Below are 66022 nucleotides of genomic sequence, written 5' to 3'. Positions count from 1 at the left end.
CCCACAAACCATTGCGGTTCCCCAATGGGGCCCCAACAAAAACCATTTTTGCATAAAATCATGGCCTTGGCATACATAAATCTGCTGATTCATACTAATATATTAACTTACTGTTATTTACCCTTGTACTGGTCACAATGAAAGCTGATCTAATTTTTTTTTTTTTAATAAACGCAATGAAATCGATGATGATGATGATGATGATGATGATGTATTCATTTGCCCGATGTAGCTCGCTCTATATATATGCTGCTATGCGGGAGTGCTGTCAGGCCTGCCGACAGCTGGAAGGTGGTCGCCAGCCCACTGGGCGACCGTCAGGGAACTCGCCTTGCGAATTTCTGATCAATCGCCCTCGAATCGAAAGACGTAAACTAAACAAAAGAAATGCACGGATGCAAACATGATAAACACAAAGCCAAAATGAACGTCATTTACCCCTGGTCGCGGGTAGGACCAGGGTCCCGCTTCAACACACCATTCCCACGCCCTCTTCTCTCCAACTGTCCAGTCTTGTCGGCTGCCGCTTGCGCGCTCGCTTGGATCAAGGGAGTACAGTGGACCTGGCACTGCACTCCTAATGGGCGCCATCCTTCTTCTTCCGTCACACTGTCTAAGGGATCATTGTCTCCGCTCCTTTGTCGTCCCCTTCCTCGCCCAGAGCCGTAGGGTCGACTGTCTGAAATTGGCCTAGGAGGCCGGTCTTGACCATGAATTCGGCCACAACTGTGCGGGCCTCCGGTCGTGTGAGGAGTTCGTCCCGGTGGAGAGCGACTCCCTGGTATGAGAGAGCGCTTCTCATCCAGTCTCGCTCGTCCTGGTGCAAGGGGCATTCCAGTAGGACGTGTGTTACTGTTTGGCTGCCAAGATCGCAATCACACCGCGCTGTTTCGCGTCGGTTGATACGATTCAGGTAAGCCCCTAGGCCAATTCGCCCAGTTCTAAGCTGCATCAGAATCGATGTCGTCGCTTTGCGCAAGCCCGTCCAGTATTCCAGCGTCTTCTTTGTTGGTGCTTCAATCAAGCGTTTCGTCGGACGACTGGTCGCTTCCTTGGCCCACGTTCTGTCCCACTCCAGCTTCGCTTCTCTGCGAATTCGTCGTCTCGCTGCGGCTGCGAGACATATGTCTCGGTTGAGGGGGTTATGCAGCCCGTCCTGTTCCTGCGCCGCTTCTTTTGCGTGTTGGTCCACGATCTCGTTGCCAATGACTCCTTGGTGCGCAGGAATCCATCTGAGTTCTGTCCGAATGCTTCTGCCCGCAAGTTGTCGGATCAGGTTGAGGCATCCTGCTAGATAGACCTGTCCTGACGGCATCCGCGGTCGTCTCAGCGCCTTCAGCGCTGCTTGGCTGTCTACAAAGATGACTACCCCGTTTTTCGCCTGCTTAGCCCATGGCTCTGTGCTTTCCAGAACCATTTCAAGTGCCATCTCAATGGCTCGAAGCTCTGCCGCATATACGGTGGACGTATTATCATCTCCCATCTGGCTATGAGCATGTTGATCCTCAAGGTCCACGACCGCTGCCGCTCCGATCCTTCCATCAATTCCGCTCCCGTCGGTGTACAGAATCAAGGGTCTTTCTCTTGGGTCTTTCATCAGGATCTGGTTGTGATTGTTCACCGCAGCTTCTCTGTCCTCGATGATTACCTCTGGTGGCGCTTGCCATGGTGCCAGGACGAATGCCTTTCGACTCTCCCATTTCCTCGTCAAAGTATCCGGGGGAGCCATAAGACATCCGCCCGCCTTCCAAGCTTGCGCCTCCATCGGTGACCATCCAGCCCAGTCTCTCTCATCTGCCGGTCGTCGACGTAACATCGTTGGCGGGACAGCGAACTTTGGTCCTGTCCGTAGTCGAAGGGCCGTTTCTTTCACCAGTCGATTCATGTGAACAGAAATAGGCGGTAGGTGAAGCTCTGCATTCAGTGCCTCTGCTGCCGTAGTTCTGAAAGCTCCACTGATGAGACATGCTGCCTGCTTCTGGATTGCCACGAAAGGCCGACTGATTATGCGTGCCTTGGAGTGACTGATGAGCATAGGTTGATACCACGCGGAAACCCCAAAGAGCATCTGCGGGATTATCACCGCTTGGTAGATCTTTCGCATTGCATAGAGTGAGGCTCCCCACGTTGATCCTGCCAGGCTTCGTAGTGCGTGGAGAGAGACACCGGCCTTGGCCACCGCTTTCTCGCGGTGATGGTGGAATTCCAGACCCGGATCCAGCCAATAGCCTAGGTACCGCTCAGCCGTCCTCGTCGCTGTCACCGTGTGTCCTCGTAGAGAAAGCGATGTGTGTTGTGGGTCGACTTCCCTGGTGTTTACAAAATGCACGAGTGCATACTTCTTCGGGTCAAAAACTGATGCATGTTTCTCGGCCCATTGGTCGGCTTTGCGGCATGCCGCTCTGAGTTTCTTGATGGTTTCGCGTTCGCTGTCTCCCTTTGTCATGAAGCAAACATCGTCGACCCACCCGTTGCTTGTCACACCGTTGCTGCAGTTCTCAACGAGGTCTGCGTTGTAGATGAGATATAGAATGGGTGAGATCGGTGATCCTTGAGGGATGCCTGTAGGTGTCAGGATTCGATCGGATGTGCCCTCGGGCATGCGGATCCTTGTGCTTCGATTGGTCAAGAAGGCCCTCACCCAGGGAACGAAATGTCCCAAGCGACGTTTCTTGAGGTTGTGTAGTAGACGTTCATGGGAGACATTGTCGTACGCTCCGGACACGTCCAGCATCAGCAGAGATACCACTGGCTTGCCCTTTCCCCATGCAGTCTTGATTCGGTCGATGATAGTGTGGATAGCATGATCGGTGGATATGCCCTTTCGCCCGCCTAGATGGTTTCGTGGGAGTAAACCGTTGGTTTCTGCTGCGTAGCTGATCCGTCGCGCGACAACTGCCTCCAGAAACTTTCCGAGCGTGTTCAGCAACGCGACGGGTCTGTAGGATTTTGCGAGCTGGTAGTCACTTTTGCCTTGCTTCCGGAGCACCACCGTGATTGAGCGCTGGAAATGTGACGGGTTGTATCCCGTGTTTATGCATGCGTTGAATAACTGGACCATTGTTGCTAGAACCACCGGTATCTCGATAAGCTTGTGCCAGAGAGAGTTTGGTATACCGTCTTCTCCGGGTGCTTTCCCTGCTTTCGCTCCTCGCACCGCCTCCTGTATCTCTTGAGCGGTGACTGCTGGAAACTCGATTTGCTGTGGGTACTGGAATGAGTCCGTGTCGGATAGATCGGCTGGCGGCGGTTTGGGGAAGAAGGCAATCCGGAATGCCTCTGCCTTTTGATCAACTGTTTCTGCGAGAGTTCCAGGCATTTGGGGATCCTGTATTTTCAGCGAAGGGGTGATACCCTTCTCGTAGGCCCCATCTCGGTTTCTTGCCCATTTAGCCAATCGCCACATACCCTGTGGGCCATCTTCAATGACCTGCTGGACTCGGCGCCGGTGCGCCCTTGACAAGGTTCTCTTGACGAGTCGTGTTTTTCTGTTGCGTGCTTCAGAGTAGCACATCCAGTCGTAGGGGTCTTGAGTTCTCGTATGTTTGCGACGGAGGCGACGAACCTCTTTGACCGCAACTTTACACTCGTCGTCAAAGTCGGGGTTCGACCACGCGGATGGTTTTGCCCATGGGGTTGATTCCTCGATTGCTGTTTGGATCGCTCCCATCAGCTCCTGGCATTTGGCTTCTATCCTTTGCGGATTTGCCCGGTATAGGCCTCCTGTCCGTAGACCTCCTTCGATCTTCTGGATGAGTTTCTGATCATCGGTTGCGTTCCAGTTTCTTCTCTTCTGTTGTACTGCAATGGGTGTAATAATATCAAGCACAGTCCTGATCGGGAAATGATCGGATGCGTGTTCGATGTCATCCGCCCTCTCGCAATTGATAAGCCTGTTGACAAGGTTGGATGTGATGAAGGTGAGGTCAATCACCGACGACTGATCGTTTCGAGACCAGGTAGGTCTGCCTTGTTGGGTCGTCAACTCGAGTCCCCATTCATTGGCGATTTCTAGGAGTTGCTCGGCCTCCTGATCGAGCCTGGTCCCTGTTCCTCCCCATCTCGGGTGATGCGCGTTCATATCTCCAAGGATGATGTGTTCTCCATGAGGTCGTTTTGACAGCTCATTTCTCAGATGTCTAAGAGTATTGCTGCCCGGCCTATTGTATATGTTGTGTATGAAGAGATCTGTCCAGTCTCTGCCCTGATGAGCCTTTCTAAGTTTCAGTAACTGGTAGTCCTGTGAGACGAGTTGACACGACCAAGTGCTCGGGTCAAGCCTTTTAGACACAAACAGGCATACGCCCGGTTGGGAGAGATCCGAGGCTTGGACTTGATTGTCCTGGCCTTGGGTTGTTCCGTCGGCAGCTGCTTTTGGTGGGTAAATTAGCTGGAATGTTGCCGTCGCTGGTTGGTGTGTTGTGTGTTGCATTTCGTTCTTCCATGGCTCCTGCACCGCGACGACGTCCGCCGCGAGGACATTTCTGTCTCTGAGGAACGTTGCCATCACTGGCCACGATTTGTGTACGTTGTATTGAAGAATCTCAAACGATTTCATTGATGAGTTTGTTCGTCATCGCTTCGTTCGCTGGCCTCATGCCATACTTCATCATTTGGGTCTTCGATTGTTGGTGCATCCGTCGTAAAAATCGGCGGAGAAGATCCGATTGGTATCGCTTGTCGCTGCTTGTATTTCAGAACCACCAATTTGCGGTATTCGGGGCTCTCCGGGTCCAGTTCGTCCTCGTCATCAGGCTCGGACGTGTTACCGGCCATGTTGACAGAGGTGACCTCGTTAATGAATTGGGTAAGTCGGTGTTCCCGGCTATCCTGCGGAGTGTCAGGTTGAGGGAGATCGGCCGGAGTGGGTTGAATGCTGAGCCATTCATTGTCGTCTGGTTGCTCGTCCATGGTGTCGTCCGGCTCGCCTGTGCGGCGCCTTTTCGAGGCCGCTTGGAGCCTTGTTGACCCTTGGCATGCTAGTGGTATCATTGCTGGTTTCGGATTCTTTGGCCTCGTTCTTGAGCCTTTTGGGCGACCAGGACCTCTTTTGAGCTGAGTAGGCTGAATAGGCTCAGTGTTTTCCTCTGGTGATGTTTCTACTTCTATTGCTGCAGCCTCCACGTCGATTACAGCATCCTGGGGGTTCCGCCGGGGCTCTTCCCCCCGTTGCTCCTCTGGAGCGTGTATCGACGCTTCGAGTCCATTCGTGGCCATGGGGTCTGCCCTGGTCGAAGTTGCTTCGTTGCCAGTGCTTGCCGTCACTCGGAGGTGCAGAGGAACGCGGTGATATGCAGGGCAGTTGGCCAGCGCTTGCTTGGCTTCGTTCATCGCTGCAACCTTCACCGGACATTCCCGACTTGTAGGGCGATGCCCTTCACCACAGTTGGCGCACTTGACTGGTATCGCTTGCCCCTTCGTCGACGGACACTCCCAGGTCGGGTGTCCGTTGGCGCAGTGACCGCATTTGAATAAGTTGGAACAGTGTGACTGGATATGCCCCGGCTTTTGGCATTTTCTGCATAGCTTTATCCGCCCCTCACGACAGAATCGTGATGCATTGTGAATTTGCTTCCCCCACACGACTCCCGAGATGATCGCGCGATTAGCCACGACTGGGCTGGTGAACTCGATCAGGATGGAGCCCTCCGCCCTCTCACCCGGACGGGTCATCCATCCTAGATACTGAATCTTAGCGCCTTCGCCCCAGTTGTTCTGCCTGAGCAGCTCAGCCGCAACGTCAGCCATCGTCTCCGGAGTAACCTTCATGGACCTCACGGGAATATGGTACGCCACCACTCCCCATGACGGTTCTTGGACCACCGAGCCTGGTCCAAAGGCTCTCAGCCACGCAGCATGTTTGCGGAGGACCTCTGCCCCTGCCGCACTGTTGGCGATCATTGCCACATCCCCCGACGGCAATTTTCGAGCAGCGACAAAGAAAGCCTGTCCGGCCAGTACCCCTGAATTCTTCTGACGGGCATTTGATACCCTCTGTCGTTCAGCCCTCTCGACCAGATCTTTTGGTGTCAATCCACGGATTTGCTCGCGGTTCATTCCGACCTTGACGATGACCTCTCGGTCCTCGCGAAGTTCCATTTCCGGTACTCCTGGAGACGATGTGCCGCCGCTCCGGGTGATAGGAGCCGCAGCCGTAGCCAAGTCGCGCTGCCATTCTTTGGCCCGGAAGTTGCGCCACGCTGCCGCAGAGTTCGCCGCGGGGGTAGATAGTGCCGTCGATAATGTGTTCGTTGTCTTTTCAATGGTATTAATTCGCTGGTTCAGGCGTTCAGTACCGGCGTTGATCTTGGTCAGCGCCTCAAGCACCTTGGCCATCCCCTGACCGTCTCCCCGTTGGGCGTTTAGTGCGTACTGGCGGACGGCACGAATATATCCAGTGACGTACCGGTCCTCCGTGCCATTGTTCTCGATGTGGTTAAGCACCCGGCGGGCCCCTTCCGCGATGTCGTCCATGGATCGGGGCGGATCCGCGAGGGCCGTGGTTTTTGGTGTTCCTCTCCTGTCAGGGGGCAAAATCTGTGCGTTCGCACCCGTCCCAACCATCGCTGCCATCTCCCCTATGAAAAGGGTATCAGGCCGTAGCGCTTGAGGTTACGATTACGATGAACTAATTCACGAGGCCTTGGGACCTCTGATTGGTTAGATATTTCAAGAAAACGTTTTTCTCCTCATTGCCTTTGTATGCCATAATGATGAGAGTAATCAGGATGCTTGGAAGTTGGAAGTTGGAAGTAGGGGGTAGCGGGTGTGTAGTTGGAACCTGGAAGGCAGCAGGATTTTAGAAAAATTTTCATGGTAGTACCTATTAATTATACAAGTAATATCGGTATACTACCGATAATATCGGCTGAAAACCGATATTATCGGCCGTTAATTATCGGTAGACAATTTTGTGAGCCGATACGATAACCGATAATTTTTTGAAGCTATTTGTAGTAGCCGATACGATACCCGATATGGAGAAATCCTGCCGATATCGTATCGGGAACACCCCTAGTCAACCACTAGCTGGCTAGCCCGAAGTGAAGTGCAAATCGGCAGAATTCCTCAAATAAACCTCGTATTTGCCATCCAAGCAACTACGTTTACTACTAGCGCCTGCCTTCATGGCGGGTCGACGGGCTTTTGTCGGACGTTTTGCAGAACCACAACTCATGGATGATGGCGTACCAGTACCAGAAACTTTGGGAGTTGTCTGGTTGTTCCCGAAATTTCAGTCAAGTCATGGAGCGCTGGATGACGAGCTATGACAGTATTGTCCCGGTCTCTGCTATGGCAGGTGGTGCAGTTCTCTTCCCGCATTTGCTGCATTTCTCAGTGAAGCCACACAGGCATGAGAAACAGCCTCATACGACGTTCAGGTACATGTCTGGGTTGAACTACAGTAAATTCAGTCTTCATCTCGTGTCATCAACCACGACGGACCTGCTGTAACCCCAACGGCAAGCCAGGGCAAGCCAGGGCAAGCTTTGACTAGTTCCCCACAACCCATGGACTCCCGGACGTGCTCAGTCTGAGCAATCAACCCCACGTGGTTCCTGGATAGATTGAGAATATGCTTTTCTGCTTTTGGCGCGGAGGATAAAACTCTCCCACCATCCGTGCATCTCCATTTGTTAATCATTTAAGACTCTACTATTACCCTTAGATCTTCAGTACGCTGATATTTGTTTAATATTGTTCTTGACGGTCGCTTCTCGGGGCCTACACGACACTCACACTCGTTGGATACTAAACGCGCTGCCTGCAAGATGCAGTTCAAAGTAAGAAATAGACTTCCCTGTTCCCCTTGTGTCCTCCGTAACTAAGTAATGTATCCAAAGCCTTTTGCATGGGCCACTTTGCTATTGAATCTCAGCGCACTCGTGGATGGGGCTTCCTCACAAAGCCGCATCAACAAGAGCGTTCAGAGGTACACTGGCCAAAGTCACCAGGCCAAGCCCAGCAGCAACACATATCAAACGGACTTTGACGGTGTTACATGGGATGAGGACAACTGGCTCCTTACCACAACCAACCTGGAGCAGGGTCGCTTCCAGTCACGTGGCTCTATGGCCAACGGTTACCTTGGTATCAACGTTGCCAGTGTTGGCCCTTTCTTTGAAATGGATCAGGCAGAGGATGGCGGTGATGTGATCAGCGGCTGGCCTCTGTACTCTAGACGCCAGACATTTGCGACTATCGCTGGCTTCTTTGATTCTCAGGCTCATACCGACTCCGACAACTTTGACTGGCTGGCCCAGTATGGCAGCGACAGCGTTATCAGCGGTATACCCCACTGGGGTGGACTGGTCTTGGATCTCGGCGACGGTAACTACTTGGATGCCACTACCGACAAAAGCACCATCTCGAAATTCCAGTCGATTTACGACTTCAAGGCTGGTATCCTGCAGTGGACCTACCAGTGGACACCGCAAGGTAACAAGAGCTCCTTCCAAATCACTTACCGCCTGTTCACCAACAAGCTGTACATCAACCAGGCTGTGGTGGACATGGAGGTGGTCTCCTCTGCTGATGCCGAGGGAATGATCGTCAATGTTCTTGAAGGTACCGCGGCTGTGCGCACTGACTTTGTTGAGTCCGGCGAGGACAGCGGTGCCATCTACACGGCTGTGCGACCCAATGGAATTGCCAACGTCACTGCCTACATCTATGCTGGTATGGACGGCAGCTCGGGCGTGGACATGTCGTCCGCCAAGCTTGCCTTTAACAAGCCGTACGTCAGCACCAACGCCTCGTCTATCGCCCAGTCTGTGGATGTGAAGTTCCAGGCAGGCAAGCCGGTGCGCGTCACCAAGTACGTCGGCGGGGCATCTACCGACGCTTTTGCAGATCCCAAGTCCGTCGCTCAGCAGGAGGCCGCTGCCGCAATGAAGAATGGCTATGCCAAGTGTCTCCGTTCGCACGTCACCGAGTGGGCCACCGTCATGCCCGACAACTCGGTAGAGAGCTATGCATCCCCTCAAAATGGCACTCTGCCCGCGGACATGCACATCATTGATTCTGCTGTGATCGCCGTGACCAACACCTACTACCTGCTACAGAACACTGCAAGCAAGAACGCCATCAAGGAAGCTAGAAACGCTCCCGTGAATCTGGACAGTATCTCTGTGGGTGGCTTGACTTCGGACTCCTACGCTGGACAGGTCTTCTGGGATGCTGATGTCTGGATGCAACCTGGGCTGACTGCCTCTCACCCCGAGGCCGCCCAGCGTATCACGAACTACCGTGTGGCAAAGTATGGGCAAGCACTGGAAAACATCAAGACTAAATACGCCGGCTCCCAGAACCAAACCGACTTTTCTCCTGCGGCAGCTGTCTACCCCTGGACCAGCGGACGATTTGGCAACTGCACGGCCACCGGTCCCTGCTGGGATTACGAGTACCACATCAACGGTGATATTGGCATGGCCTTGGTCAACCAGTGGGTCACCAGCGGTGACAACGACACCTTCAAGGGAAGCCTTTTCCCCATCTATAACTCTGTTGCCACTCTGTATGCCGACCTGCTGCAGCGTAATGGGTCGTACTGGACTCTGACCAATATGACCGACCCCGTAAGTTTTGCATTCGCTTTTGGTCGGCAAAAACTGACACTATATAGGACGAGTATGCGAACAATGTCGATGCGGGAGGTTTCACTATGCCCCTCGTCGCTGAGACTTTGTCGTATGCCAATGCCTTCCGTCAGCAGTTTGGGATAGAGACGAATTCGACCTGGGACGAGATGGCCGCCAATGTCTTGGTTCTCCGTGAGAACGGCGTGACCCTCGAATTCACTACCATGAATGGAAGTGCTGTGGTCAAGCAGGCGGACGTTATTTTGGACACTTACCCTCTAGACTACGCCACTCAGGACCCGTTGAACGACCTAGACTACGTGAGTTGTTCAAAGGTCAACGCATGACTTGGGGCCTAACAAGTGTAATAGTACGCCAACAAGCAGTCTCCTGATGGACCGGCTATGGCCTGGGCTATCTTCTCGATCGTGGCCAACGAGATGTCGCCCTCCGGATGCTCGGCTTTCACCTACGGTCAATACTCGTACAAACCATATGTCCGAGCTCCTTTCTTCCAGATGTCGGAGCAATTAATCGACGACGCTGCCATCAACGGAGGCACCCACCCGGCGTTCCCGTTCCTGACTGGTCACGGTGGTGCTAACCAGGTTGCCCTCTTCGGCTACCTGGGACTGCGTCTGCTCCCCGACGACTACTTGCACGTTTACCCCAACCTGCCGCCCCAGATCCCGTACTTGAAATACCGAACTTTCTACTGGCATGGATGGCCCATTGATGCCTGGTCCAACTACACCCACACTATCATCAGCCGGGCCACCGATGCCCAGGTTCTTGATACCGCGGACCAGCGCTTTGCCAACCAGACGATCACCGTGCGCTCCGGCACTAAGACAAACTTTACCATGTACAGTCTCCCGGCATCGGGCTCCCTCGTCATCCCCAACCTCCGGACCGGCTCACGCGATACCATCACTGGTAACCTCGTCCAGTGCCAGCCTGTTCAGTCTGTGAACACCTTCCAACCGGGCCAGTTCCCTATTTCCGTGGTGGATGGAGCCTCCTCGACCAAGTGGCAGCCCGCCTGGGCGGCAAACATGAGCGCTGTGACTGTCTCGTTCGGCTCGGAAGCCGGCTCCATGGTCTCGGGCTTCTACTTCGACTGGGCCCAAGCACCTCCCGTCAACGCGACGGTCATCTTCCACAACCAGACTCTCGGTGACCCTACCATGGCCTACTACAGCCAAAGCTCGAACTATCAGATTGTGGCGTCACTTCACAACATCGCTCTTTCTGACCCCTACAACCCGCAGACCACCAACCTGGACGTCATTGCCATCCCTTCAGGCAACACCACCAACGTGACGCTTGCCGAACCCGTCCCGGCTACTAAGTATGCATCTCTCCTGATTGTCGGCAATCATAGGGCAGGGTCAGAACTCGACCCCGTCTGGTTCCCGGATGGCCAAGCGGACGTTTGACGTGCACGCTGCTGCGGCTCTGTCGGACTCGAGTTCTTTCATACAGCGCCGTAGACAGATCCCTCCTTGAACTAGGACGACATCATTGGGGATTGGTGATTGATGTATGCATTTACAATACCGTATATTTTTCAGAACACGCTCTTGATTTACTACTGTTGGTTTTCGTTTATAGAAATTGCACAATGCACTTTAAGCACCGAATCCATCAATCAGCGAATCACTAAACCTCGAATGCGAGTTTGTCAATACTTAAAAAAATCTATCAAGACACATTAGATGAGCTAGCGCGGACATTAGGTGTTGCCTTGAAGCCTGGTGCTACTTGGAGGCTTGAGACTGCTGATGTGTTCCGGTGGCTTCTAGATGTGTGGGATGATTATCTGGATCTCCTAAGACAGGAAGCACCGATTGCTCTGATTATATTTGGATATTGGTGTGCATGTGTTCGACAGATTGAGTGGATGTGGTGGATGGAAGGTCTCAGCCAGCGCTTAATGACCCAGCTGTTGTCTGTACTGGACCCAAATATCGAGAATGGCTTTGGTGGCCCCAGGAGATTATCAATGGGACTCATGTTGCATCGCCTTGAACACGAAATACGAAGTCATGTCAGTAAATAAAGAGCCTACCAAATGGACCGCCCTTTGGCCAAATACAACAGAGGTTATAAATGTGTACACGGTGCTAAGAAGTATTGGACAGTCTCTATACGAAAGCTTCGAAGCGAGTGTACCCTTTCATGCATTGTTTTCGCCCTACCTTGGCCTCTCTTTTTTCGCCTCATTTTTGCCCAATTTTGAGTGTCTCAGGTTAATCATATAAGTTAGATCACATAAAGGTAGGGGAGTGAAAGGCCTTATGACTCCTGCTGTAGATTTCCTCTCCACTTACCTTAGACAAGACGAGCTTAGAACACACTTAAAAGACACTAGTTGTCACTATCCGAGTTTAAATTGGATAGGAAAAGATACGAGACGAACGCTGAGACGGATATGCCTACCCCGACATCGAGCTCGATGCAGAGGTATCATACATAGTCAGGGAAGACAAACGAGAGGGAAAAAAAGTGAAAAAGAAGATTACCGACTATCATTAAGAAGGAGATAAAACTTCCATATGGGGTCCTTCAAAAGCTGGCGAAACAGTTCATCAAACCACCCTGCAATTTTCGTAACCTCAGTGACCTAATAGGTAGCCGCCACTTCTATATAAACCTGTCTCGGCCCACAGCCGCACGTTGAAGGCATTTTCTCTCCCCAAGTCCAAATCGAAACAGAGGTGGAATGCTCGCCCGGGAGTGTGACACCAGCCCCATTCTTGAGGCGGTTGCCGTCAAGAAAATCACCCATGCACGTATCCAGCCCATCCATAAATGAGAGCCCGTTCTTGGCTGATTTCCCAATGTAAACTCCATTCCTGTATTATCCTGTTCCTCGACTGAGCATGACTTTCTTCCATTGACTGGCTGAGGCTACTGTAGGCCTGTTGAACGCCTCCGTTCCAGGGCAGAGCTGCCTCTGCTGAGAAGAAGCCGGACTATCTCCTTCTGTTAGGTGCGCGTGGCATAATACAAAGGCGTCCGAAGATGCCTATCTGGGACGTGGATGAACCATTGCACCCATCTAGTCTACTATTATCTATTTATCTATATAGCGTTAAGTACCCCCGATTATCGTTTTCTAAAACCTCAATCCTTATACCCTTTTAAGGTTATAAAGCAATCAATCTACCCCGGCTAACTACCATGCATTTGTGTGTTCATTTCATCATCATAATCCAACGCCCTAGATATCTCATACATTTAGGTGATAATTGGTCTAATTCAATGATGTTATGAGTTGCAAGGCTGTAAAATACTGATTACCACGGATTTGTACGCCAAGGGCTGAGTATGTTGAGAGAGAAGATACGAGACGCAGAGTGATACGCTTTTTGACAGTAGGAATAAGATAAATTGGCGATTGGTAGTTGGGATAACCTCTGGGTGGAATAATACTTTATAGCCTTCTTTAGAATTACATCTAATACAAAAACAGTTGGATCTCGTCCTCTCTGTATAATATCAGGAGTCCTCAGTTATAGCCTCAAGCTATCACCCCCATCCGTCAGACCACTAGCACTCTCATATTGCGGTTCCACCGTGGATCTCGTGTTGTTCCGTAGCTCAAACCCCTCATGATCGGACCTCGGGTGGCCGGGCTCATAATGATCTCGCTCCTCCCATCTTGTGATCCCAAATGCATCCAGAGAAATATGATAGGCTGGCCTTGACGCTATAACTGGCGTCCGTGAGGAATGGGTATCACTCAAGGAACCACTATTCAACCAACTACCACCAAGTACCTGCCGAACAAGTGGCCTGAGCATGGGGAGGCAGACTGTGATCGCTGAACAGCAGAGTTCTGTTTGGGTTAGGACGACTTGAAATTACATTCCAGTCAGCTTGGCCCTTAAGTACATAGTTTAATGGGGGGAGAAGGAGGCATACATCCTGTGACAGCATTCTGAGTCGAAATCATGATAACAATAAACCGAGCAAGGCCCGCAAGGATCGTAACTAGCCCGATGGCGAAAATCCCCACTATCGTACAGAGTTGAGGTTTCGTTACATGCAGGTTAGGGAGGAGGAAGAAGGGCAGAACGAAGACTATTTCATCAATTAGTCGCAATCAAGGATAAAAAATTAGAGAAATAATCTCGTACGTGACATCTCTCCCGTAATATTCAAAGCCCAGAATACACTGAATGTTTCTCTATTTGCAAGTGAGCTGCATGGGTTTTGTGGATTCCTAAGAAACAAGGAGGTAAGTAACTTCAGCTTCGTAATCAAATGGAGAGCAAACTAACCAGTTTATTGGAATCGGAATACACCACGCAAGAAGGATGATAAGCGACGTAATGAATGCAAGTATAATGTATATGGTTACCATCCATAACGCGACGCGCAGCCGAGGCATAATTGGGGGAAAGAGGTAGAAATAAAAAATCACCATGCTGAGTTTGGTAAAATATAGTCCTGTGATCCAGAAGAAGGCGCTGACATAAAGAAGCTGCATTCATGTTTAGAGTCTGTTGGAGCGTATATATAATGGCCTCACCTCTTGCGAACTGCCCTGTTTCTGGAGACCATTCATAAAGCCAGTTCTAGATCCACTGTTCACTATAATAGTGTACAAAATAGTTGATACAAGTATAGAACACCAAGCCGTTACAACGAGGCCCTCTGCGAGCAGACTCGGTGTCTTTCGGAGGAAAAGTCGGACATATAACCGAGCTGTAACAGCGAGTGTGGCAAGGAAGAACAGAACCCAGTCTGTTATCTATATATTATTAGTTCTACACCTTAGTTATTCACTTCGAAGCCCGAATGATAGCTTGGGACAGAGGAACTTAGGAAGTGACATACAAGTATGGTAACTGACTCAGGCCTAGGCATGCTTCAGAGTGATCTGCCATTCGTATTAGATTAATAGACTCAGAATAGAGAAGAAAATGCGTCCCTTGTCCACATTCTTCAACATACATATCTGCTATGCTTTCATCGGTGTGGGCACAGTGTGAATGAATCGAAGGCGGTTCGACACACGTGAGCTATTTCTTGACCGGTCTGAGCTCTCCTAACCAACATTCAAAATCGTGATCTGCAATCTGCTGGATTACAGAACTTCACTAGCTCCTTAGCCTTTCTCATCTTCCGTTAGGAGCTGTTAGTGAGATTGTCCCGTAGACACTCAGCGAGATAATATAGGAAGAAGTCGCGTAGAAGTTGATGACAGATTCGCGTCTCCAGCCAGGCTTTTTCTTTGCCTCGAGGTAATTTTGACGGTGGGAAGTTCGATCCCCATAAAAGGAGAAATCTATGGGATGTCACTTTTTACCTGTCCTCCCCCGAGATTTGCCAAAAAAGGAACGGTCTTGATTGGTGGGAAATCCGTATTGTATCGATCAGAACAGGTTTACAGCCTCTTTACTGACTAGTACCCGGGTAATTGCGAAGATACTAGAGATCTGCATCCACAAAGGAAGAGATGCCGGGGAGTGGTGATGTCAGCGGGGATCTAGATCTATAGATAGCCATTGAGAGGACTGTGACGCTAACATTCCCGTCACCTCCGCAGTCACGTCAGAATTTCGCTCCACTCAATAACATCTCGAGAAATCATTATGGGCTAGACAATCTGTTGTCAGCTATTACATGATTCCGTCAAACCTTGCCTGACCGTCGCTCTCACATCGCACGTGACGTGACGTGACTAATACCTAGGCATCCAGCTACAGTAGGAACTTTTAGTTATAGTGTCGTATTTTCTGACTCGCGAGCACCCCTAAGATTTGCTAGTCTACCAGTGATTATAAGTATTGTACCAGTCACGACCCACTCGAGTACTAGACCATATCAGGAATAACAGGAACCTGGGCTTCACGGACTCCATCAAATTTCCCTTCTTGTATAGCTTCTGTTATTCTAGGTAAATTCTGTTGGGTCACCCCGAATTGCTGCCGGGACACCGGACCCGGCCATAGCGTCAGTTAGTCAACTCCCTTCCCAAAATTGCTTCTGAGACACCCAAAATACGCCATTACTGCTCCTGTGTCCTAAAAGCGTGCCACACATCACGTCTAGGGCTCCGAAAGGAATAAATGAATGCGAATATAGGGCATATTCATATTCGCACCCCGCGAATATGAATAAATGAATATCGTTGTTGAGATAGGTAGTTGTAGTGTTCTTGTTGAGGTTGCTATCAAAAGTGGGAATCCCGTCTATTTAAATGTCCATCGCTAGTCCTGCCATAAGCTTTGACCACCGCGATACTCAACACTCCCACTCGATGGCCACCATCACCAATGGTGTCAGTGACTATGTGATCGCGGTTGTGACGGGTCCCATTAAAACCTTCAAAAACTTCATTTGAGAAGAAAGGAAGGAAAGGGTACCCTGCGCCTTAGTCTTGTTCAATACAAATAAGGTGTAGCAATCACTCAACGCCAAGCCCTTTCCGAAACCACTCAAATCTTTCCCGAGCAAGGGGTTTGGTGAACCCATCAGCAATTTGTTCTGTGGTTGGGATATATTTGAGCTTCACTGTTCCGTTGTCTTGGACCTCTCCCTGCCACTTGCGTTGGATTTCCATATGTTTTGTGCGAGAGTGGTATTGTGGGTTCGAGGAGAGAGCAATGGCCCCTTGGTTATCCCCGCAGATGATCGTGGCGTTTAATCCTTGATTCATATTCAATTCGTTGAGAAGCCTTCTCAACCAGACTGCCTCTTTGGTGGCTTGTGTCTGCCCGAGAAATTCGGCTTCGCACGTTGAGAGAGCAACGACGCCCTGGCGTTTCGATTGCCAACTGATGGCCCCACTTCCAATATTGAAGAGATACCCAGCTGTTGATCGTCTCGTGTCACGACATCCTCCCCAATCTGCATCTGTGAAGCCTTTCAGTTTCTGAGGCTGACCCTTGTACGCGAGTCTGAGGCTCTTGGTTCCTTTGAGGTACCGCAGGATGCGTTGAGCGAGTTTTATGTGCTGGGGCCCAGGATTTGCCAGTGACCTACTCGCCACAGAGACTGCATACGCGATGTCCCCCCTGGTTCCAAGCATGATGTACATCAGAGATCCGACCATGCGTTGGTAAGAGGTCCTCTGATCTGGAGGGCACGTGTAGTCTGGACTGTTCTCTGGAAGCGGTGAGGTTTCTATCGGCGTGCCGATGGGAGCGCAGTTGCCGATATCAAATTGATGAGCAACCTTGTCAATGTATGCTTCTTGACTTAGGGACAGTTTCCTGTTTTGGCGGTCCCGCTGGATGGATATCCCAAGGTAGTAGCTGCATGGGCCCAGATCTGTCATCTGAAAACGGTTCCTTAGGCTCCGCTTGATCTTCTTGATCTCTGCGATACTCGGACCCACGATCAGGAGATCATCAACATATACCGCGATGTACATATTGCTCCGAACGAAGATACCAAGATCGGCGGTGATTGGCTCGAAGCCAAGACTGCGCAGGAAGTTCGTGAGGGTCTGGTACCAGATGCGAGGAGCCTGCTTTAATCCATAGAGGGCTTTTCGAAGCTTGCAAACCCTTGGGGTGCCATCCGTCATGTGATGGGGCTGTTCGACGTAGATCTCGTGGTCTATATGTCCATACAAGAATGCGGTTTTGACATCCATTTGCTCGATCTCGAAGTCCAGGGCCGCTCCGATTGCGAAGAGGGCTTTGTAGCTCATTGGCTTGACAACCGAGGCAAAGGTTTCATCATAGTCAATACCGTCTTCTTGTGTGAAGCCTCTCACCACCCATCTGCTCTTATGGCGGAGTACTTCCCCGTGAGGTCCTCGTTTGAGTTTGAAGACCCATTTTCCACTGAGAACTCGCCGGTCTTTGGGGGAATCAACAAGCTCCCACGTTTTGTTTTGCTTGAGTGAGTTCACTTCTTCAAGCATTGCAATTTTCCATTCGAGCCAGCTTGTGTCGTTCTTCGCTTGATGCAGATTCTTTGGCTCAGAGGGTTCTGTTTCCTCTGCAGCTACCGTTAAGAGTGTTGGGATGATGTTCTCTTCGGGTATATTCATTAGTGCAAGCTATTCTTCGCTCTCATCAGACGTGTCTAGTGTGACTTGTGGAGCACGAATCTTCATTTCAGGGTGATGATCTAGTGCTCCTTGTTGCACTTCATGAACTGGGTTGTCAAGTTCAAGTTGGAGTTCTGGATATCGTTGCCATTCTCCTGAACTTAGCCCTTGTTGAGCGTCGTCTTGTTGCTGGTCGCCACCGGGTGGTGAGTCAATCCCAAGGACAGAATCCTGATAAGCAGGTGATAGGGGTCCGAGGGCATCGTCACTCCGTATGGACGACAAGGTCCTGTCTCCCTGTACAGCAACAGCTGGCTGCGAGTCTTCGTTACTCGATTGAGACGACGCTGGGGTTTGCGAGTTATCGTTACTCGGCTGGGTAAGCACTCGCGAGTTATCGTTACTCCGAGGCAGTATGTGCGAGATATCGTTTCTCGGCTTAGGTAGGGCCCGCTCCGATGGTGCCATTGACAATTGGCGCCCCGAAGCAGGCACGGATGCTTGCCAGATGCCTACCGACGGTTGATTTATTAGTCCCACCGTCTCACTCCCCCTTCGGCAGCAGCCGTTGCCTCAGGTAAGCCGTCTTGTCTGGCTCCCACATCTTCTATAGTCTGTGTGGAGGGAGCTGTAAGGACTTCGTGAAATTCGGCGTTTGGAGTCCCAACGATTCTTCCGTCTTCCAGGAGGATACGGTAGTTGGTATTTCCTTCATAGCCTAGCAAAATGCATGGCCTTGTTCGCGGATCCGTAAGCTTCTTTCTTTGCTTTGGCGGGATCAAGTATTCCCCTTTGGATCCGATCACTCTGAGTCGTGATAGGTCAGGCTTGTCGCCATACCACGCTTGGTACGGAGTCATGTTGAGCTTCGATGACGGCGACCGGTTGGAGAGGAACGCTGCGGTTCGAGCAATTTCCGGCCAGAATGTAGACGGCAACCTCGCATGTGCTAAGGTAGGCCTAACCCGATCATAAATTGTCTTGTGGGCTCTTTCAGCGACCCCGTTCTGCTGGTGTTGATCCACTCCTGTCACCTCAGCTTGAATTGCCCGCTTGAATTGCGCGCGAGAACAACATGAACTTCATCTCGTCTCCCACATGTTCAGATATTCTGTCGAGACGTATTCGCCTGCATTTTCGTTCGGGGCGCTCATTGTGGTCGAGGAAGAACCGTAGTGATTCTATGACGAACTCTTGTCTTCGTGGTATAGGGATAATCTCGATCCAGCCCGTGAAATCGTCAACGATGGTGAGCCAGTAACGACTGCCGTCAAGCCCTCGTCAAATGGCCCTGCAACGTCAATATGGAGGAGCTCCATTGCGTGTTCTCCTCTCCTGCTATTTCCTGATCTGCGGTGGGGTTTTTCGATCATTCGCCCCTGCAGACACGAATTGCATGGATGACGTGGCTCCATGTCCCGAACACCGTGAGCCTGCTTTTTGAGTCGCCGAAGATTTGCATCACTCATATGAGCAAGCCGATTGTGCCACAGAGACATTTGCGGGCTAACATGGTAAGAGGGAAAAGTCAGACTTGTCCACAGATCGAGTGCGTAGACTCCATGATATTCGTTGGCAGTATATAGATTCTTTTCGTTTGACTTGTTGCGAATGATAGCACTCCGGCTTGAGAATTCGACCTTTGCTCCTCGTTTGAGAAGCTGGAGCACCGATATGAGATTGGCGTGTGCAGATGGAACATAGAGGACGTTATCAAGCACAAGCCATTTCTTTCTGCCGCGTACATTGCAAAGGATATTCACTGTTCCCACTCCTGAGGGAGCCGTTGAGGTGTCAACGCCTGTAAGTGAGGGGCCATGGTACTTGGCCATTTGGACAAACCTCGAGGCACTATTGCAGACGTGCTGAGCGCATCCACTATCCACGATCCACGCGTCGCGAATAGAGAGGGTTTTTATCGCCATCATTATGGGAATATGGTCGGACAGGGCGAAATTGCCCTCGATATCGTTTCCAAATGCTTCGTTGACATCTTTCTCGGAGACTCTCGTCGCCATGAAAGTTGGTTTCTTTGGATCCTTTGGACCACCGGCATCATCATCCTCGTCATCCGTCGAAGGCCGCTTCTTCAACTGTTTGCGTGTGCCCGTATGCATCCTGCCTGGCTTTGGCTTCGGTCCATCTCCGTCTTTCTGTTTCAGTTTCGGATTCTTGGTGAAACATTCGGAGTCAACGTGATAAGGTTTTCGGCAGAAGGAGCAATATGGGACGTTATCGATCTCGATTCGACAAGTAGTTCCGTCCGACGACGGGATGAGTTTCTTATCACCTGGCCCACGGACTAGAGCAAGAGCAGGAAGTGCTTGCGTCTCCATTCCAACAGGCAAATCGTGGCAGGTGACCACAACACCACAACGCCCGGATGGAAAGCACTTTAGTATGATTAGAAAGCTCGCATCCACCAGATTCCAAAGCTAGTTTTCCTTTTACATATTATTGAAAATTAGTGACAGGGAAGTGAAATACTCTCAGCCAATAGAAACTCGAACGAAAAACCCAGACGAAGGTCACGTGTAGGAAACTCAAGACACAAACAACCAGCGCCACGACGCTTGTTGTACCTTGAATATAGCATCATTGGAATCAAAACAGTAGTCTTCTTCCGCAATTCCTCTATCTTTTAATCGCCCTCGAAATTGGTGGCAGGATAGGGCGGATAGTGGTTCAGCCAATAGAAACTCGGACGAAAACCCCAGATGAGTCACGTGCCATCGCATCTACTGGCCAGGCTCTGTTGTGCTGGGGTACAAACAGGAGGCAGTTGTTGAGATAGGTAATTGTAGTGTTCTTGTTGAGGTTACTATCACAAGTGGGAACCCCGTCTATTTAAATGTCCATCGCTAGTCCTGCCATAAGCTTTGACCACCGCAATACTCAACAGTTCGATTCGATTCGATTCGTGCGGAGCGGTACCTTGAATTAGAGATTTGTTCGCGAGAGTTCGAGGGTATAGAGTGTTGAATTTCAGCTCGTTCTTTTGCATTATTATAAATATCCTGGAAGCGATTACCCTAGAAAAGCAACTAACTATGAAGTATAGCATAATCAAAATATCCCCGCCAGGCGATCTCTAGCGACACCCCGCACTTTTGATTGACGCTGCGTCACCTGGTCTTCAAAACGACAGCTTTTCCGGAATTCCTCATTTTTACCACCCTCCTCGATATCCATACAGACAACGTGCCTTCTAGGCCTTGATGCCATCTGTACTCGTGCTATCTGGGTTAAAGTTGGCTATGCTTGCAAGATGTCGTCAGTTGTGAAATGTTCGGCCGAGGGATGCCACGTCTCCTCCGGATTGGGCGAATACGACTCGATGGTGCTTAGGCTCGGCTTTTCCAAGTGCTGCAAGCACCTCGAATTCGAATCGAACGAGGTCACGACGCGGATCGAATACAGTACTCAGCAGTTGAACGTGGACATGATTACAGTGGTTTTTTACGATATTGGTCTGAGCATGGATGGTCAGGTCGAACAATTGACCGCATTTTCTCTCACTGGCGAAATATTCTCCTCTTTCATAAAAACGACCCTCAGGGCAAACAAGAAGTCGGCTCAAAGGAAACTCCCGAATGACCTCTACAACGCGTTGTCAGAGGAACCCAAGGTTGCGATGGAGAGGTTCCACCAGTGGATCAAAATGATACACTCTATGAACACAAGGGGCAACTCAGACTTAAGGAATGTTGTACTCACAGCGCATTTCGGCTCCTGCCACTACCACATATATTTAGGGCCACATTAGAAGGACCCCCATGGAAGCTATTCGGACCCCTTCTCTACCCGCTAAACCTAACTAGGCCTCATGCAGTAATTGTATTTCCAATGCATTTAATCGGTAAAAATGCATGCATTTCTTGGCAATATAGGATGCCCCGAGCATCGGAGGTCTCATGGATCTAAGGTACTTCCATCTACTATGCAGCCCCCTAGTAAAATTAAGTTACCTTCGTACTCTACCATCGACCATGCTAACGGCACGGCGCTAGCCCCGAATAGGAAATAGATGCTGATTTTGAAAACTCTGCGGAAATGAAGGAATCCAGCTATTCTACGTCAAATTTCGTAAAAAAATGGAGTCAATTTTAACGTATTTACAAATTGGGAGATGTCCAATGCTTCCTGAGACTATTCATAGCCCTTTCCGACGCTTCCTGAGCCGATAGGACCAGGCATTCTCGCCCTGGGACGCCGATGAAGCTATTCCCAGTTCCTGAGATGCCGCGGACGGCGTCAGAATGCTTGCAGGCAGTGCCTGGGCCGTAGACGAAGCTATTCCCACCCGTTTTGTGCCTTCACGCCCTCGTCCTCGGCCTCCACGTCCTCGCTGAGCCGTAGATGAAGCTTCCCCCGCCCGTTGTGTGCCTCCACGTCCGCGTCCTCGCCCGCGTTGTATCCGCTGCCCTTTCCGTGCTTCCTGAGCATCCACGATCTCAAACTGTAACGGGTCACGTCGGGTAGGGTGGTTTAATGCGCCTTTGGGCCGACCGCGGCTGCCGATGAGGATCTCGGGCTCGTTGAGGAGGTGGAATAGGCTGAGGGCCGGCGCATCATACTCGTAAAGATGCCACTGGCGATGGAAATCGGATAACTTGAGGGGATTCGCAAAGACATCGGCAAAGCGAAGCTTATGGATACAGGGAAGCCCTGTAGCCTTGCATCCAGGCGAGCAACCAAGCGAATATGGTCTCTTTCCCGGCTCTTTATCGGGGAAATGAGCGTCAAATAGACGTAGAACCCTCGATATCGCATGCCGTGAGACTATTCGCTGTACATCTTGCACCAATTTGCGTGCCATCGCCGTCGACTCAGTCGGAGCTCGCGTCTTCTCATCTGTAATAGCTTGCTGTGAATTCTCAAAGTGCCTAGTGATGACGATCTCGAAGCAATGAAGGACGGTGAAGAGTTACGCCTAGCACCCTGAAGATCTCTCTTAAGGACTGCATGAGCGCCCTCTACCCGCGATGTAGACGTCTCGCCGAGGTGGAAGAAGCAGTTAGTGAAGCACCGAAGCACTTGTAGACTAGACTCATTGATCCACTGCTTCTCGATATACTCGAGAAGCTCAGCGAAGATCGGCTCCTCATAGCAGCTACAAAGGTAGCGCCACTGCTCTCTCATACGACGCGTATTATCGGCATGGAGGACCCGAGTCCACCGCTGTAGCATTTTCTCCCAGAAAGTTGTGACGTACTCGATGTAATCCTGGCTTGCGAGCCTACCGGCGGCGATCAATGCCTTCGTATGCTTACCGATAGCTGGCATCGCCTTCGACTTAATATTCGTATTGACATGCCAATGGCAGATCAAGGAACCCGTCGTCGGCCAGACAGCGGCAATCGCATTCAGGAGGGCCTTCTCTTTAGCAGTGAATACCGTGAGGGGATTCCCAAGGTCATACTCGTCGTAGACGCCCTGTAGACACCGTAAAGCCCAGCTATACGCGTCTTCTCGCTCGCTCGGTAGGAAGACAAATGCGACCGAAAAGGACCTCCCGACCGAGTTGATTCCAATGATATCAAGTAACGGCATGTTAAAGCGGTTGGTCTGATACGTACAGTCCATCCATAGCACGTAAGGAGACTCCCGAAGCTGCGCAACGCTAGTACGATGTATTGCGAAGACTCCCGACACTGTCCTACCGTCGAACTGGGTTGTATGACGGAGATACCACTCTCCGCGCTTCGGTAGCTCCTCGAAGAGGGCCTGGATAGGGGTCCGGCCGGCGAGAAACTCGGTGATAAGCCTCTGAGTACGGTTGGTGATATCATGCTCCCTTAACTGAGCGCCCTGTCCAGCGAGAATCGAGAGGATCTGGCGGGGAGGCACTCCATGACGTATTAGACGATCGACCATAGCTTCATTACGCCGGAGAGCAAGCCGGCGCTGCGCAGGATGACTTGATAGCCTCGACGACGGGTGGTTATGCTCCCCATGGTCTACCTGCAACCTCCAGTGCCCAGTCGGCTGGAGACAGAGACGTAGGCGATACGAGCACGCGGTCGCCGCCCCGAATGTCTGTCGGGACGAGGTAGGGCGTCTTCCGGACCGTCAGGAGTATTAGGGCGAGGGTCTGGGCGTCTCCCACGGTCGCAACGAAGGACAACAAGGTAGACAGCTTCATTTCCGAGTGCTTTAGAACCGCGGGATTTCGAGCGGTGCTTAACAACCGCATACCCAATAGACGCAAGAGAGTCATTGACCGCATCGATGCCGTCCTGGGCAGTGTCGAAGAGCTTGCCGTCTTCAATTGTAGGTTTTTCCACCAGTTCGAGGTCGATTTCGACGGGACCAGGGGTGAAATAGCGAGATGACGCCGGCGAAGCTGCGAGACTCGAATCCCAGTCAGTGTCATTTGCTTCAGGGGTTCTAGAGGCGGATCTTGGAGCCATTTCGACGGTTTTGGAAGGAGAATGTCAACAAACAGTAAGGTGGTGGTTGTAACGCCCTCACGGGGCCAGCATCGCTATTTGTGAGCTGAAAATTTCAATATGGGCTGAATAGCCATTTTTGGGCGATCAAATAATTGTAGAAATTGGCAGCGGGTATATTGGTGATGTTGTGGTGTGTTGAAATTGGCGAAATGCATGAAGCCGAAGACATGGAGTTGGCGATACCCTAAATTATGGATTAGGGCTGCCACCTATTTAGGACTAGCGCCATGCAGTTGGCATGGTCGATGGTAGAGTACGAAGGTAACTTAATTTTACTAGGGGGCTGCATAGTAGATGGAAGTACCTTAGATCCATGAGACCTCCGATGCTCGGGGCATCCTATATTGCCAAGAAATGCATGCATTTTTACCGATTAAATGCATTGGAAATACAATTACTGCATGAGGCCTAGTTAGGTTTAGCGGGTAGAGAAGGGGTCCGAATAGCTTCCATGGGGGTCCTTCTAATGTGGCCCTATATTTATTAAGAACAATGCTTGGCTGTGGCGTTGTACCCCCTGATTTCAGGCTCGCGGACCCCCTAGCGCTTTTTATGCTGATTAAGGGATCTGATGAGGACGCGGGCATTGCTTTGCTAGTGGCTAAATACGCCACTGGATGCAATATGATCCAAATAATGCCGACAATGATGCGCGGGCACTGAGAACTTTAATCATGACTGTATTCCCGGAAACAAAGGCGGCTTGCTACGCATTCAGTATCAGCTGCGAGGAATTTTTGGAGAGGACTAGATTGAACGAGCTGGAGTTTGGTCACTTGGGGTACATCATTACCCGATGGGAGAGGGAGCAATTATTTGCGAGGAAAGTGGAAATTTACTTGGGTGGCGAGATAGAGCCAACGGAGTATAAGTGTCGAAAATCAGCTAACACATTAATTGCATTCCTTTCGCGAATTTGAGGGGAACGACTCCAGAGAAGCTGCACTGACCGACGCGAAACCAGTATAGTGTCAAATCAGTGAGTATTAAACCTTCTTCGACCTTTTCGAAGCATATGTGCCATAAGTTCTCGAAAGAAAGATTATGTAAAATTGAGAAAGAGAGAACAAACCCAATTTTGTCAGCCTTCATTCAGGCGTCGTTCAACATCGGTATAGTTTGAGACCCGAAAGATGTTGAAATCGTCCCAAGGCCCTTGCTGTCTCGGTTTCAGCACCGGCGTTGTAAACCATGTCTCTGACGTGTTAAGATCCTTCACTTCGACATGCAAATCGGCAAGTATTTTGTCAAATCGAAGCACCTTAATGAACACATCCAAAAGTCAGCTAATATCGTGAGGGCACTCGTATTATAACTTACTTCTCGAAAAACTTGTGTAGGTCAAGTATAATTATTCTCGCATCCTAGAATTTTAGACTGCAGGAGCATTCCAGTTGTAGCACAGAGAAAATGTCAGTATCGGGTAAGAATACCATGAGCAAATCCATGTTCGGCGGCTTGATTCTGTCGTTGCCTGTCCGGAGCCAGTGTTATCATAACACTGGCACTAACCCGCGGGTAACCCTCATAACCCTGCACCTAACCCTCCGTTTGGGCGGGTCAGGTTCCAAGATCCCGACCCTCAATGAGGGTTGGTCCGACGACCGACCCTCATGAGGGTAACCCGCGGGTAAACCTGAGGGTCGACAAACATGACAAACAGGTAAAGAATGTGACTCGGGGTCAATTGCATAAATTATGTAGGACAGGCTGTATTCTCTTGTAATTGTAAACTAAAATTTCATTACCCTATAGTCTTACAGGAGAATTTAGTGCATATCATAGGTTTATCTTCGAACAGGGCTTTCGATGATCAATTGTTTATATTATAATTAGATTCGAATACAGGGCTCTCAAGACTCAAACTGTTAAATTATATACCCGTCCAGTAGTCTCGACCTTTTCCGCATCCTACCTGATACACGATGCTGCGTATCAGGCAAGGGTGATGGCGAGTTCTCTTCTGGATCCGCAAATTTATCGGCATTGGCGTCTTCCTCATCGTCAAAAGTGACCGCCGGCCGCTTCCCAGCAGCGACCTCTGAGAGTGGTAGTGCGGCCGGTATATCAAGGTACATCTCGACGTCTTCCTCGGTATCACTGATGGCCTCGGAGCAATGTATCTCGATATTGAGTTCTTCAGACGTGGCTGCGATCTCTTGCTCTGAAAGATACTCCTGGAGAATCAGCCTCTGTTCCTCCTTGATATCGAACCTTGTTGTACACAAATACAACATGATATCGCGAACAGTTTCTGGGTTCAACGAACCCCGGCGGTAGTGGCAAACGTCCCGGGCAGAGTTGAAAAGACGCTCAACTCCGGCACCAGTCGCTGGAATAGACATCACATCACGGGTAATGCTTGCAAGAATAGGGAACTCCTTCTCATGATTTCTCCAGAAGATCCGAGCGGATTCATCGATAGTGTCTAAGAAGGTTAGTTCCATAATTCATTTAGTAGGCTTACTCACTCACCACTCTGAAGATATCTAGTAAGTTCATCGTATTGCGGACCGGTTGATGGCTTCGAGAGATCGCGCCTACAAGCCCTCTCGAGCGCTGATTTGTTTGTTGATAGCCTGCTATCAGACTGTGTCATATCAGATGGTATACGTAGGCTATATCTCTCGAACAGAGACTGAAGGCTCTCTCGGTATTCCTTTTTGTAGTCCTTTCCTGAGTTATCCGGGGCCCAATCACTTGTTGAAAAGAACTCCATCTTATTCGACGGATCCAAGATTGTTCCAATTGCATATAGATCACCTTCGACATTATCTGTCATACCGTAGTATTTCGATAGTTTATCTTTCGCGGCCTCAAGGGAGGAAAGCATCAGCTGTTTCCAAGCCACCTTCTTTCGACGAAGCTGACGTATAGATCTTTCAAGATGATCAAAGAGCCTATTGTAAATACTAAAGACGAGGTGAATACTCGAGTCTTTAGTTTGACAAACTAATGTAGTGAACGTGAAGAAGGGCTGGAGGATATAAAGCAGATAGTCAATCTGTCGCCACCCCTCTGCACTTAATGCAAAGTGGGGTTGATCATGGTACGAACAGTACTCGTCGAATGTAATGTGAAGCCCTTTCGCCCGTCGGAGCATAAGAAACGTCGAATTCCATCGCGTACGGACGTCCTGGATTGGGACAAGCTTTTGCCCATTGGACTGGAGATTCAAGAAGGCTTCCTTACGTTGAGGGCTTCCGTTGATATAAACCGCAAGACCTCGAACCTATAAGGATGGTTAGTGGATTGTATAAGATTATTAAATAGAAACCTACCTTGTTTAGAGTATCGGCGATCTTATGTTTCTGCTGGCGCGCACGAAGTAAACGTACACGCTCATCAGACCATACTGATTCGGCGGTGTCGTTCTTCGGTGAAGCCTTGATTTTACCAAGTAAATCAATCAGACTCAATTGAATAATATGCGCAAGGCAGGGCACTTGAATAATCGTAGAATCTGTCTTCAGCTGTAGTTCGCGGATTGAATCATTCACTGCTGCGATAAGCGTCTTGTTATTAGACGCATTATCAGTTGTCACCGCCAGTACACGATCAGTGATTTGGTGCTTTTGTAGAATCTGGAGAACAACCTCACCGAGGTTTACGCCAGAATGAGTTCCAGAAAGGGGCTCAAACCCAAGGAGGACCTCGCGATACTCCCATTCCTGGTCTATAAAGTATCCTGTTATAGCCATGAATGCGTCCTGGAATGGTGAAGTCCAACAGTCAAGCGCAAGTGATAGTTTTGCACTAGATGGGAGCCGTTGTAGTGTCTCTTGTTGATACTCTATAACGAAACTCCGGAGGCGCTCGCGAATCACCTTTCTCGATGGAACGCTTGGTGGTGTGGGTGCTAGCCGTGCGTAGGAAAGGAAGATCATGGAATTCTTGATGCTCGAGGAATCGGAAGGGTAATTGCGATGTAGTGATAAGATTAAGAATCTTCTGCTCCCATGTTCGTTGGGTGAAGGTAGGCGCTGGTCTTCTCTCGGCCTAAGGGAGAGTGAATTAGGTATTAGTATTGACGTTGAATCTAGGCTAGTTCGAACATACCGCGTCACTGAGTAGTTGATAGATACTACTAGTACCCTTCTTCGGTAGTCGCTGTCGGCACCTTGGTCCATCGAGATGTTTCTGCATCGTCGACGTTCCAGTATGGTTCGTAGCTGGATGCGCGAGAACTGTACGGCAGTGATTGCATATAACGCCTGGCTTTCCATCTTTGGCATTTGCAACTTGTTGAAACCCTTCCCAGCATTTTGCACGACGGCTACTAGGGCTTATGTCCCAGTTAATTCGCTTTGACTTACCGTAGTCAGTGTGAAGCCACCACTTAACGAATTCTGCAGACATCGCTGGTATGCAGATAATGAACTCGTTGATACAGTCGGGCCTGATTCGCGGAAGGGTATCTGGGGCCTGAGATGCCGTACGAATTTGAACTCGATTATCCGGAAGGTCTAGTGCTGAATCAAACTGGCTTTCAGAAGGTAACTGACTCTTGCTTTGGCGGTGGGATAGAGAATCGTCAGGAATAAGGTATTGTAGCGCGTCTAATGGTAACCCGTCCTGAGTATCGAAGCTAGACGATGGGTAGACGTCGGAGAGCTGAGACATCATGGATTTAGTAAACCAGAAGATAGTGTATTGACTGAGGAGGGAGATAATAGAGAACTTACTGATTTGTTTGTGCGAAAAGACGCGCGATGTTCTTGGGGTATCCGTTTGACCCTGTTGTATATGCTGGAATTGATATATCGTTTTTTGTATCCACCTATCTATATCTGATTCGCTAGTATAGTGGATAACCCGGGAATTAACCCTCCCCGCACCTCAGTACACCTCAATACACCTCAAAGAGACCCTCTATTACCCTTGAACGCACCGCAACGCACCTCAACACACCTCAAAAGGACCCTCAATTTCAGAAAACAGTCTTGATCAGAATGTCCAAGTCCAACAATTAGAACATTTCAAACGAATTTACGATATACCTATATCATTTGACCTGAATTCTTAATAGCAAACTGACAGAAGAAGACATAACGGTTCAAGTAATAAAAAAATGAGGGGATTCAGACTACGTCTTCATAGCTTTCTTGAAAAATAGTTGTTCTACCTATGAAAATACACATGCTTTACAGTGTCCACGATATATATATCTACAACCTTACATACTGTTTTGTTGATGACCTCTGTTGACCACCCACTACATCGATATTATCGAATATTACTTGTAATTTGTAGGTGACCATGCCTACTGTTTACTTTTAGATGACTATTTCTTCATAACTTATTATGCTGATAGAGTATTCAATGGAATGTGTATAGGTTGACGGAACAGCCGTTAAAATCAGAGATGAATCATCCATTTTATCCAGCCAGAAGAGGAAAGGCGTCGAAAAATTATGCAAATGCGGGTTTATGCGGGTCGATGAGGGTTACCCTCCATCGACCCTCCCGACCCTCAGGGTTGGTTGAGGTGCGAAAGTCTGCACCTGCACCTCTTGAGGTGCGGTGCAGGTTCTGAGATTCCGCACCGCGGGGAGGTGCAAAGCCAGGTCTAGCCCTGACTGCACCACCCCCGTGGGATAGGGTCGGTCGTCGGACCAACCCTCATTGAGGGTCGGGATCTTGGAACCTGACCCGCCCAAACGGAGGGTTAGGTGCAGGGTTATGAGGGTTACCCGCGGGTTAGTGCCAGGTCTAGGCGGGGCCCACTTTTTATGTCCCATAGTTAAGACAAAGCCCTAACCTGAACTCTGGCAGAGTTCACCCACCCCCGTGGGATAGGGCGGTGAGACGCCGTGGATGGTCCTGCCGAATACAAACGGCGAAGTCCAGTTCAAACAGACGTGGGATGGCGGGAACCGCGGGACGGAGAATGAGCACGACTACAGCGTGACATTCTGGTCGAAGAAGCGCGAGATCAGCATCCCGGAGCGCGTGCAGGCTCTGGATATGCTGCGAGACCAGGTGGTGCCGAAGAGCATCTCCAAGGACCAGCATTGGATTAAGGGCGGCTTCGTTCCCGCAACGTTAGGGGCCGCGAGTGGGGTGGAAACGCGGTCGTACAAGCTGCATAAGTACACTAAGCCTCCGGATAGGAGGACGTACAATGGGGCCAGGGTGGACACGCAGTATTGGCGTCGTTAAGTAGGGCTGACGGTGGGGGGTATCCGTTCCTAGGTGGCTATGTATGATGGACAAAGTCTGCGCAACAACAAGGCCCGTTTCGGCCTTCCGCTCGCCATCTCATTGTATACCGCAATAACCAATGAGACGACCACCACGTGATCATGCAAGTAGTAGAAAGGTCGACAGTCGACAGGTAGAACAGTTCTACTATTCTACTTTCTACTGTTCTACTTCAGAAGGACTCAGGATATATAAGGACACTCATTCATGTATCTAGTTCAGTTCTTCGTGTTCAATCATACATTGTTACTTGTGTCTACTGTTCAGAACCTTTGGTGACTCGTACAACTTGATTATAACTTGACAGCACTACGAATAGACCTATACCCCGGTATTGGTTAGTTCGGCGCTCTATCTGGCATCGCTCCTCGATACCCTCAAAAGGACTTAGCCCGTATAAGGCCTGTCAGGCAACGGAACGGTCGAGAGACAGATCGTTGACGTTGGGAGCAGAGAAGCATCAGGCAAGTATAACCCAGGAATCTTCTAACATAGCGACGACCCGTTAGTCGTGCGTAACACCAGACTACACCCACCCCCGTGGGATAGAGAGCCCTAGAATTAACAAGCGCTGTAGTACATGGGTTCGTAAAACTGCACCGGTTTCTTTTGCTCGCTTGCTCTCCGCGGCCCTCTATTGATCACCACCAATAAGGTTAAATGGCGCCATTGCTCTGGCTCGATTCCCAACGTACGTTGATATTCCACCGTGTTTTAGAGATGGGCCGGGCAGCAACTTGACTTTATATCCGAGAAGGTCTATCGGAGAGTGTGCTACGTTAGATGCAGGCGATTACTGACTCTAATGGAGGGTACACTGAATAGTAGTTACAATAATTGAATAATTGAATGGAATTTTTGGTGCAGCAGAATAATGGCAGGAAATAGCGGGGACTGAGAAGTTAACAGACACGGTGCCTGTTTTGGTCTAGTGGAACCCTCAGCAAGAGTAAAAGATACGCTAACCACATTTTGACATCCCAGTTCTCTAGCTCATACTATATCTGCGTGGTTCTTTACCATGACTAGATTCCACAAATTCTATAATCGAGATGCAGTTGGAGGTTGCATTCATCTATCAAATCAAGTTTGATAACGCTCCCAGGACCTATCCACATAGTGGGAAGTTTTCGAGGGAAGCAAGTAGACATTCACGTCGATAATGCGTTTGTTGTTCACAGTACTAGTGAACCACAGGAGAGGTGGATAGCAAGTTCCAAAGTTCTCCAGTCTCGCCCGAGAGCTCGGAATGGAGCAGAGGTGCTGAACTAATTTCAATCCAGAGACTTTGGGGGTGCGAGAGTATTAGGAAAATGCACGGACCTTAGATCTAGGTGGAGAAGGTAATGTTGTTTAACCAATCCTATTCAATCAACCAGACTTTCTTCAGAAAGAACAGCACGCAATGCACTTCGCATGCTTTCTCCCAGAATAGAAATGCAAGGCCACTAGAGAATGCTAGATGCCTCAGAAAGCTTTCTAGCATTTACAATGACCTACAGGGAGGACACCAGTGAATATCGGTAAAGACAGCAATAAGCGCAGTTTCTTGTTTGCTATAAGAACTTGAATAGAAGACTTGCGCCTCTGCGCATTGCCTCTATAGCTATTAACGATTTACTAAAACGAGGCCGGCTCACCCTAGCTTCCCTATGGTAGTTCGCCCGCGGGAGGAAATCGACAAGAGACCTTCCATACTTCAAGGATCCACGACCTTGCACAAGATCCATTGTCAGGAAAATGGTGATCAGCATCGTATTGACCCAAACGGTACCTCTGGGATTCTAGAGGATTCGATACCAGGTATTCTCGAGGCTATTTTAACCCCCTCGATCCCAGTAGATAGGAGAGGGGAATCAACACTCTTTTGATCTCATCATTGGGGTAGTTCCCCTTTTTTGATTGGGTTGCGCCAATCTCCTAGTACATCCATTGTATTTCCCTAGCTATACAGGATATTCCTGTCATCCATCAACATCCAACATCACAAGGTCACATGGAGCAATTTTTGGAAGTCAACGCCCATCGATTTCAGGACCGAAATACTACACTCCGTGGACTCAAGTACGGCATCAAACTTCTCATTTTTCAGTCTATCTGCGCTGCGCTGGAGTGTCCTCAATCTTGGTATTGGTATACAGTGCATTCCGATCAATAAAATACCAAGATCTTCACGAATCGAAAGTATCCCTTGAAAATTCGACGTGGGACGAGGTGTTGCCAATTTCGGTCTAGTGGCACTCTCAACAAGAGTAAGAGATACGCTAACCATATCTGGCCACTTTCGTCGACAGGGCTGTATATCGGCGGGACAGCCACTAGGGTTACCGAGTTCTTCTTCCCCCCATACCATACGACGGTCTGGCCCTTCTCCAAGGTGGAGAAAGGAGTAACCACGAGCCAATCATAAGTTAGAAATGCTTTGCTCCCAGAAAAACGAAACTGGCAATGTTCACCTGTTTTATTCTTGAGCAAATTCTAATTTAGAAGGTAGCTTTGTTTCTCTCTGAAAGGTCAGATAATCATAGTAACTAATAGATAATATATGGGCCTTGAAATGTGGGAACCTAGAGGATCATCAAAGAACATGCAGATTCCGATGGGAGCTGGTACAGTCTCCCTACGTTCCATCCGCCGCGGTGCCAATGTCGGCAGGTCGACCAAACGCCTTGCCTTATATTTCAGAGCTTGATCTTCTCGTCTTCAAGATCAATTATGATCGGTGTGCATGTAGAATTAGTCAATGGCTGATCGCGGTACAATCTGCCCCCAAATTCAACAATGAAGCTCATCTACTAGCGAACATGACCGTCATAGTAGCGGTGAGACCCACTAGTCGGGTCTTTGCACACGCGTTATGAAAATCTGGGCAAAGCTGCTGAGTTGGCCACCAATATATGCAACTAGAGAGAAGCACAGACCATTTGTTCCTTTAGCTTCCCGCTGATCCCCGCATGGATGCGTAATATTGCTAGAATGGGCAAGATTGACGTATATGATCAGCTCTCTCAGCTACGCCAGCTACTCTCAGCTGCGTTTCAGCGGGTATATTAGGTGCTACCGCACTTTTGATGAAGAACCATGGAAAAAGTTACAACTGTTCATTTCAATTCCTTTTCAGATGCCAGAGACCTTTGCAAGCAGCCTCCTTACCGGGCTGTTGAACATGAATGACAACACACCGGCTGTGGTCGCCCCAGACAACATCGATGGGAACAACGAGGAAACCACCGCCACCGCCACCGCCCCCGCTTCCGCCTCCACGAACGACGGGAAGCTCCTACTGACCGTCATCAAGTATGACTCTGGAACGGCAAAGCTGCTGCCTGGTGGTAAATTGGCACCGACACCGTCGCAGCTGGCAACTTCCGCATTGGGCATCATCCGAGCTCACCTTTCGAAGGATGGGTATCTGGAGAAGGCTGAGTGAGTCTTCGTATGTTATATAGATAAAAGATGCTAACAATGTTGTTAGTTCGAATAAACCATTCTGCACCAAGGATGGAATCGAAGTGACTGATAACATTACCTTTGATCATTATATCGAGGAGAATCCCAAGGCCAATACTGAGAACGAAGATCGAAATCTGACAAAACACAACATCTACATCCTCACCAAGGAGAGGGAAACGAAGAAGTTGGACCCAAAGGCAGAAGCCTTTATCAATAAGCCCATTGACCTTTCCAATGTAAGTTTAATCTAATCTTTTCTTCAAGGATAGATCCTAACAGGCTAGGCCGCAAAAGTCGACTTCGCAACAGCCTCAACCGGAGCGCCTCTGACCTCTAGTTTCACCAACAGCAGCTGGGCAGCAAAGGCAGGTGGGAGTATCATGTTAGTCACTTCCTTCCCTTGATATACCTATAGATTCTAATAATTAGTCACCCCGCCGACATGACTGAAAAGGAATGGGGGATTGTTATGCGCAACAATAACCTTCTTTCCGGTCAATTCCTGGAAAAAGGGCCTGTTGGTATCACCAGCTAGGTACTGTGTACACAGTTAAGTGGACAGTGGTTATGCTTCCAAAGCAAAGGTCAATTTGATTCATGTAAAAATAGATAGATAGATAGATAGATGTGTGTTCAGCTCATCTCAGGTTCCAAGATACCCCTTAATCCCATGCACGGACACTCGGCGGTCACAACACCAGAGCTGCAGCTCCGCGCAAGAATGCGTACACCAAGAACGGGACGTTATGTCCCGACACTGGCAACTTTTCTTTTGTGCAAAGGGACCAGTGCCCATAAGTAGGAAATAGACGAAGTAGGAAATGAACGAACGAAAAAAACGAACGAACAAAACGAACGAATAAAACTGACGAATAAAACGAAGGAACAAAAAAAACGAACTTCGATCATACTGCACCTCGTTGCATCTGTAGGTCGCACAATGCCATTCTATTATCTCTCTCCGCTCGTATGGCTGGCGAAGTGCCATGATGTCGATCATGAGGCGCTTCTCCTTGGTGGTGCCGAGCTTGACGAGGCATTCGTAGAGAGAGTATGAATCCGTGCACACGATGGTAGGGATCTTCCCAAAGCCAAGTTGGTCCATGATCATCTTGATTGTTGTGCCGATTACAATTGCCATGTCGACACCTCCTACCATCCCGTAGATCTCCGATGCCAGAACGCTCCTGGTAACTCGTTTGCTCTTGGTTGAGCTCCAATGGATCAGGTTTCCGGTGATCTCAAATTCCTCATTCTCGGCGGATTCGTTCGCGAAGATGATCTCATATCCAATCTGGGAGCTGAAATCTTTGTTGTTCGCGAATGATCCATCGATGAACACGAAGAGTTTTGCAGCTGACAGGTCTATCGCGACATATTTGATACCTCTGTCCAGGTTCTTCATTTGCCACTTGATGCGTTTGTTCAACGCGTTGACGTCGGCTTCCGTAGGGTCCTGGTGTTGGGCGGCAACGGATAGGTCGAATGCAGCCTCCGGCTGGCAGATCGTTGCAATGTAGGCTCCGCGAGCACGCTGTTCCATATACACGTGCTTAAAGTCCTTGGAATTGTGGTCGATGAGCTTTAGCCTCTTACCCTGCTCCTTTTGGCGTAACTCAACGGTAACGTCTCCTTCCTTCTGCGTCAGAACACAGCCATTGAATATCAGCGGGTTCTCTGAAGATAGAGTATCCTTGGGTTTGGCGCTAAACTTTGCCTCTGCCAATTCCTTCTCTTCGAGCGTGGCAAACTCGTCGGTCCCCAAAATCAGTGTATCATCGGTTTGCATTCCAACAACACCGAAAGCTCCCTTTCCAGTGGAGACCAATAAGCATGGGTCGTAAGTCGATGTGACCATCTCGAGCCTTTCCCGGTGGTGCTTGTGGTACGTTGCCCACCAATGGGTCCCAGCTTCAGGGATCCCGTATAACGGTTTCCGCACTACCATAATTGTGCCTGCTGGGAATTTGCTCTTAATCTCCTTGGGTAGATACGCCAGGATCAGTCGGTTCAATGAGGTTGTTGACTGGACATATGCCTGTGTAATGTCCCGGATCGACAGACTGATGTTCTTTTCGCTCAGTGATGGGGCCAGTGCAACGATGATACGTTGGCTGGCTCGCTGAATCGTCGGAGATTGGGTGAGAATCATCCCTTTTCCTTCGTCATTGTAGGCCTGGATAACAAGCCGTGACTTTTCGAAAGGCGTACCCGTAGCCTTACCCTTGATCTCGTTGACTAGGCGCGAGTTGAAGATGCGTACACCATCGTGCTTCATTGGATCGTATTGCACGAAGTCGAATACCCCTCTGGCTATCAGCCCTTCAATCTCCTTGTTCTGGGACTGCTCGAATGGCGATCCAGGGGTCGTGATGACACTTTCGTTCCTCAACTTGATGGACAATTCCATATCGGCTCGTTCTTTGTTTGTCATAGGCACCATTGAAACGTCTTGTCCTTCCTGGATAGCGTTGATGAATTGATCCTCGACATCTTGGAGATCAGCAGCCTTTCGTCGAGTGCTTCGCCGAACGGATGCCTGCGGCTTTGGCTTGTTTTTCGGATCTGGTGGTTGTCCTCGGCCTCGTCGTAAAGAAGTGTTGTTCGCGGGAGTTGTCAAGGGATCGATTTTGTTCTTCCCCGGTATGATACTTCGACCAGCATCCTGGTTGTCCACAGATATAGCATCTCCCTTGGTGGGACCCTTGATTGCGCCGTCGACTTCCCCGGTAGTCTCCTCGCGGTCCTTATCCACGAAAGGGAGCGAGTTCACGGTTGTTGCCGTATCCATAACTTCCTCTGCACTGGTTGTAACCTCCGCGGCTGTATCGAGCGTTGCGAATGTGGCTTCTTCCTCTCTCTGGTCGACTCGTCCGACGTGTGATTTCGCAACATCGGTTCGTAGTGTTTGGGGATTTGGTGGATTCGCCGAAGTAGCTCGTGCTGCTGGGGCACTTGGTCGGATTGTTGGTGATTGGTCGCGTGCAGGGTTCCTTCTGGAGTTGAAGTTGCCTGCTTGCTCCTTTAGATGGTCTTCGATTTCTTCTTTGGTCCATTCGTGCTGAGTGACCTCTTGGAGACAGTCGAATAGTCCCTTCGCGTAAGATATCCCTGGACCTACCCTGACCCATACTCCGTGGGCAGTGAGGTGAATTCGAATCATTTTCAGTGCGGCTCTGTTCGCCACCTTGAATGTGTCTAGGGTCCATCTATTAAACTCCTCGCGAAAGTCGTTCCATAGGCCACGGCCGGTAATGCCCATCATGTTCCATGTCCGCAGTACACAAGTTATATAGCCGTTTAGTATTCCTTCCGTCTGGTTCTTCTCGTCGAGTGTATCGATGGATTTCTGCCATGTTTCTTCATCAATAGCGTATCCGAGGTTGTCTGGGATTGGCATGGTTGTCTAATCGACGGTAATCGTGAATGAAATGGATAAACGAAATGAATGTGTTGGGGTGCGTGTCGTGACGGTACTGCAACTGTTTCCCGTTAACGCCTTGTTCGCGTGGTGGACGCAGATCTTCGTTGCGGTTTCAACTGTAGATCTTTTGGAAATCCTCCGTGTCTGAAAGGTACTGCAACCGTTTCCCAATCAGATACTTTGATATCCTTTAGCACACCTTCCGCAATGAGGGTACTGCAACTGTTTCCCCGTTCCCTTGCGGTTAATGCCTCTTCCAGGTCGTGTAAACCGAGCTGTTCTGTGGTTGTAATCAACCACTGATCAGTGTTGGTATCACCAGCTAGGTACTGTGTACACAGTTAAGTGGACAGTGGTTATGCTTCCAAAGCAAAGGTCAATTTGATTCATGTAAAAATAGATAGATAGATAGATGTGTGTTCAGCTCATCTCAGGTTCCAAGATACCCCTTAATCCCATGCACGGACACTCGGCGGTCACAACACCAGAGCTGCAGCTCCGCGCAAGAATGCGTACACCAAGAACGGGACGTTATGTCCCGACAGGGCCTGTGGAAAAGATCATCAAAGTGCCGGGGCACGAGGATATTACACGGCCTGGAATTGACGTCACAAATGTGGAGAGGGCTTATTATTCTGGTATCTACCTGAGATCCTATGGAATTATGTTTCGTGCTAACGGATATAGCATTCGCCCTGAAGCCTAGAAGGCTGTTAGACTATGACATCACATTTACGATTACCGCAAAGGAAGAGAAGCAGATGAACGAACTGAAGATTGAACCACCAGACGTACCACTGTTCTTTCTTGATATAACATTTGAATATTCAAGGCTAATATACTAATATAGCACTTATTCCGCATCCCCCGCTTCCACATCAAAGACGCATCTCAGGTCCGGGTGTTTGAAACGAAGGGTTCACTAGAGACAACTATGGCCCAAAGTAGTTTTACGGAGACATCCATCGATGCAGCTATGTCAGTAGCCTAGTATATTCTATATCTGACAATAACTAATATGAATTTGAACTAGTGCGGGAACGGCGTTTGGATTTAGCGGTGCTGCCAAGGGAGGTGAGAGAGGGAGTAATGATGAGAAGAGTGCAAGTTCCAGATTCAACGACACAAATTACATGCATGTTGTCTATGATGTGAGATCGCAGATAAAAAACTCTAATGTCTAGTGCTGACTGCTTGATAACTAGTTCCCTCGTGTGGAGCTGATTCTGAATGAGGAAACCCTCGAACTAAGCAATGAATGTCAAGCGGACATTTATAATCTGCGACACAGACGTACCCTCGATGAGCTGCACCACTTTCAAAAGCGATATGGTATATTCTTCACACGCAGTGTCCATCTCGGCGGCAAATTAGTTTCTATCGATGAATCGGACTCTGTGGCTGGGACTAGCGTGAGTGAGAAAACCAAGATGCTCAAGGCAGCAGCTAGTGCGTCGGTGTCTGGGCATGGGTTTCAAGCAGAGGTCAACTACAGCAATACAGAGAATACTGGTGATAAGAAGACTTCAACAGAGAAGAAAATGACGCATTCTATGTCTTGGTCGGCTGAGGGAGGAGACACAACTCTTTGCAATAAGTACGTTAACAATATCTAACCCGGAAGATATGCTGACTGGACTAGTCCACCGAAATGGTGTCCCACTGTGACTTCCTTCTACAACTGGCGAGTGATGAAGCAAGCCGACGTTATCAACATATACGAATTAATCGGCAAATTCCTCGGCTACGAAGATATCCCAACTCTAGTCCAGAACATCCTCCATATTAATGCAGACCTAACAAACCTTGTCGGGTTTTCGCTTGAGCTGCCGCCTGATAATGCCAAGTACGGTTATAAGAGACTTTACTTTGGCCAGCCAGAAGAAAAACATATCGCCCAGTCACATATGGTTCCAGCTTTGACAGATCCTCATTCCCTCCTGCCGCACGGGAAGGAGTTTATTTCGGACGTGACCCTCAAACCGATGACTAAAAATATTCGCCCATACGGCACTGCGTTTGGGATTCCCATGAGTGAGGGCCAGGAAAACATTTGGCTGGGTAAGAGCACAAAGGACGGCGAAGAAGGCGTAATTTACCCTCGGGTAAGACAGTCCGTCCCACGGAGTCAGAATCAAGCTAACGAGTCAGTTCAAACATGGCGTTAAATACCCCATCCAGTACCTAGTCGAAGAAGGACAGGACAACGAAAAGACCACCTCATTGTTTACTCTCCAGATCGGGGGTGACACATCCTACAACCGTTTCCTGTACGGAGAACAGGACAAAGCAGCCAATGTCATGGTGGAATTTCTCGGGAAAAAGAACACCCCAGTCATGGATTATAGCCTGGTAACGCTAGAATTCTCCTACGTCCTCCAAGGCGCCACCATCCCCCACGTGTCCAACTTCCGATTCAAAGACATCGACAACATGGACAAGCCTGAGTTGGAAAAGCTGAAGCAGAGAATTATCAAAGATCTTCCAAAAGAGCCCCAGGAACCTGAACGGCCTGAATTTACATCTCAGGAAGAAGGAACATTTGGTCCACCAAACTCTATATTTGCATTCGCTTATAGGAATTACGCGAGGATGAAATCATGGGAGAAGACGCCGGAGGTCGAGAGGCGCAAGAAAATATACGACAAAAAGAAGGCCGATTATGCTTACGAAAAGGAAATATACATAAAAGGAAAAAAAGGCATGACCAAGAAGTGCAAGAGAGACTTAAAGGCCTCGCTGAAGAGGCTGACAAAGACTACTCGACGCTCAAGAAAGAATGGGATGAGCATCAGAAAGTCATGAACGAATTTGTGTCTTTGCAACAAATGGTCTTCAAGATTAATTACTGCGATGAGACAAATAAACAGAAGATTGTCATGCAGAGGAAAGCAGCCGCGGCCGCGTTAGCAGCAGCGCAGAAAGCAAAAGCCAACAAGCTCGCTGAAGAGAGCAAGGGCAGGGACTCAGAAGCCAACGCCGCTGCCATCAAAAAGGATCGTGACGAAAGGGTTAAAAAACGGAAAGCATATATTTTAAAATGGATGCCCTTCATGACCTCATATGGCTGGAGCCCCGGACCTGACTGGGTGGTTTTGAAGCCCAAGTTGGAACGGACAAAAGGCTTATTGGATGCAGAAAAGGCAAAAAGGCTGGGTGAGGACATCCAGAAGAAGGAAGATGCCCTCACTATGCTCGCAGAATATGATCTGGAGATGAGCAGTCCTGATGCAGTAGCTGCGATGCGCGAGAGTCCGTTCTGGAAGGCGGCAACGGCCAAGGTCAAGATTCCCGAGTAGATATGATTCTGTATCTAAGCTGAGAGAATAGCTTAAGTTATCATCAATCCGGTTCTATTACTATTGGTTGCATGTTCATGATAAACAGGTGTATAGCATTGATTTCAAATATCCTTTCTATTCTTTCTACTACATCGTCATAACACGAGCACTGCTTTGAGATCAAGTCTGGCATGCATCAGGGTTGAACAACAAGCTGTCTGGCTGAAGAATCGAATGCCAGCGCGTGAACTACGCAGGAAAGAGGTAAAGACTCCGTATGAGGCGTTAAGAGGGGTAAGATTCACCCTCACGAGGGAGTGGATCTGGGGAAGCCGAGCATATGTCACATATATGGAAGAAATGAGGAGTACAGCTGCGATGGCAAAGCTGCATGGGGCTCGCGGCTGGCTGGGTTACTTCGTCGGTTGTGAGAGTGAGGCCATCTATCGTATATATTCTCCAGAGAAGCACAAGGTATATCGTATCGGTGTTGCGAAAGTCGAGAATGGCGAGGGGTTGGAAGATCCCCATGGTGCACCATGTTTTGAAGACAGGATTCCTACACCGGACACGGTGCTGTTTTGTGCTCTATTCGCTCTCGATTCGCTGACGGTTCGTTGGGTGGGCTGATCCTCGGTGTCACTCTCCGAATGCTCGCTATTATCGTCTGAACCAGCCGTGGCTAAACTAGCCATGGCTGGGCTGGCTGACCTAGGTGATGCGCCCGGCTGAGCCAGTTTCCAAAGCGAGTTCCACGCGGCTCGCTGGCTCCTAATGAATTTGTAATTTGGACTGGCCCATTCATGCGAAGCCTGCGTACGAGTGAAAGACATTAAAATTTGCTGCCACGGTATGGTATGTCTCTCAATGTTATCGGCATCCATGTAAGCTTGCAATGGCTGGTGCGGCAGTCGGTCACGCTCCGTACGTACGGCTTCGGTGCGAATGGTATGGCTAGTTTTCGTACAAATCAACTGGCTAATTCTCGCGACAGCGGCCATTGCATCCCATATAGCGATTGCCGCCATTTCCGTCGGATCGGATAAATCGATGTCGGGTGGTTGGACGCAGTCAATAAGGTGCTGTGGGTCGATTCCACGGAGGTAGACGGCCCACCGCGTACGACGGAGCCATGGATTCGCGTCATCGCGCTCGCCAGCTTCAATTAGCTAGGGTAGCTCACTTTCCTCTTTGAAAGCTAGTTCGATTTCATCAATAAGCCGGTCGCCGACCTCGGTCGCGGGCATTGAATCGGTCTCGGCAATGGCATCTACCCCGAGCGTACGCACCCGAATATAATGAGATCCTGGCCCCTGGATAAATGCGCGCTGGCATCTTACGACGCGCGTAAATTGCTGAATTTGCTGCTCGGCCGCCGATAAACCTTGCTGCCGCCGACGGCCGCCATAGTGAGCCGGTGCGACCCAGCCATGCTGCTCACGCCAATGCTTACGTATAGTGCTAGCTTTCCTAGCGATAAATTGACAAAACTGACCCTTTTCGCATAAAATGCCATCCGAAAAAACTGGCAAATTAGCAATTGGGTCATTTACCGCGGTCGGAGCTTGCCATTCATCGCATTCTTGCGCGCGCTCAGAGGTCTGAACAGCTTTAGCGATTTGGCGTGCTTTCGGCATTGGAAAGCGATGGTTCGGAGATTGAAAGTGTCGAAAGACCTCTCTCGGTCTAACGACGTGCTCGCATGTCTTACACACGAAGACTGGGTCTGTCGAAGGTTGGTGAAAAAATTGGGTTTGCATAATAAAGATGTAGATATATATCGTACAATAGTGAATTGCATGAAATTTGACGAATGTCTAATGCTAACTTTGGGGTGAAATGGTGTAAAAGAAAAGTGAGATAATAGCTAGGAAGCTTTTAAACCCCCTGAATTAATGGCTACCCCTCCTGATCATTATTGACTAGCATTATCGAGGTTGTTCTATTCGTCTAGAGTGCTGTAGCGGCGTCTTAGGTGCTAATCGTATACCGTAATGGTACACCCCAACAAAATATCTCTAATTTTTAATCACCATTTTCTCGATAACTAGTAGGCTATGCATTCTCCGAAGCAAATAGGAGATATTTCATATAGTCTATTATAACTTATAAAAATTTCAGATCGCTCGGAGTTCATTAGATCTCTGAACCCTGGCGAGGAAATTAACCTGAACTCAGGCGGGGCCCACTTTTTATGTACTATTATCTCCCATAGTGAAGGGACCGCCAAGACCTGAACTCTGGCAGAGTTCACCACCCCCCGTGGGATAGGGATGGGAATGGGAATCATTCAATGTTGAGAGTCCAGATGTCGTGGGATGGGATGTGGGACCTCGGGAGCGACCTTCCTCTCATCACAGTCCCATCGGGAAGTCTAATAAAGAGGTTTTCCAACTATATTTCGCGCGATACGCGATGCATGTGCAGTATTTCTGTCGATACCATTCGTGTAGAAATGAACACCGGTAGTCAAGGAGCCGATAACGTATAGTCCTTTGGCTTTGGTCGATTCCAGGGTGTGTTGATTCACGGAAAATCCACCCAGGGGGCTTCCCTCCAGCATTCCTGATGAGAGAACAGATTTTATAACCGATGATTGAATGTGTGAAACATTCAATTCCAGACCAGTAGCCTCAACAATGAAATCTGTCTGAATTGCCCGACTTGCCGTTATGATGCTAAACCCATCCTGAGACGGCTTGATCTGATGAAATTTTACAACTTCTATTCTCCTTTCTTGCAAGAGCTGCTGGAGATGAAGTGCATTCTCATATGGCATGGCGTGAACAATTGAGTACCATGCAGAGTTCCAGTCATCAATGAACATGAGGCGGTCCTTCATTGTAATGCAATTCCAATATCTCTCAAACATTGGGGCAGCGGCATCAATCACCGATCTCCAAGATGGTTTATCTTGCTCAGCCTCCAAAACATTTTGAGTTAGCTGTTGTAAGGCATTTTCCTCATTCAAGTAGGCCTCCCAATTAGGGGTGTTGAAGCCATCCAAATGTGACCTGAGTCGATCGTACACATCGAACACACCTATAGACTTTGAAGTACCTTCAAGTTCTCTGGCAATCATCTGTAAGCCGTATCTTTTCTTGTATTCTTGGCTAGAACGCCCCTGGACTCCCGGGAGACGTCCTGACCTCGAGGCAAGATATATCGGCCCCTTATGATGATTTGCCACTAATCGGAATGCAGCATCAATAGCAGATAGTCTTGAACCAATGATACAGACTGGGGCAAATGGCAGGATTCCATCTAGACGCCCCAACGGCCAGGGACTACTGAAATATCCGGAATGATTTATGAGATCCGGTTGAGTGCATTTGGTGAAGTTCCCAAGCGCGAGAACGACTTTGTCGACCATGGTTGTTTTGGCGTCATCATCCACGACCTTAAATTTGTTTCCAAATTGAGAGAGAGCAACAAGTTCCTTGTGTATCACCTCCAAGTGTATCTCTTGGGATGCGGCGTTCTCGGTTGCACGATCGAAAAGCCATGTGAGATATTTCCCGTAGATCTGTCGTGGAGGATACCGAACTCCATCGAACTCTGGATGATTTGATTTGGTCCATTCGTTGAAGTGTAGCGGATTATTTTCAACGAGACCCATTGCATCTGCAGTCATGTTCAAGATGGCATTTTCGCAGCCGCTAGAATAGGCCAAGCCCGGACCAATTTCATGAGCCTTCTCGTAAATGCATATGTTGCTAATGCAGCTGGAACTTCTATTCTCTTCGAGGAGGGAGACGAGTACGGCCAAACCACATGCCCCCCCTCCACAAATTGCAACACTTAGTGGAGTAGCTTTCATAATCAAAGATGAAGGTCTGGTACTTTGAATATATGAAGTGGAGGTTGTGAGAGACGTTGCAGGACAGGTAGAGAATGTGCCATGTTTATCAACTAAGCATTAACCCCACTCACATTTCAAGAAAACGTAGGTACAGACAGCATTCTTAGATTACCGTTCAATTACAGAACCAAGGAGCCCTGACGCTCCACTCGCAAATTCGTTTGTTTTGCTAGACTAGTAATCTCATGGTCCCTCCTTTCCTCGGTAAATCTCAAGGCTCAAAAAAATGTCATTATCCACCGAGGCCATGCTGATCCTTTTCGACCTTCAGGCGTAAAACGTGGTTTTCAGTAGCCTCGTCGACGGGAAATGGACGGACTATAGGCTCGCTCATGAACACTTTCCAAGGCTGGGTCTTCCCGGCAGGCTTGGCCATAGCACTGACATCTTTGACCTGAGTCTCGGGCTTCATTTCGGCGAAAGGCTTCCTAGTCGTGTTATTACAGTTGCCGTACTGTTGAATGCAAATCATTCTTACAGTATACACGAGTTTGGTCAGGTTGATTTTATTTATAATGTCCCACTTTTGTTTCGTGCAGGGAAAGCTCTTTGGTAAACTCAGAGCGGGGCGAATTTTCAGTTTGTATTAAAGACTTTCTAGCAGGAGGAGTGTAGTATGCAGTTCATATGCCACATATGCATCACTTCAATATGTGGAGATGCTTTCCTTACTCAAGAGTGTTAGTGTGAGAGGCTCTGCTGCTTCAACCCGGGTTGCAGATGTGATGCAGTAATTTGAGTAAATGAACGACAATGCAACAAAAAAAAAATGAGATCAAATGAGTGGTGCCAGCAAATCACCTTAACGGAGTTACTCTTTATAGAAAGTGCTATTCATGTTCATGGATGTGGCGAGGTGCGTCGTGTTTGATGCAGTACATGGGCCTACGATGGGGGGACATCAGCCAAAATGCAGGAAAATCAGAAAATAGGTCGGATCAACACCCTCATGCAGTCATCCTCACATCCTTAGCACTCCAAGCAACCAATCAAAAGGGAACAGCAAACTACTTCCAGCAGTTCCGGAGGTTGGCAGGATGTTCTCCACATCTTCACTTCTCAGACCTCTGTCAGGATGGCTACACATGCAGTTACTAGGGTCCATCGAGGCCCGTGCACACGGAGTGCCCGCAATTTCGGATTTGCGCCCGAAGCGCCCCTTCATCTCTGACTTCCACGCCCCGCGCAGCATCATGCACCTCACCCTGACACCACGTCACTTGATCTTCAGTTCCCCGCCCTTCTATATTTGTATAGTTCACACTACAGAGCCTCAATTTTCTTGCGGCCGTGACAATACCTATGCGCATGATGGCTGTGATGGCTTTCCTCCGCAGCCTCAAGCCCTGGTGGCCTCTGGGAATCTAGAACTTTCCCCGTCAGTGACCTGAGATAAGGGCTTTGCTAGGAGATTTGGTCTCTCGACGCAATTTAAAAAAATAAAAAATAAAAAAAAAGTATTTCCTTCCCGAGGGGAAGCTAAGAACTTTAAGTTGGGTACGAGGTGGTTGACAATGAGTTTTTCTGAATTTTAATAGAGGTCTTTGAATTTTTAACTCTAGCTAAAGTGAACTAGGAGGCCCTGCTAACTTAGGCCTAGAGTATCTAGATGGTAGCTATAGCCTAGAAATATCCACTACTATTATATTAAATAGTTGCATAATACTATAGTTATACTCTCCGACGGTATTCACATAATCACCTTAGCCGCACCACCGTGACCTAATTATCTCCTTTTCACCTAGGAGATTTATTATAATATTGAAGTATACGAGGACACGGTGAGCGGGGGGCCAGAACCGGCTCTCATTGCACCGCCGTCCTGCCGCCCTCGACCGCCTGCCCGTCTCCGCCATCCCCTTGCCCCTTCGGGTTTGGTGCCCTCGTCCGCGTCCCGGTTCGGGTTTAGTGCCACCTCTGGCCGCTTTTACCGTCCCCCAACCGGCACCCCCATCTATAAAACACCGCTCTCCTCCTCGCAGTTTTGTCGACGCACTTTCTCTTCTTTTTCCTGTCCGACTCCCTTTCTCTCGGCCCCGACCAACTTCTACCCATTGGCTTGCCACCTGATGCATCGCCCCTTTCATTTCCGCCGGAGATGCTGCTCGATCCACCGTTGAGCCCGTTCTGGCCAGCGTTGCCTGCAACGCGGGCTAATCCCTGGCGAGTTGATGCATTGAGATCATGAAGTCTTCGGACATATCGTGCAACACGATGCTAGCATCTCCGCCGCCCGTTGGTTATACTATGAAGCTCTCGAGAAACCCTCCTGTTCCTCCTGTTGCGAGCCCATTTCGCTGAGCGCCTCGCTCATTTTGCTGTCATTGTTTTTGTGCGGCCGGAGAAGAGTGTCTCGGAAATCCTCAATACACACGCTCCTGATTTGCTGTGGACCGTCCGAGGTTGCATTGTACAGCCCCCGGTCGTCCACGCAGGCCCGCTTGTTCGAGACTGCCTAAGGGTAAGACTTTCGTCATTGTCTATTTCTCCTGACCATTGTTACCCAGTCGACGAGACTTCGGACGACCATGCCGTGATACGGACCAATGGCGAAATTGCCGCATTCTTGCCTGGTCTCAATCGATGCCTAGTACTGCATCACGAGGCCGACGGTCCATTCTACAGACGGCTGCCGACCACGCGCATACATGAGCGATTGGAGATTAGGCTGACGACCACTGTGGAGCCGGGTCACAATAGGCCGCCACCGAGGTGTGCGGAAGCTTTTGCCGATGGCCTTCGGCCCCTTGATGTGCAACTGGTGTGGCTCCGCGCCTTGATGTGACGGTGAAACGGCTCGAGTTGAATGCCGCGGTGAATTCTCTGCGCCGTCTCACGGGAAATCCTTGTCTATAAAGGAGATGACAATCTCCTTCGAATGGCTCAATCAATCCATCAGTTCCCCCTTCCCTCCCCCCTAACCCTGCTACACACTCGACCTCCAACCCCCCTCCTTTTCCCTTCCCAAAGCAACACCTTCAGGATTCTTCTAGCCATCTACCTTTTTCAACATGTCAAACACCAACTTTCGCCTGGAATCATTTCGTCCGTGGAATCCTTTCCAAGACAAAGCCCAGCCTCTGCGTGATCCCCCCGGTGCTTGTCGCTATCCAAGTCCGGTCTCGATCACTGCGACCCCGCCACCCTCCAATTCAAGCGATAAAGACCCAAAGAGCTACAAACGTCATTCCAACAAACCTGAGCGACATCCGCTTCCTGCCCGCCCGCCGACGGAAGTCTGCTTGGATAGTTTGCATTCGGAGACTCAAACCACTCGACGAGAATGGGAGGGCTCAGGTCGGACACCTTCCACTGTCGATTTACCCCAGTCTTTCGACTCTGAGAACATTCTGCAGCCACAAAACATAGTGTGCGCCGATGACGTCGCTCCTGCGATTTTTGCTGATGGTGTTCGTCGGGACGCTGAGCATCAACCCCTGGGTTTGGAATCGGGCGGCTCGGAGCCTACCGGCTTTGCTGGTCAACAACCTCAAATTTTCGATTCTGAAGACGATGCTCAGAATGGAGAGCTACCAGGTATTGAAATAATTGATCCTGCAATCCTGAACGGCAATGACTCTCAGGATGCTGAGCAGCCGCAAACAGCGGAGGGTATCGCGACAATCCGGGAAGACTGTCCCGCGAGGTCCACTCGCTCTCAGGAGAAAGCATCATCCCTCCAACGCAGACGACAGAACTCAAAGGCGACGGTGGGCGCTGATTGCCAATTGAACACCACAAAACGTTCTAGTCCTGGGAAAAGGCACATAAACAAGAGCCCCGGCCGGTTCAATAAAAGTTCTGGTCATCGTCAAAGCATTTCCTTCCCTACAGTCCGTGCTCAATTCTCGGCCCTTTCAGTCGAAGACCGACTACAGTTCCTTTCCTGGCTGTTTGAGGGTGCTCTATATCATTGCGCCTCTTCGCCTTCCAGCCCCGATGCCGCTTCTCCGTCAAGACCGGTCCCCGGCCAATTTGATGTGAGCTACGACTGTGATCACACAAGCTTAAACACTGAACGGGCTGAAGTGCAAGGTACATTTTCGAGAAAAGGACAGCCGTGGTCCGGGGAGGAAGATCACCTTTTGACGAAGCTAAGAGAAAACCAGAAACTCTCTTGGTCAGAGGTGATCAAGCAATTTTCACGTCAATTCCCCGGGCGGAGCAAGGGGTCAATACAAGTCTACTGGAGTACAACTCACAAGAAAAAACAGTCATCCGTTCCCTTATCCTTCGATTGATCTCATGATGTTCTAGTCTTGCCTCTTATTTATGAAATTGGAAATATCGTAAATCTTCAAGTCATTTTGATAACAATTGCAGACGTACCGGTATGTCTCAGCGTGTGTGCACGTAGCTTTCAAGATCGCAGATCTGCCACAGCGCTTTGCTTTCGAGTAGCTCAATTGTTATTGCTGGGCATAATTCACATATTGGATAAAATCTTTTAGACTATTGTTTAGACTATTGAAATTGCCACATATATGGACTTGATTTAGCGCATGAGGTGGATCTTCGAAGACTGAAAAGGCCCATCGTCTGTCTAGCCACGCATAGGAAGTGAAGATTGTGATGATCAGGGCTCTAGAATTGGATTGGTCATCGTCTTTGATTACTTTTGAAATTGTTAAATAGAACCCAACCCAGTGTTGACATCCTGTTGGGGCAATACAGTCACAAGGGATGATATCGTTATTCAATATCCAAGTCAATCAATCTCATTGCACCCAATTGCTCGAATGAGGAGAATTCTCAGGATGCTGGATACCGATTCAGCCAGTAACGAATATAGTTGGCTAATGAAGATGGTTGATCGAGGATCTGTTAGATTAGTAAAATAATCCAATGAGCTATGTACTGCGTGTTACGACATAATTTTTCCGGTATGATCGCAATTACCATACAGAACACGGTAATGTGGTTGTTGCTGAATAAGCGAATACCGTAATACAGTGCGGGGAGCCTACGGAATTTCCCCCAGGGAATTGATAGGGACACTCCCACTTTTGTTCCGGACACTCCTAATTAACGTGATTCACGGTCTCCCGGGCGACACTGCCGGTCGGGCGACCCCATAAAAAATCCCCCTCAATAATAAAACATGTTTTTTAACCACAACAAAAATGCCCCCCAACGCTCTGATCGAAAAAAAGTTGATAGAGCAGGAGGGCCGTCTTTTATTAGCTATAAAGGCTATAAAAGATGGTAAATATCCCTCTGCTGCAGCTGCTGCACGATCATTTGATTTACCTGTCTCAACTTTGAAGTATCGGATCAATGGGCGCGAATCTTTGGCTGAGAAGAGACCAACTGGCCATATTTTCACTGAAATTGAAGAGCAATCAATGGAAAATTGGTTACTTGATATGGATACCAGAGGTGCTGCTCTCACGATGCCTATGTTGCGCGATATGGCCAATCTCCTACGAAGTGCCCAGAAAAATACCCCCTCCACTATCGGTGTCAATTGGCCTACTCAATTTATCAAACGACGCCCGAATTTATCCAGTCGACTCTCTCGAAAATACGACTATCAGAGAGCACTTTCAGAGGACCCTCGAATTATTAAACCATGGTTTGATTTGGTCCAAAATACTATTGAAAAGTGGGGTATCACTTCAGATGATATTTTCAACTTTGATGAGTCTGGTTTTGCTATGGGGGTTGGCGCGACACAGAGGATTATTACCTCGGCTGAATACCATGGGAAAAGAGCTCTCTTACAAGCCGGAAATCGCGAGTGGGTGACTTCAATTGAGTGTATCAGAGCTGATGGAAGTGTTCATCCTCCACTCTTTGTTTTCAAGGGAAAACTTTTTCCAGCGCATCTACGCCAACCCCTCCTGAACAATCAAGAAGGAGCTGGTCTTACTACAAGTAAAAATGGCTGGAGTACCAATGAGATTGGTATTTGGTGGCTAAAATACTACTTTATCCCAAATATTGGGAGAAGGGTAGGAAAATATTGCCTCTTGGTCCTGGATGGTCATGGTAGTCATTTGACCCCTGAATTTGACCAACTTTGTGATGAAAATGATATCATTGCAATCTGCATGCCTTCACATGCCTCTCATCTTTTACAACCTTTGGATGTGGGTTGTTTTTCGGTTTTGAAGAGGCTTTATGGAGGAGCGGTTTCAACCATGATGCGGAATGGAGTCAATTCTATTGATAAGGAAGATTTCCTTGAATTGATTGCAGATGCAAGAAAGGGTGCTTTTACGGCCTCTACTATCCAGAATAGCTTCTTGGCTACTGGATTAACACCATTTAATCCAGATAAAGTCTTGGAAAAACTGAATGTGCACCTGGATGAACTTCCTCCTCTTGAGATCCTTTCCCAGCGACCACTCTCTTCCGGCAGTGATAGTGATCCAAATACTCTCTGGACTCTCTCGAAATTCTCAAAATCGCAATCTCGTATCAAAAAAGGTCTAGAATCTTCTTCTTCAATCCTTTCTTCGCCTATTAAACGGGAGATTAAGAGGACCTACGAAATGACCATAAAAGTGGTCCACCGCCAAATTTTCCTCCAAGATCGCTGTATACAATTAGAGGCAACCAACAAAAAACAGACAAAAAAACGAGTGATCAAACATACATTTATTGATCAGAGAGGCATTTTAAGGGGTCAGGAGAGCAGTCAGAGTGATGTGGTTATTGAGAAGAAGGATGTATGTAAAGATATATCTTTGCTGGAGATGCCTGTAGAACAACCTACAGAACCTGCTTTACCCTCTATGCCTACAGTTAGGCGGCAGGTCACCTGTTCTGGATGTGGTACTAAAGGTCATACGTATATTAAATGCCCTACACGTGTTAAATAGCAAAATTTAAGTTGTTTTTGTGGTATTATTCATGCTTAAAAATTGAAGGTTTTTTCATTTTTGGTGGGGCCGCCCGACCAGCAGTGTCGCCCGGGAGACCGTGAATCACGTTATGTAATATCCATGATTAGGTAATTGAAAACGTCATGTGATTGTATTGGTATTCATTCTCCGTATTATTTACATGACCTTCGTGTATGCCCAACTTTACCACATGCAGTGCATTTAAAGGGTGCCCTCTTCCATTTATTCATAGTCTCGCTGTCGTCTTTCTGCTCCAATTGATCCCACTTCCGCTTTTTAGGCTTTGGAAAAGGAATCAAAGGCTCTAAGAGAGGAAGGTATTCTGATTCCATTTCAGAAAGCCCAGTTCGCCAGAATGGGTGGATATCTGTCAATTGGATAGCTTTATTGCTCTCCAATAAACTAGTAATCCGATGGGCACAAGGAAGACCCATTGTCCTTGTGAACGTATTAGTACAAGGGGGTAAAGGAGCAAGATTTGTAGCTCTTCTAGCCTTTGTAACTTGCTCGCCAATCAGTCGTATCGAATAGCGGGAGGTCCTGATCACAATATTAGTATAAAGTTGATGTAAGGTTACTACTGGCCTCTCAATCTGATCTCGTCTAAAATCATATTCAAGCGTAGCATGCTGGGTTTGTAAAGCCTGTGAAATCCTTTCAAATACGATCAGCATATCCCCTGTCGAAGCACCGATGTGCTTTTTTAAAAAGGCATGGGAGCCTTCAACTCGAGAGGTCGCAGAATTACCGAGGTGTAGGCATTGTTGTGTCCATGCAACTATAAATTTTTCTTTATGAATTAGCCATGTCTCCTTAACATATCGAAGAGAAGGGGAGGTCTGATATCGCTTCTCGAACTCTGATAGCCTCGAATTGTAGTCGTTCTCTGTAGTAGAATAAATTAGCTGATTCCATGATTTTTGAAATGTTTGATATTCGGCGTTCGTCGTAAAATGCTGCTTCGTATTAGACGTTACGTTCTTGTTAATATGCCAGATGCAAAGAAGATGGGGATAATCTGGACAGACGACCTTGACAGCGCCTAATAATGCAAGGTCTCTATCTGTACAAAGAACTGGATAGAAAGAGAGGGGGTCGAGAAATGAGAAAAAAGTCTTTAAAGCCCAAATATAGCTCTCTTCCTGTTCATTCTGCATAAAGCAAAATGCAACGCTAAAGGTTGAATTTGATGGCGAGACACCAATAATATGCAATAGAGGCATACGATATCGGTTTGTCTTATAGGTGCAGTCTAGGACGAATACCCTGTTGTATAGGTTAGCATACTTGATTGACTCTGGGTGTGCAAACATAAAAAAGAGGACATGTCCTTCGCTATCCTGCTTAATAGCATATTTCCAGTGATTTTCCTTCAAAGTCTTCAGTAGAAACTCAAGGGGAGTACTATTACCGAGCTTTTGCCTTCGTAAAGCACTTCGCGCATTGTAGATGTCTCGAGGGGTAACTAAAGCATTAGGATGCTCTCGTTTGATTAGAGCTAGGATGCCACGAGGGTTAGATCCAATTTCCGATAGATGTAGGACCTTTTGAAGCTGCTCCTCTGTGAGCCGACGGGCAGCTGAATGTCCGATCATATTATCATCAGCTGTGTGATTATGATTCCGGTTTTGGACCTGTAACTCCCACTTATCATCAAAAAGCATTTTCCCGTATAGCTTAAATGGACAGCCAATCCGCCGTGTAGTTGTCGTTCTTCGTTTCGCTCCATCAGGAGCATTCACTCGGTCACGATACGTGCCACCACGGTCACAACCAAGATAGATGTACTTATCTGTGATTGATCGTATAGTAGTGACAGCGTAACCTTGCGAGAGAGCATGCTGACGGACAGAGGCAATTAATAAATCTCTGCTATCAAAAATTTGCTCAGTAGGGGGCTCCATTTCTGAAAAATCCGAGAGGCAGAGATTTGAGGAGCTAAGAAAAGAGGGAGGCGAGAGCTGGGGATTTATACTATACTATGGTATGACATTTAGAATGATGTTGCTGTGGTAATTCCAATACAATCACATGACGTTTTCAATTACCTAATCATGGATATTACATAATTAGGAGTGTCCGGAACAAAAGTGGGAGTGTCCCTATCAATTCCCTTTCCCCCACTTCAGTTGACGTAAGCTCAGGGTAAGCTCAGGGTGGGCTCAGGGTAGGCTCAGGGTTGGCTCAGGGTTGGTTCAGGGTGGGCTCAGGGTAGGCTCAGGGTTGGCTCAGGGTTGGCTCAGGGTGGGCTCAGGGTAGGCTCAGGGTAGGCTCAGGGTAGGCTCAGGGTAGGCTCAGGGTAGGCTCAGGGTAGGCTCAGGGTTGGCTCAGGGTGGGCTCAGGGTAGGCTCAGGGTAGGCTCAGGGTAGGCTCAGGGTGGGCTCAGGGTGGGCTCAGGGTGGGCTCAGGGCAGGCCAGTCCGGTTGTACGTCAATAACCCAACGCCTCGGCTGATCGATCAATGACCACCACACTATAAACTGCAAGGAAGCTTGACATTGCCATCGTTTCTCCGTCCCTTAATAGACCTGCAGCATCAAGAAAGAGAAGATATACGAGATTCCTACCTCAGTTGCTTTCATGGGACATATTTTAGAGATTCTTCTATTACATAGATAATAATGGACAAGTCGATATCTATCGCCGAATTTTTAAAGCGATATAGAGAAAAACTGCGAGCCTCTTCCATGAGAAAATAGGGAAGCCATCTACGTTGTCTTCAAATCCCCATTGTACGGTCGGCGGACATTTAATAACGAATTTCTAATTTAAGTACAGAGTAACACAAGGAATCGATATCTGGAGAACTTTGAGACTAAGTACCAAGCAAGAGCATCAATGGTATACCGTGTCTCCAAAGATTACATCCCCTAATCAGTTATAAGACCATCAAATCAAACCAGTGGAATTACAGTATAGATGAATTTCGGTGTGATACCGGCGCTTAGGTTCCTTCCGCTGATAGGCGGGTAGAGCGCGTATTTAATACCTTTGGGAAGAAGGCACTTGTCACATTGCCCTCTAACTGAAAGAAGAAAGAAAACAGCCGCAGCAAAGGGGTTATCTTGCCTTGTCCAGCGAAGATTTAGAAATCACTCTGCCGAAAAGACGAGCAGTCCATTTCAATGATTTCCCAATACTTTTAGCAAAATTGAAGTTGAATGTGTGTAAGTTGCCCTACTGAAAACGCGCATGGGCTTCTTGAGGTTATCATGTGCTACTGACGTATGGTGAAAGGGGGTCTCTTTCTTCAGCGAATGGCTTCCAGGAATTTGGCCTAGGTGGTATACCCAAAATAATGAGGGAAACAGCGGGGAACTAGTAAGTGCAAGAAGTGTGCAGAAATGGCTTGAAGTTTGCTTAATGATTTTCAATCCTACCAAAAGGCTTTTGGACTCTAACTTTAATTTCCAGCAGAAAGCCGAGCCCAGGATAGGCAATGCGGCTCCCAGGGCACTGTTCATAATTCCTAATATCGAAGGAACTCCTCCTGTCAGAGCTCAATCATCTAGATAATTGTGACGGTTCATGGATGCTTGGGTTTTACCACTACGCCATCTGGCCAAAAAGGCACAATGTTTGGTCAGCGACCAAACACCCAAGCTACTATATATGCTCGATCTCTGACAATAATGCCGGTTGCTCCTAGGACGAAGGAACCCCTTCCTAGGAACTTATCCGGAATCAGCGGACTGTAATCATCAAACCTGGCTACATATCTTGAGTTACTGTATACAGTCTTTGAAACCAACAGACACTATAAGTTCCGGTTTTCCTCTTCTATGGACTGTTTCACTTCTACCCGTATAGCTTCAGGTTACCTTGACCGTGTTGTGCTACAACAATCGCCCCTACATACTGGATTCTTCTGCGTCGCAGTACCACTCGCCCTGAGCTGAAACCGCCTTTCAGCAATACGCCTTCCGCTTCTGCACCTGCTGAGAAGAGCGTCTGACATATCCTATTGCAGTGCATTGGGAGTGACAGTCTATCACCAATTGTTATGTCCACGCGTCCTATAGCTATCACACGTCTTGCTTAAACAGTTGGAATGCAACGGTGGCAGCTTGCAATTTTGACCAGTCCAACCACAATGCCTCTTCATTCCTGCCAATCATGCCGCAGTTTGAAAATTCGATGCAATCGTGAAGTTCCCCATTGTCAAGCTTGTGTCAGGCGTGGTAAATTGTGTGTTTATGCAATGAAAGGGACAGACCGGAGACCTGCTCTCTCAGAGCTACGGCCAAATCAGCAAAAGCAAGTACAAGAGGGTGAATTTGGTGATTACCAAACTACATGGAAAGTACAAGAACCGCCAACCGAACAGGCTTTGCAACACGGAACGAGTACAGCTGAGGCTATGCACCACGTCGTAGGGTGTGCAGATGATGAACATATTCAGCACTTGAAGAAGAAGGGTTTCAAGCAAGATCAAAACCCGCCTTACGAGATACTACCAAAGATTGTTGCGGCTACGGTGGCGGAGTCGCTTTCCCAAACAAATGGCCCTACAGCTGCTGAAGATATTATGGAACGGGGTCGAAGCTTGTCAACCTCTCAAACGACAAAGCCGTTTGTGCAGATGACCCCTCCGGTGATAATCACAATTTATGAGGCTTTGAGACCCACGACTGACTGTCAACCAGACCTCTTTGCCTCCACGGCCGAATTTTGATTTTACCATAGCTGGGAAAAGCATTTACGGTCCACCCACAGTCCACCAACTCTTGTTGGTTCTAAGTTATCTTTTCATTTCCTCGATGCTTCCTATGGATGTAGGAGCTCTGTGGAAGGTCATATGTCGCCGCGGCCGTGACTGGGAAGAGAGCTTTGTTTTGCTGGATGGTCATCTTCAAGGATGGCTAATCGGTGCCCGCGAAGCTTTGACTGAGTCCGACGGGCTGCACACAGTAACATTGGAAGACATAGAACTCCAAACAAGGTATATATTGTTCCTTATCGGGCAAAACGCATCCCCTCACTCGAGCTTTCTAGCTGAAACCTTGCAAACCGAACACGCTCCGTACCGGCCGTTTGGAGTGAGGGCAAGCGTCGCATTGATTTGTCATGTTTTTCAAGGCATACAGGCTGGTGAACTTGAGGGATATGAATCCAAGGAAATCTGGACTCGTGACCAAACCTTTCTGTCAACGATGGCATGCCGGCTCAAAGAATCGCCACTGTTTGGTGCCGAGGTCTCAATGTATCATTTGCGGTCTATGATACTAAGCCTACAGAGAGCTTTTCAGTGTGAAGAAATCCGTGTTTCCAGCATGGAACCCCGGATCCTGAGAATTGATAGCCAATTAGAAGTGGCGGGATATTACCGAAGGGCATTTCTAGCTTTGAATCCGATGTTGTTGCCAAAGATATTGGACTCTTTGGGTGAAGCTGTTGATATCCCTACCCTGTCTGGTCCGCACCAACTTTGCAATATGGAGAGAGGACTTGAAAGAAGTAAGTAAATTGATATCCAGACTGATACGGCCTTTGACATGGGTATAGCCAACCTGGCCTTACGTCTCGCCGACATTTTCAGGTCACTTACATCACAGCGCCTGGACGTTGCTTTCAAGACCACGCATGAGATCCAGCGGTCCAAGGCGGATAAAGTCGTTGCCATTGAGATGTTTCATGTCAAATTATACGAAGAAACATACATGTTGGACAAAAGCTGTAAGTCACGGCATTACAAATTTTGCCAAAAAGACTTCTAACAGTTGCAGATCCCACAACTGTTCGGATTTTTCATGTTTGACCGTGAAATTATCGGATGAGTTGGAACATCAATATAACCCTTTTGAACCCTATATACCAAGATGATGTGGAAGTTGAGATTGTTGTACTGAAACAAAAAGCGTTTTAGACGCGAAGATTAGCGGAGAATGAGATGAACTGTCCATAATTTCGATTTGTAAACTCATGGGCAACATGGTTGATGGACTGCACTGAACCAGGGTAAACGCGGCGAATGAACGGTTGTGATGAAAATTCGTGTCAAACTAAATATGCTTTAGTGAGGCGCTTGAACATATCTGTGTCAGTGAGAGAGTAGCAGTGTTTATTAAATGTATAGAGCAATGTTCAATAGCTCCATCGACATCACCAATTGCGGTTCATGCTCTTGCGGAAGTCTGTTTGCCTTTGTCATATTCACCGTAAGGCAAATTTGCATTTCAGACTGGAGAATGAAAACGGGGCTCGCACTCAATTACTTTTAATAAAAAACCAGAGAAGTAAAAACTCGGCTAGAAATATCGTGTGCTGATAATGTAATGTGTCTTCACTATACTTGCAATAAAAAGTCATTGAGCCCAATGCATATAAATACTGCTTGCTCCCTGCCTTTGACCGGCCTTTGAACTTTACGAACTCCCACTTCACAACTCAGTTACCTACTTCGCTCTCCAACTCTAACCTAGAGTTCACAATTTACTCCCTCCAACCTCCCGAATGAAGCCCCTCACATGCCTTTCCCTACTGGCTGCCTCTGCTGTCGCCGCACCTATCGCCAGTTCTTTCCCCAAACACTTCCACCTCAAGTCCAGAGGCACCACCAACCAAGAGCATAACAACCTCTATGTTTACGCATACCACACGGGCCCAGGCCTCAATGATGCTGCTCTGACCAAGGATGTGAATACTGCAAGCTCTGTTTTCTTAACTGGCACAAAAGCCCTTTTCAATTTCAACACTGAATTCTCTTGGGGAGTCGTCGCCACCGGCGATACCAAATATACCTGTGAGTACTCGCCCCTGGAACGTCGCATACTGGTTTGAATACGGACTAACGAACTTTGTCAAGCCTGGGATCCGATCTCGATCAACGCAGGCCAAGGAAGTAATGGATTCTCTGTCAAAGGCAACAACTTCCAGTGGTCAGAAGCCAGCAGCTTCGGTGGATGGCTCGGTAAGGCCCCAGCGTCGTTGCTCTCCCCCAGAAGAAGATTTAGTCCTAACATTCGATAGTCTGCGACTGGTATCACAATGTGCCCCAGTTGTTCTACTTGAACCGCGATCATGACGCCGCTATCCCCTCCAGTTGCAGCAAGGTCCAATTGAAGGTGGAGTATATTAAATAGACACGGTAGCATTGAATTTGATCACTTTGCATAGCACTACATGTGATGATTTTTTAATGACTTACATTCTACTAGATGGTAGCAAGTTTGAGTGAAAAGTTGCGCCGAATTACCTTTAAAATTGGAAGTGGCTTGTTTTTGTGCTATGCAAATTCTGCTAGTAAAGCATCAGGATACCAAATGGAAAAGACACTAGTAGGAATAAAAGGTGATGCGCGAAGCACCGTGTCATATTATGGTTGAACTCGACTGATTCCACCTCGAGTTGTGAAAGTCATATACCTGTTGATGGCTCTATCTGCCTTGGGAACGCACATATTTGCCCTAGGAGTTATCTTGCCCCCGGGGTTTGGTGCGACTATTCCCAGGAGCAACATGGCTGCCAGATCATAGTTGGTTAAGAATAGGAACGTGTGGAAGGGAGTTGCATTTCCGATCCCTCGAGGGTTGTTATTGCGTCATGATTCGGCTGCGCCGAAAGCTACAAAAAGAAACATTCAACCACCGGAGTCTCTTTTGCGGTTCCACGAGCGCTGGGGCCTTTAGGTTTATCGGTTCACAGTCCGCTATTATTGTGCCGATATGAAAATATCAGTTGAGTGTTCTCATTCCAGCACCCTTCGGGATGTACGGTGGTGAATGGTGTCACATATCATGTCCATATCAACGTTAAAACATGAAACAACAATGAACACCAAATCATGTGGACCCTCCGCCCAGGGAAGATATCTATCTGAGCCGTGTTGCTCGCATCTTTGATAGAGGGACTTGGTTTAATTTGATCAGTGCAAACTCGTGCTTGATCGGCCGCGTTGATTCACCAAACAGTGGCAGTTGTCGCACGGATGGAAACAGATCCTAACCTTGTTGGCAAAACAAGCTCAACGGAGGAGACAAAAAATTGGTGGCTACATTTTCCTGAGGAACGGCTCAGGAGTTTGTCAACCAACAGCAAAGCATCGCTTCCTCGTCTCACGATTTCACCGAAATTGATATGGCCTATGTACAACCTGTCACACATCTTGGAGATGTTGAAAGTATTCTTGCCCCGTTCTACAGGACAGTAAACCCTGGGAACGCACGGGATGATTCCAGGACCCGCGTTACTACCAAGAGATCGGACACGTTTTCCGAGGCCGTCAACCTTTACTGTAAGAGTGCTCCAACTCGGAACATTCTCATCCGGTAAATCCCTATAAGGATTGCCACTAAGGCAGCAGGTGATTAAAAAGGCGTCTGTGGCGGCTCGATATCGGCTGTGCTGCTCTTTGAAAAGACAGCCTTTGTGTGAAGAGCACATAGCACATATAAACTTCACGGCGCCCGAAGATATTGACCTGCTTCATCTTTCTCCCTCTCACTCCATATTTTGTTTAACTGTTCCCTTGAAACGAGACCTGCATCACCTTCTTGCATTCGATAAATCTGCTCTTGTGGACTCAAAATGCCTCTGAATACTGTTGGGGCCGTGATACGGCTACGTCTCCTGATTTTCTTCCTTACCACCACCTGGCTGGCCCTTGCCAGTCTCAGTTCGGCCATTGTACGCTTTGCAGTCGTTCTGAGGGACTGCGCAAAATCCGACCTCGTCACCCCGAGCGACTCTATTTTGGACATCACATTCCAAAACCTCATGAACAACGTCGTCGAGGGCATGGTGATTGTGGCCCTTATCTCAGCCTTGTTTTCCATCTTTGGGTTTGTCCTTGTGATCTACCCAAAGTGGCTACAAGAGAACTGCAACGCTCGAGTTTACTACGGTTGCGTTCAAATCATCGTGAGCTTGACCGTTCTCTGCCTAGGTGGTTATGTTGCAAGCCACGTCCACGGGTTTCAGACATCCTTCGAGTTTTTTGACAGTGAGGGCCACTTTCCATACTACAAGATTATGTATTATGGGGCCGTTGGCCAGGCCGCTTTTGGGTCTCTAGTGGTCATCTTGTCGCTTGTTCGTTTTGTCGTACGTGACTTGTTTGGTCTCTAGCTGAATACGCACACTGAGCCGACAAAACAGTGAAAGTGGCGGTCCGAAGTGCTCCAACAAGTAGGGCTGCGAAGGAACTAGGTAGCGAGCATTTCGAATGAATACTGTGGCAAATGGTCATGATAAATTTTCGATGGATGAGTGAAGAAGATGTGGAATTCGAAAATATTGGAGAAATACGACGGTCAAAGGCACGCAAAGGAATAGATTTACTCCAGAGTTGCTAAAATAATTTAGCAATTGGATTTGATACTTGAAATTAAAGCGTGTTCCTCTCTTGATCTGACTAGCGGGTCCGTCGTGGCCGATCATGGAGCAGTGCTCTGAGCGGCTTAATTTTAAAGACAGATAATAGTTGACCACCCTTTTGGTAAGTATTCACTAGCATTAGTGTTTTTAAAGACCTCAAAAGCTGACCATGGAAAAATGTGAGTAGCCTGGGAATCACAGAGCCCCAGAAAATCAAAGGTACAGTAGCTTGTAGGTCTATCCATGCCCACTATCATCAGTCACGTTCCTGTTGACAGCCCTATCAGTGCTAGGAACACTCATCATGGGCCTGGGAGCTCTCCTGCTCCCGGAGGCTTGTGTGCGGTCTCGGGGAGCATATAAACAGCTAGCCATGTATCCTCCAGGAAACTCGACGTAAATTCTGGGGTCATGTACTTCCGCCTCGAGGAATCGAAAGTCCTGTTCCTGTTGACAGCTTCACTAACTCCTGGGACCACAGCTTGGCCTTCTGGGAATAATTAAATGGCGCGGATTTGTGCGCCGGTCTGGCGAGGGGATCTCGTGAGGACTCCACTTGACTCTCGGAGACAGAAAATTAGCTCTAGGAACCAGAAACAAGGGCCCAGGAGTGCAAGAGCTCCTAGATCCAGCCGAAATGTTCCCAAAGCCATTTCTTATTTATTCGGTAACTGTACTGAAGGTCCCAGGAATAATTTTTGGTTCCTCGAGAATATGAAGGGCCGAAGAGCTAAGTTGGGGCTCTGTCAACGATATACATGAAGCATACGGGACGGATTGAGATATGATCTGCGCGGGACCCACATGGTGTACATGGGTTCCCCTGAACGCGAGGAAGCTACCTTTCTTTTGCTTCCTCGCACTACGTCTTGTACCTAGAGTCAACTATAGTTGTTCTTAAGATTGATTGTTCATCTTGAAACACTATCTACCTCTATGTATACGTGAGACCCTCACAGGCTCCCAATGAGTACACAGCTCCTAGGATTGCTGTTGGCGTTTCCAGGGCCAATGCATTAATTCCCAGAGTCCAATCAAAACCGACAAGAGGATTTGTCAAAGATTATCCCGCCGACCCCAAATTTGGGTGTCTTCACACTCAGCAAGGTTGCACTTAGCTGAAACCCCAGACAAGGTACCAGCGCGTTAGATCTATATTGGGACTCGGTTTCGTTTTGGAAATGAAGCGATACTCCCAATAGCTTTCGGTTCGGGTGTGAAAGTCTCACGTATACATAGAGGCTGGTATTGTCTCGAGGTGAATAATCAATATTAAGAACCACTATAGTTGACTCTAAGTACAAGACGTAGCGCGAGAAAGCCGCTTCTGCTTCCTCGCGTTCAAGGGAGCCCAGATGCATGTCCCGCATATCATTTCTCCACGCATCGCGTATGCTTCATATAGAACCTTCAACAATGCGACTAGAGCTCCCAGGAATTAACACCGTTTTTCAGGAATGAGACGAGAAATTTCAATCGCCAAATAAGCCCAGACTTCATGCTCAGGCATATAAGGGCCCAGCGAGATGTAAAGTCCCACTACGTGCTTTCTCAAGCATCTATATATTCACTCTTCCTACTTGATCACAGATACCACTCGAGAATAGAACTCTCCAACCGGAGACTACACCCCAGATCTACAATCATCCTGAGACGCATTTACAGCTATTCCTCATCATGGCCTGGAACCCTACTCATCTCCAACGGGTATTGGGCCAAGTATTGGGCGATCCCTTGCACCGTGAGCATTGCATATGGGTTGCAAATGACGGGAATCACTGTCAAAATACCGTGCCGATTGAATCCCGGATAGATGGAGTATTGTGCTTTCAGCTCTCCCAGAACTCTTCTTTCGCATATCCTTTAGCGCAGATATTATCTTTGGCTGCAAAGCAGTTGTTTTGTTCTGAGTGCAGACGCCACAGCTCTCGACGAAAGGCGTGGGCCAACCGAATTTTGCGTTTGTTAGATGCTCGCCTAGATCAAGCCAAAGATGTCATGGGTCAATCGGAGACTCATGATTCGCCTCTATTGGTACATGCGTGGCCAAGCAGCATGCCCTACAGCGTTGACATGGCCGTGTTCCCCAATGAGGCCTTCTCAAAAACAAGGAAAGACTGCCCGAAGAGGCAAATCGAGCGGTGCTTAGGTTGGCCGGAGCCCTGAAAATCCGTCGTCCGATTTTCTCCACACGAGAAACCCCTTCGGTTGAGCTGTATCCGTTACATCCCTCCAGTGATAAGCACGGTGTTCTCCGATAAAGAAAGTTGATTGACGTTCTCTGGCAAATGTCACATGTTTCCCACGGAAGTGGCCACCCGAAAGCTTTTGCTTTTTCACATCACACCCGCCCAGCCTACTACTCTCCTCGCGGGATCTGAGTCAGATGATGAGTTGAGCTTGACTCTGTTTTGTGACACTCTGTGGTGACGGATTGCAAGTCAATGGGGGTGTCTGCTGTTTCTTTTTCATGGTTTTTATGTTTGTTGGGAACACCTCTGGGGATGGGGCAGCTGATCGTCGCCTGCGTTCGGATTCAGAAGCGGTGGCAGGGATATCTGGGAGATATTTTGATCGGCTGGGAGAAAAGACTTTGAATGAATTTTGAAGCTTTCGCTTAAGCTTTGGGAAACAAGAAGTTAACATTTTTTGATAAGTCCCAATTGTTTTTGCGCTTGTAGTGTGTAGAAGATTGACAAAATGGTAGTTTGAGGAGATCTTTAGAGTTGGGAAGTGACTATTACATCCGAAGGATTATTGGGAACCGGATAGAAGACGATCACTCCGGTCAAACGATTTTGGCACCGTTGCCAGGGAGACACATGGCCGTGGACTGTAAGAGCGAGTGATATTTAATTTAGGTAACTCTCGTGATATGAAGCGCTATCTGAAATCGAAATCTGCATCACCGTCGTTCAGATGGTTCGCAGTCACAATAACGTTACAATTAACTTCAACGGACTCTACTCGATTTAGGATCCAATGCATCAGGAATACACTTGCAGGCCACCATTAGGGATATCATCTGCAATGTGTGTTGTAAGGCTTCACTTGTCGCCCAATTCTTCATCTTCATATAACTGAGTATTTGGGTGAACAACAGGTGAGATCGAGCATCAACAGTTGAGTAACTGTTTACTGAACTATTCAACGCTGTTGAAAACCAGACCCGAGGGGATACGAGTGCAATCACAGCAGCCTTGGTGTGACTTTGCCGGTTATAAAAGGCTCTCGAGCAGAATTTTTTCTGCATTTCATTTCTACAGCCACGATGGACCATCCCAGTTCGCCTTCTCCAACTGATCGGCCAGCCAAGAGACAGCGTCTGGTATCCCAAGATGGAGAAGATGAGTCCAAGTTGGAAAACCACGCACAAGAATCTTCAAAGGGCACAATCGTCGAACCCAAGGTCAGTCATACCTCTCCGGCAGGAAATGAACAGAAACACTAATACTCTGCAGATCCCAGTGACACCCGGTGCCCTGACGGCGGAGTTTATGAAAGTTCTACAATACAATGACACCCTCGCTACGCCAGCCCTCAAGCTGCTCGACTTGTACTTTTGCCTATGGGAATGCTACGTGGTCAAATCTGCCGAGAAGATGCGACTTGAGGATGAGCAGCGGCAGCTTCAAGAGTTGAATGAGTGGCTAGCAAGCGACAGTGACATCCTTCTGCAGCTTTGCGAGGAACAGAAATTGGTATTGTGGGATCGGAAACGAGCAGTTCAGGCCCTTTGTAACGGTGTGATTTCAGCCTTGCAAGCGAGCGATCCTCAAGCCTATCACGTTGATGGGAATTGATAAGGTCTCAGTTTTGTTTGGGGCTCATGGATAAGGACACGTTTGGATATTACTGCTATGTATTGGTGCTCTGTATCAGTTATTTTCGCTGATTATAGAGAATGCGAATGCAATTGCGGATGAAATTAATTGGGTTCTGTGACGAAGTGTCAACGTTCCACAGCTGTTGATATTTCCAGCGCTTGGTTTTTGAGATCTTAGGATCTGCCGTAAAGCCCTCCTAACGTGCCCTGGTCTTCTATAATTGAAGATGAATAAGATCTCTGCTCAGCTTGCGGCATCTTGTCCCTCCCAACCCGTTAAATGTTATACACTTCTGTAATTTCCCACCAGCAGATCCTGAATTGAAATGGACGAAATGAGCGAGTATTGTCCGTACATGTTTCTTCAATGCGTGTTTTGTGCTAAAGTTAGTGACTGTGATTTCGATCTTGACCTTCACGCCATCTGGCAGAAGTCTTCTGGTATATCGACAACGCCCTCATGTCTTGCCACGGACCTGGATCCGCGACATATTATCTAGGATGAAACCGAGCCTGCAGAATATGGGACCGGGGGTCTCCCTCGAATGAATGTTTTTTAACCCCAATAACGACAATCCCTCCGGCTTGAAGTGGACAGGTCCAGATTCTCCGTTAATTTCTACTCAGGCTAGCTATAATTTCTACATGTCAACGTTCGCTTTTTTTCCCCCGAAGAGGTGCAATAGATAGAGCGTCGACTAGCTTGGTTTGGTTCGACATCTGGCGAGACTATAGGAGAGCATATATTCTTTTTTCCCTGGGTTGAAACGGCCCTGGGGAATCTGTGTCGGGTACGCAGGCAGGCAGTTGCTAGACACAGTCGCCCGACATAGGATTGGTGCAATAGCCATCAGGCTCCGCATGACCCTATGGCCTCGCATGGAGCCTCTACGGCATTCCACGAAGGCTAGTCTATGCTCTTCTTACTGTAAATACGTGCCAAATATAGAATGCTTCCATGCAGTAATTCTCTTTCAGTTGCGGCTCTGTCGTATTATCTCCAAGTTGTTAAAGTAAGACATAGGACAGATATAAACATGCAATGCTTCACTCTTCTCTTGCGTTGTCCAAAAGCCCTGGTAGATTGAGTCTGCAAGGGTGATCCCAGTCATTGAGGATCCTAGTCAGTCGACCCCGAGATGATTCCAGTGCCTGCTCGAAAAAGCGCAGCCGAGACAGCTGCTTGTCGTGGCGCAGCTGAAGTCCATCCCTCTCTTTAGTCAGGTGTCTGCTAGCCTCCTTCAAGATCTGATTGCTCTGCTCTAGCTTCTGGCCATCGATGTGTTTGGACACGCACGACTCCCATAGGCGTCGATAGAGTCCGATAATTCGACCTGCTGGAAAGGCAAACTTGGGATCGTCGCGTTCGAGGTCTGCTAGCACCTTCAAAATAGGTTGAAAGGGCTCGGTCGCCAAGGTATGTCTTGTTTCTGCTTCCTGTTGCGAGGGAGAGAGCTGCGACGGTCAGCAAGAGCATTGGAAGCTGAGCCGCCATACTTACCAGTGGAGGGACATTATCAGAAGCCTCCTGCGAATTCTCTTTTTCAGAAACGATTGGCAATGCACTGGGCTGTTGTTCTCCTTCTTTTTCCTGGTCTGGCGTGCTGTTAAGGGCATCCATCTTGATCGCAGGGGAAAGTCGAGTATCTGGGCAATAGTATGTCCACTAATTCTTGGAGGTTTTTATAGACTAGAAGACATCGGTGGCTAGGTACTCAGTCTCATTTCACCATGAAAGTTAATCAGCGTAGTC

General features: G+C 48.4%; 11 protein-coding genes across 11 annotated transcripts; 6 read left to right on the top strand and 5 right to left on the bottom strand.

Moving 5' to 3' along the window:
- Positions 1 to 7772: 7772 nt before the first annotated feature.
- N7446_011855 (uncharacterized protein) lies at positions 7773 to 11020 on the top strand (the record flags this gene model as incomplete). The annotated part of the gene is made up of 4 exons (XM_058520597.1): positions 7773 to 7784; positions 7845 to 9578; positions 9626 to 9901; positions 9953 to 11020. 4 exons carry the CDS (start codon positions 7773 to 7775, stop codon positions 11018 to 11020), a joined length of 3090 nt encoding a protein of 1029 aa, XP_058366883.1.
- Positions 11021 to 16002: 4982 nt separating this feature from the next.
- On the bottom strand, positions 16003 to 19934 carry N7446_011854 (uncharacterized protein; the record flags this gene model as incomplete). Its single annotated transcript, XM_058520596.1, has 3 exons — positions 16003 to 17582; positions 17655 to 18110; positions 18791 to 19934. 3 exons carry the CDS (start codon positions 19932 to 19934, stop codon positions 16003 to 16005), a joined length of 3180 nt encoding a protein of 1059 aa, XP_058366882.1.
- Positions 19935 to 22427: 2493 nt separating this feature from the next.
- Positions 22428 to 24011, bottom strand: N7446_011853 (transposase; the record flags this gene model as incomplete). Its single annotated transcript, XM_058520595.1, has 3 exons — positions 22428 to 22444; positions 22872 to 23447; positions 23570 to 24011. 3 exons carry the CDS (start codon positions 24009 to 24011, stop codon positions 22428 to 22430), a joined length of 1035 nt encoding a protein of 344 aa, XP_058366881.1.
- A 9412-nt stretch (positions 24012 to 33423) lies between these two features.
- On the top strand, positions 33424 to 33961 carry N7446_011852 (uncharacterized protein; the record flags this gene model as incomplete). Its single annotated transcript, XM_058520594.1, has 2 exons — positions 33424 to 33683; positions 33733 to 33961. 2 exons carry the CDS (start codon positions 33424 to 33426, stop codon positions 33959 to 33961), a joined length of 489 nt encoding a protein of 162 aa, XP_058366880.1.
- A 29-nt stretch (positions 33962 to 33990) lies between these two features.
- Positions 33991 to 37110, bottom strand: N7446_011851 (Aurora kinase 2 splicing; the record flags this gene model as incomplete). The annotated part of the gene is made up of 3 exons (XM_058520593.1): positions 33991 to 34043; positions 34611 to 35342; positions 36363 to 37110. 3 exons carry the CDS (start codon positions 37108 to 37110, stop codon positions 33991 to 33993), a joined length of 1533 nt encoding a protein of 510 aa, XP_058366879.1.
- A 680-nt stretch (positions 37111 to 37790) lies between these two features.
- On the top strand, positions 37791 to 40433 carry N7446_011850 (uncharacterized protein; the record flags this gene model as incomplete). Its single annotated transcript, XM_058520592.1, has 7 exons — positions 37791 to 37925; positions 37985 to 38112; positions 38168 to 38285; positions 38340 to 38731; positions 38777 to 39239; positions 39286 to 39753; positions 39909 to 40433. The coding sequence occupies 7 exons, from the start codon at positions 37791 to 37793 to the stop codon at positions 40431 to 40433; spliced, it is 2229 nt and encodes a 742-aa protein (XP_058366878.1).
- Positions 40434 to 42789: 2356 nt separating this feature from the next.
- On the bottom strand, positions 42790 to 44049 carry N7446_011849 (FAD/NAD(P)-binding protein; the record flags this gene model as incomplete). Its single annotated transcript, XM_058520591.1, has 1 exon — positions 42790 to 44049. One exon carries the CDS (start codon positions 44047 to 44049, stop codon positions 42790 to 42792), a length of 1260 nt encoding a protein of 419 aa, XP_058366877.1.
- A 460-nt stretch (positions 44050 to 44509) lies between these two features.
- On the bottom strand, positions 44510 to 44749 carry N7446_011848 (uncharacterized protein; the record flags this gene model as incomplete). Its single annotated transcript, XM_058520590.1, has 1 exon — positions 44510 to 44749. One exon carries the CDS (start codon positions 44747 to 44749, stop codon positions 44510 to 44512), a length of 240 nt encoding a protein of 79 aa, XP_058366876.1.
- Positions 44750 to 46461: 1712 nt separating this feature from the next.
- N7446_011847 (uncharacterized protein) lies at positions 46462 to 46814 on the top strand (the record flags this gene model as incomplete). Its single annotated transcript, XM_058520589.1, has 3 exons — positions 46462 to 46516; positions 46539 to 46738; positions 46785 to 46814. 3 exons carry the CDS (start codon positions 46462 to 46464, stop codon positions 46812 to 46814), a joined length of 285 nt encoding a protein of 94 aa, XP_058366875.1.
- Positions 46815 to 47288: 474 nt separating this feature from the next.
- On the top strand, positions 47289 to 48518 carry N7446_011846 (uncharacterized protein; the record flags this gene model as incomplete). The annotated part of the gene is made up of 1 exon (XM_058520588.1): positions 47289 to 48518. One exon carries the CDS (start codon positions 47289 to 47291, stop codon positions 48516 to 48518), a length of 1230 nt encoding a protein of 409 aa, XP_058366874.1.
- A 9063-nt stretch (positions 48519 to 57581) lies between these two features.
- On the top strand, positions 57582 to 58210 carry N7446_011845 (uncharacterized protein; the record flags this gene model as incomplete). Its single annotated transcript, XM_058520587.1, has 3 exons — positions 57582 to 57870; positions 57934 to 58038; positions 58098 to 58210. The coding sequence occupies 3 exons, from the start codon at positions 57582 to 57584 to the stop codon at positions 58208 to 58210; spliced, it is 507 nt and encodes a 168-aa protein (XP_058366873.1).
- Between the last annotated feature and the right edge of the window lie 7812 nt (positions 58211 to 66022).

Source organism: Penicillium canescens (assembly GCF_028828765.1).
Source record: "Penicillium canescens strain IBT 15451 chromosome Unknown utg000009l_segment0_segment0, whole genome shotgun sequence".
Lineage (NCBI taxonomy): Eukaryota > Fungi > Ascomycota > Eurotiomycetes > Eurotiales > Aspergillaceae > Penicillium > Penicillium canescens.
Note: the sequence above shows the minus strand (reverse complement) of the source record. Positions and strands in the feature narration are given on the sequence as shown.